This window comes from Rhincodon typus, chromosome 14 (assembly GCF_021869965.1).
Source record: "Rhincodon typus isolate 14 chromosome 14, sRhiTyp1.1, whole genome shotgun sequence".
In the NCBI taxonomy this organism is placed as follows: Eukaryota; Metazoa; Chordata; class Chondrichthyes; order Orectolobiformes; family Rhincodontidae; genus Rhincodon; species Rhincodon typus.
In genome coordinates, this window is record NC_063345.1 from 61,874,142 (window position 1) to 61,946,230 (window position 72,089).

General features: G+C 41.5%; 2 protein-coding genes across 3 annotated transcripts in view; one reads left to right on the plus strand and one right to left on the minus strand.

Annotated features, from left to right (window-relative positions):
* Positions 1-16,547: 16,547 nt before the first annotated feature.
* Positions 16,548-43,924, plus strand: LOC109916232 (sodium- and chloride-dependent neutral and basic amino acid transporter B(0+)-like). The gene is made up of 15 exons (XM_020515947.2): positions 16,548-16,612; positions 16,730-17,059; positions 17,287-17,440; positions 20,767-20,898; positions 24,005-24,172; positions 26,081-26,219; positions 28,561-28,693; positions 29,884-30,024; positions 30,995-31,223; positions 33,399-33,524; positions 36,986-37,104; positions 38,640-38,739; positions 40,700-40,809; positions 40,915-41,085; positions 42,670-43,924. Exons 2-15 carry the CDS (start codon positions 16,988-16,990, stop codon positions 42,793-42,795), a joined length of 1,920 nt encoding a protein of 639 aa, XP_020371536.1. The 5' UTR covers positions 16,548-16,612; positions 16,730-16,987; the 3' UTR covers positions 42,796-43,924.
* A 22,247-nt stretch (positions 43,925-66,171) lies between these two features.
* The window catches only part of LOC109916234, a 52,977-nt gene continuing 47,059 nt past the window's right edge, over positions 66,172-72,089 (minus strand). For both annotated transcript variants that reach the window (XR_007263605.1, XM_048604872.1), the window contains one exon: positions 66,172-66,514. Coding sequence is in view for 1 of the 2 variants with exons in the window: in XM_048604872.1 (XP_048460829.1) it covers positions 66,281-66,514 (234 nt within the window). In the remaining variant the exon portion in view is untranslated. The remainder of the gene's footprint in view (positions 66,515-72,089) is intronic.

Sequence of the window (72,089 nt, forward strand, 5' to 3'; positions counted from 1 at the left end):
TTTCACCATCCTCTCTATTTAATACTTTCACTCTCATCTCCTCCATACCCTTATCTTCAATCTCTCAACACTCTCCTACACTTCTTTTTCCATGTTCTTCCTCTTCCTTCCATGCTTGCCCCTAGTACTCCCCCAGCCTACCAACCCCTGTCACCCTACGTCTCTCCCTCCCCTCTCCTCCTCAAAAGTCTACTGAACTTGATCTTGCCTGAATGTCTGCAAGGCTGCACGAGATCATTATCTCCTGAAAGTCATATGTTGTCTGCAACATTCAATTTCACATTGCACTTCAAATTCCAATATCCGTTTATGTCAACGAGAAAATACCTTATGCGAATTAAAGTGTTCACCTCATGTACCTGAAGAGATTGTCAATTTTTTGTTTAAAAATTGCATAACATGAGCAGTTAATTAGCAGCTAGCAGTTACCAATGAAGAAACTAAAGTATGCAATGAGGCCTGACAATAGGGAAGGTTGACCTCAATTAAAGCCACTCTGCATCTATTAAACAGCAATATAATTCTGGTAGCAGCAACTCATTTAAGAGGCTGGAAAATACATTCGGAGCAGAAAAAAAAGACCTCAGCAATGGTGCTGCAGACCAGAGAGAGGGACTCTGCAATTCTCTTGCAGCGATGGAAGCTTTGGTGTGGGAGGTTGAAGGGAATCGATAAGTGGATGTCCAAGAGTGTGTCCAGGCACATATTGTTGGAGCAAAATCTGTGGGCATCAACACAAATTTACAGCTCCCGGATACAATGCCAGAAAAAGTTCACTGATCTCCAGTGGGTGCTTGGGGCTCTCTGAACGAATCTTCAAGTATATTCCAGTAACTCCACTGCCAACCACCAAACCACCCCCTCAACACACACAGTGCTCACTACGCCAATGTCCCCCCCCTCCGACAATGCTCATATAATCACATGTTCCTGCTTAGCCTCATTCATTAATCACTGCAGTGAACCTCACACCCACCTCTCACAGCCTACACTCTAATTGCTTTTCAACCCCAACTGATGCATCACCCAAACATACTACACCACAACGATTGTCACTCCTCTCTCTCTCTCTCTCTTAGGATAAGTTGACCCATAACACAGTAGCAATGTATCGGCAGGGAACAGGCAAGCTTGAACATCGTTACCCGCTCCAAGGGCACAGGACTCAGGCTTACTGAGTTCTTGGAGGAGCAAATTTTTGGGTGCTGGGATCTGTACTGAGCAAACACTGGCGATCACAGCAGGTCAGACAGCACCCATGGAGAGAGAGCAAGCTAACATTTCAAGTCTAGATAACTTTAGCTTGCTCTCTCTCCATGGACGCTGTCTGACCCACTGTGATCTCCAGCATTTGTTGTTTTCCGTTCTGACTGATTTCCTGAGCGGAGTCCTTCAGGGTGATAGCATCATACACAGAGAATGCTGAAGAAACTCAATAGGTTGGGGCAGCATCTGGGGAGAGAGAAACCGTTAACATTTTTTGAGTCCAGTATGAATCTTCTTCAGAAGTGAAAGGTGTTGAGTACAGTGGGCTTTTTAAAATAATTTTGACAGAGGCAGAGGAGGAGCAAAGGGGAAGATGGTGCTGAGGACCAGTGCAAATGACGAAGGGCTGTAAATGGTGATGCAAGAGAAATAGAGACGTGGAATGGGCACATATGAAGGTGTGAAAGGGAGAGAATGGGGCCTCTCTACTGGGACTAAAGTAAACAAAACAGAAACAAAGACAAGGCTGTTGGAGAAGGCATGGGGAGAGAGAACGGAAGAAAAATGGTGAGCAGACATAATGTGGTCAGTTTCTGAAGATATTGACTTTGATACTGAGATGTCCAGGGTGTAAAGTGCCAAAGAGGAAAATGAGATCTTGTTCCTCAAGCTTGCATTGGGCTTCGTTGGAACATCGTAGAAGGCTCAGGACAGAACATCGGCAAGACTGACTGCAGATTGGGTGACCACATTGCGGTACACCTCCACGCTGTCCATAGGAATGACCCTGACCTCCAAGTTGCTTGCCATTTCAATAAATCACTTTAATCTCATGCCAGCACTTCTGTTTCAGATTTCCAACATCTGCAATATTTTCCCTTAATTCAAGGGTGATAGTATCGCTGTTCCTAACCCGCCTTCATCCTGCATAATATCCCCACAGCCCACAATCTCCATGGGTGAACACGCTGCAGATGGTATAAGTGGACACATCTTATTGCCCCCACGCCCACATTCCGACTCAGTGTGCACACATTCCTACCCTAGTGTTTTCCTTTAGTCACATACACATGAACATCAATTGAAACAGTCAGGGTTGGAAGATCAAGAGCTGGCTGAGGATCAAGACACTGAGGATTGGGTCGCAGTGCCACTTGATCCAACGTCTACTGCTCAGTTGCTGGTACCACGTGTTTTTCCTACGGTAGTATAGCCAGACATTCTACACAACATGGTGAAATTTTAGGCAAGGTCACATTGCAGCTGGCCAGAGGAAAAGGATAAAGTGTGGGGGCCTTGAGCTCTGTTGCAGAGGACTCCAGTGACAATCTTGATGGGGCAGAATTTCGACAAAAGTGGATGGGAACGCGTGTGAGAAATGTATTGGTGGAGGGCCTGCCCTGAACCCGCTGCCATGGCACAGGGTCACAGAAGAATTCAACAGCAACAAGGCAGAAGGTTTCATGTGGAGCTCAGAGTCGATGCTAAGCTCGCGTGGAAATTGCAACAAAATGCTTGCAGTTCTAGAGCACTGGGCAGTCGATATCTCAGCTGCCTCTTGCCTTCCCCATCCACCTTCCACCGACCCTGCCACCTTCTCCTGAGGTGACCATTGAAGCCATGGTGTCAGGGTCTGCATCTAATGCTGAGGATTCCCACGAACCAAGCCCCCTGCTCCCGCTGAATCCTGGAGGGTTCTTCCCAAGTGGTTCACTTCACTTCAGCATTCCCTGTGAGCGTCCGCCACATTAGCGAAGGCCATGCGTGGTGGGTCTGCAGAGCGGAAACTATTTCCCCGGGGAATATTTTGACCTGGGGTCAAAGGGTTTCTTGACCCCTTGCAGACTGAAGCATGATAAAACCTACAGGCCTGCTGCCAGAATAGCAGGCATTCACCAGCGTGCCTTTCCAGGCATGGGTCACCAAACAACCAGAGGTTGCACCCTTCCCTGTTACAGTGCCACTTCCACTGAGAAGCTGTGCCCACCTCCATGTGATTAAGGACTCCCTGTGCCAGGGAAAGCCACCAACCTGGCAAAGCCAAGCACATTTTATCCCTAGGGAAACAAAATGCCATAGATTAGAAACTGCAACTAAAAAGAAACAGAAAAGCCAAGTAGACCCAGAAGATGTGGAGAGAAAAACAGAGTTAATTCCAGATCTGTGACTTCTCATTTGAACATTAAAACTTTTTTTTTCTCTCTCTCTCTGCCTGACCTGTTGGGTCCATCCAGTTTTTTTTTTCTCTCAGTTTAAAAGCACAATATTCCTGTTTTGTATTGTTGACTAAGAGGAAACAATGAAATCCCATCTCCTGAAGTCCCTACAGTGCAGAAAGAGACCACAGAGCCCATCAAGTCCACAGTCACCCTCCAAAGATCATCCCACAGATCACCCCCCATCCCCTAACCCTGCACTTAGCATGGTGTTATAAAGCAGAGGTTGATCACTCCTCCACTCTGAGAACTTAAACCGAGATATCCAAAGAGGTGCACCTTGCCCTATAATCTGTAAAAGAGTGCGCAATGTGGTGTAACCTGCTCTTCAGCAACTTCTAGTCGTTAAATGAAATAAATCCCTGACGCTCATTTTAAAATCAATGAGTAACAATTTATTTATCCAACTCTAATAGTAAACAAATTAACTAAAGTATTAACAAACCGAATAAATCCCTTCTAACTGCAAACTATTCCCAAATAAAACAAGATTCTAATGGTATGCTATTCCAATAAATACAAGTCCCACTTATATAAAAAAATAGAATTTACTCCCTCAAAATTACAACCAGGTTATGTCTTCCAGAATGTTCTATGCCTTCTCCGTCGAATCCTCTGTCAAGAATATTAACTAGTTGTGCCATTGGTATTGTTGATATTTAGATGGTGCTTTCTCAAAGACATAGAGGAGGCTGTGAAAGCCAACTATTCTCTTTGGAGATTTGAGGGCTGTTAGCTCTGGCAGATGACAGTTAGCTCTGTCCCCTTAATTTATACCCTTGATGACATATCAATATATCTTACTATAGGATTGGTCCTATGTTGTCAAAACCATCAGATTTAAATTTAATTGGTTTTTGGTATCTAAGTGTCCGGCTAAATTCAAAAATTTTTGCCTTGGTAAAAACTGTTGCTTGGCCTGCTAACTGTAAGGTCTTTCAATACAAATGTTTCAATTCAGGTGCTTTCTGTGTACTTCCAAACTTTCAAGTTGCTGCTCACAGACATCCATTTTAAATCTCTAAGCACAGAAAAAGCACATCATCTTTTAAAGGGATCACACAATGCTCCCCCTCCTCCAGCATTTTAGAAACACAAAATTCTAATTTCCTGCCTCCCAATCCACAAGTATTCTCCTCAACTTTGCAACAATGGCCAATGCACCTAACCCGTAAATATTTGGACTGTGGGAGGAAACCAGATCAACAAGGAATACCCACACAGACACGGGGAGAATGTGCAAACTCTACGCAGACAGTCGCCCAAGGGTGGAATCTTCATGGACCTAGTTCTGTGAGTCAGCAGTGCTAACCACTGAGCCACCCTGGCTGCCTAATGGCCGTTGCTCGTGGATATAGCAATGAACAGGAGACAGCGATATGTTGGTAACGTTGCTGGCTCATGTCTGGAAGGATGCTCTGATGGAAGGATTGAGGGTCAACATCACCTCGATAGCCGCTAACAGTGCCTTCCGTGCTCACCTTGCTCCATGACTGGCAGGTCTACTTCCATGAGGTGATACAGTTCTGCAACTATGCCCTTGGTGAAATAGAGTTACCAAATACAGAGGAGAGTTCTCCGCATTGCTCTGCCCTACCAAGCAGCCTGACTTCCCTACTCCTTCTGCTCTATCCCCTCCACTTTGTTGCTGCATCGCAAGGGGAACAACTCCCATCATCCCCATGACTGGGGTCAAAGGGTGTATTCCGAGGTACAAAAGGCGTTGCAACTCCTCACTGACCTGCCGAAATTTTCACAACTCCTCCAATCAGGCAGGATGGGCCAGACAGCTTCCTTCACACCGAAATAATTCCGTGATTCTGATTCGCTGCTGCAAAAGCCGCTGATGGAGTGGCTGTGCCTTTAAACAGTATTACCGGGGTAAAGATCTCTCATTCAGTCATGGCAGGGCAGCCCATACGTTGTTGAGGTTCAAAATGGCAGGTCCATGGGTCAGCTCCAAAGTCATCATTCAAGGTCTACATTACTTGCAGCCTGCCCAGAGAATTTCCATGCTACGACCCTCAAAGACATGAAGATCACTGTGGACTGCTTCAGAAAGGGTAGGAACATGGCTTCCAGCAGTTTTCATCTCTTCCAGCTCCCATAGCCCTGAAACCATTGGTGTTACGGAAGCCAAATTTTGAGGTCACATACTGACACTGAGTGATGGAAAAATAAAAGCTAATTAAGACATTTGCAGTTGTGGAATATTATTGTTGGAGGACGGTGGAGCAGTTGGCATTGAAACCCTCATGTGATAATTGGCAGTCATCTTTGGAAGGTGGACATCGCTACCAAGGCTGGCATTTATTGTCCATCCCTACTTGCCCTTGTGCAGATTGGCTCCCTGAGCCACTTCAGAGGACACTAAAAGCTAACGATGTCACTCTGGGTCTGGCATTACATATAGACATGGAATCACAGAATCCCTACAGTGTGGAAGTAGGCCCATTGAGCCTGTACCAACACTCCGAAGAGCATCCTGCCCAGACCCACCCTGCTACCTTATCCCCATAGCCCTGCATTTCCCATGGCTAACCTACCTAGCCTACACATCCGTGGACACCATGGGCAATTTAGCACGGCTAATCCACCTAACCTGCACATATTTGGACTGTGGGAGGAAACCAGAACACCTGAAGCCCACGCAGACACAGGGAGAACGCGCAAACTCCACACAGTGAGTTGCCCGAGGATGGAATCAAACCTGGTTCCCTGGCGCTGTGAGGCAGTAGTGCTAACCACTGAGCCACTATGTCACCCTGAGTAAGGATAATAGATTTCCTTCCCTAAAGGGTATTCGTGAATCAGGTAGTTTCTTTTTAAATGGCTGCTATTTTAATTTTATTGAATTCAAATTTCACCACCCGCCGTGTTCAGATTTGAACCAAGGTTTCCAGAGCATTAGTCCTAAGGGGGCCGAGTAACCCACTGACAATGTCACCATGCCACAGCAGGAAGATAAAGGAGCATACACGCGGATGTTTGGAAGCACATTTTGTCCGGTTGTGAATTATTTCACAACTTGCCATTTTCCCAGGCGTTTTCCTATTCCGTTCTGTGCGCTAATGCCTGCACAGTGATATCAATCTGGCAGAAAAAGACCTCTTCCAAATCCCAATCCCTTTGCTCAACATCCTCCTGATTGTTTATCCCACTGTGGTTTCTCATTGTCCTTTTTTGTCATAGAGATGTACAGCACGGAAACAGACCCTTCAGTCCAACTCATCCATGCTGACCAGATATTCTAAATTAATCTATTCTCATTTGTCAGCATTTGGCCCATATCCCTCTAACCCTTCCTATTCATATACCCATCCAGATGCCTTTTAAATGTTGTAATTATACCAGCTTCCACCACTTCCTGTGGCAGCTCATTCCATACACGCACCACCCTCTGCATGAAAAAGTTGCCCCTTAGGTCCCTTCTAAATCTTTCCCCTCTCACTTTAAACCTATGCCCTCTAGTTTTGGACACCCATACCCTAGAGAAAAATCCTTGACTATACACCCTATCCATGCCCCTCATGATTTTATAAACCTCTATAAGGTCACCCCTCAGCCTCTGACGCTCCAGGGAAATCCGCCCCAGCCTATTCAGCCTCTCCTCATAACTCAAACCCTCCAAGCCCGGAAACAGGCCTGTACATCTTTTCTGAATCCTTTAATTCTTCACAACATCCTTCCTATAGCAGGGAGACCAGAATGTCTCAGGTTCCTAGTCTATCTCAACCACTGAAGCTCTTTCGAAGTGAAGTCACTGTTATAAAACAGAAAGTGTTACAGCCAATGTGTCCACAGCAAATAACAATTCAATAAATAACAGATTATCTGCAGTAGAAGTTGTTTGATAGATTTATGTTGGTCAGGACACTTGACAGGGTTCGCTCCCATATCTTTAAACAATGTCAAGCAATCTTTCCCGTGCACCTGGGAAGGGAGATTTTAACCTTTCATCCAAAAGGCAGCACTTTTAATCACATGTCACTCTCTCAGTAATGGACTGAAGGGCCACCGAAATTATGTGCTTGGGTTTCTGAAGTGGGTCTTAATCACTACCTTCAGGTTAAGGGGAATGTGATCCCATAATAAAAAGACTATATTGTGGATGCTGGAAATCTGAAATAAGAAGAGAAAATGGTAGAGAAACTTGGCAAGCCCGACAGCACTTTTAGAGAGGGGAACAGATTTATTGTGTCAAGTCCGTTGTGACTTCTTAAGAACTGAAAGGAGCTGGAAACTTTTGCTTGTCATGCTGGTGAAAGAGGGGGAGGAGGAGCGAGAGGAACAGATTGTGAGGGTCCCCAGGGCAAAGGACAAAGACAGTGCCAATGTTGGGAAAGGAGAGATAGAGATATAAAGTGAGTGTATATGAAGGTGTGTAAAGGCAGAAATGGGTCCTTTCTGCTGACAAAGCCAACGTCTTGTCAAGGAGAGGAATTGTAAGAAAACTGGAGGATCGAGGTTTTGCTCTGAAATTCTGGAATTCAATCTTGAATCCCAAAGGATGTAAAATACTGAAACAAGAAATAAGAAGCTATTCCTCCAGCTTGCTTTGAGCTTCTTTGGAACGTTGCAATAGACCAAGAATCGAGATGTTAGCAATGGGAGCATGGCAGTTTATTGAAATGGCAAGCAACTGGAAGGTTGAGATCATTACGATAATCAGAACAGTAGCATTCCAGCAGTCACCCAGTCTTGTGTTTGGTCTCGCCAGTGTAACGGAAACCACACTGTGAGCAGCAAATACAGTAGACTAGATTGAAAGAATTACAAATAAAATGTTGCTCCAACTGGGAGATGTACTTGGGGCCTTGGACAGTGCAGAGCAAGGAACTGAATGGGTAAATGTCACACTTCCTGTAAACGCAAGGGACAGTGCCATTGTGGGGGTGGTGAGGAAGTGTTGGAAGTGACAAATGAGTTGACCAGTGTGTTGTAGAGGGAATGGTCCCTGCGGAATGCTGACAGTGGAGGGGAAGGTAGTGGCATCATGCTGGAGGTGGCAGAAATGATAGATGATGATTCTTTAAATATAGATTTAATCCCATGGTGTCCTGATGTACACTCCCAGTAGATGAAGCCCGACTCTGCGACAACCCATTTGTCAAAGGAATCCTCATGATAAATGTTACCAGTACCTCAGTCTCATTCTAGTTCCTAGGTTACAAATACCTGGGAGTGTTAATGATCCTTATACAGTGAGCGGATCAGACAAACACCAAGAAACTTTTACTTTACATGTAGCTACTGACATTTATCCTGTATTAAGTATAGCACTGAATTGAATAAATTGTTTTATGATTCACAAAGAAGACAAATGAAAAAGAAGCCTTTGAGCATGTTGTGAGTGGGAGATATCATTACACAAGTTGTGTATAAGATTATTACATAAATGTATAGTCCCAATAGCAAATTAATGATGAAAATAGACGTTTGGATACTTTGAGATGGAAAGAACTGCCGATGCTGGAGTCAGAGATAACACATCGTGGAGCTGGAGAAACACAGCAGACCAGGCAGGATCAGAGGAGCAGGAAAGCTGATGTTTCGGGTCGGGATCCTTCTTCAGAAAATGGACAATTTGGATGTGTTGTGACCCATAAAATGCTGAAAGGGAATTTTTGTTCTTTACTTCCTATTCTTTGTCTGTTTGCCACACAGAATATCACATGTACAGAGATGTGTCACATAAATGACAGATTGAGAAAATACCAAATCTGATGACAAAATGATGATGTTTTAAAGCCATCCGAACCCTGTGACTGTGCTACCGCCCCATAAATCACTCACAGGCATTTAATGCTTTCTATGGCTGCATTGTAATCTCAGTGGGACATTTTCAAAAGGGTGAACCATTCAGTGTAACTTCATTATTGATCTTTGGAGATAAGCATAAGAAATGTTTTCTCTTTTAGTTGAGTTATGAGCCATCAGGAACAGAAAACATTTGATGACAAACTCCACAAAGATCTGAGGCTAATTCAATGGTTCCTGCAAATAAAGAAAACAATCATCGACAGGATAATTTATGTCAAATTATCAAGTGTAATATATAAAGTTAAATGCAACAGGGTAAGACACTTTGGATGGTTGGAGTTCCAATGCCTTAGAGATGAAGCTTGTACATTGGAAGATTGTTATATTAGGTAATTATTTTTATAAGGTTAATATATGTTAGAAATGTTAGAGAAGGATGGGTTAATTTTTACTTTAGGTACAATTGCAACATGTAGATTATCTATTAAATGTCTCTACTGTATTTTGTTTGCATTAATGTTAATCCAAAACATTGTTTACTGAGCTCCTAAACAAAAGTCAAAATTACCTCCATGTTAGTTGTGTGATTTGGGAAAAACATGGCTTCAAAAAAGACAAAGATATGGTTTTCTCAAATTAAAGAATTAGTATTTAGGTACTTAAAACATGAGGTACTTTTGAACAGTAACCATTCGGCAGGAACTGTGATAGCTAATTTAGTAATCTAATTAGATACAGAATCAGAGAGTCATACAGCATGGAAACAGACCTTTTGGTCCAACCAGTCCATGCTGAATAAAATCTCAAACTAAACTTAGTGTCACCTGCCTGCTCCTGGCCCATATCCCTCCAAACCTTTCCTATTCATGGACTTATTCAAATGTCTTTTAAAAGTTTTAATTGTACCCACATTCACCAATTCCTCAGGAAGTTTATTCCACGTGTGAACCACCTTCTGTGTAAAAAAGTTGCCCCTCATATCTTTTTTAAATCTCTCTCCTCTCACCTTAAAAATGTGCCCCTAAGTCTTGAAATCACCCATCCTAGGGAAAAGACAACTACCATTAACTCTATCTATACTTCATCATTTTTATAAACTTCTATCAGGTCACCTCTTGACCTCCTATGCTCCAGTGAAGAAAGTCCCAGCCTATTCAGCCTTTCCTTATAACTCAAACCTTCTATACCCGGCAACATCCTGGTAAATCTCTTCTGAACCCTCTCAAGCTTGATAGTGTCCTCCCTATAACTGGGTGACTAGAACTGGACACAATCCTCCAGAAGAGGCCTCACCAATGTCCTGTACAACCTCAATGTGACTTCCCAACTCCTATACTCAAAGGACTGAGCAATGAGGGCAAGTGTGCCAAATGCCTTTTTAACCACCCTGTCTACATGTGCTGCAAACTTCAAGGAATTATTTACCAGCACCCCTAGATCCCTTTGTTTTACAAAACTACCCAATGCCCTACCCCTGTTTTGTATCAAAATGCAATACTTTGCATTTATCCAGATTGAACTCCATCTGTCATTTTTCAGCCCATTGACCCATTTGATCAAGAGCCTTTTGTAATCTCAGAAAACCTTCATTATCTACAATGCCACCAATTTTGGTTTTGTCTGCAAACTTAGTAACCATACCTTCCATATTCCCATCCAAGTCATTTATATAAATGACAAACGAAAGAGAACCCAGAACGGAACCCTTTAGAACACTGCTGGTGACAGGTCTCCAGTCCGAAAAGCAACCCTCCACCACCACTCTCTGTCTCCTGCCGTTAAGCAAATGATGTATCTAATTGGCAAGCTCACCCTGAATCCCATGTGACCTAGCTTTACTAATTAGTCTACCATGTGGAACCTTGTCGAAGGCTTTACTAAAATCCAAATAAACAATGTCTACTGCTCTGCCCTCATCAATCTTTTTGGTAACTTCCTCTAAAAACTCAAGCAAGTTTGTTAGACAGTATTTTCCTTGCACAAAACCATGCTAACTATCCCTGATCAATTTTGGCCTCTCTAAATGTCCATAAATCCTCTCCTTTAAAATCACCTCCTACAATTTACCCACAACCAATGTCAAACTCACAGGCCTATAGTTCACTGATTTCTCCTTACAAACTTTCTTAAACAAAGGTATATTATTAGCTACCTCCAGTCATCAGGCACCTCACCTGTAGTTGTAGATGACGCAAATATATCTGCAAGGGGTCTCACAATTTCATCCCTTACTTCCCACAATGTTCTGGGATACATTAGATCAGGTCCCAGAGATTTATCCACCTTCATATTCTCTAAGACCTCCTGATCTTCCTCTTCTGTAATGTGAACTATTTTTAAAACATCAAAGTTTATTTCTCTGTATTCTCTGGTCTCCATTTCTTTCTCACAGTAAAAACAATCATGAAATATTAATTTAGTGTCTCTCTCATCTCCTGGGGTTCAACACAAAGATGACCCCCTCGATCTTTAAGAGGCCCTACCCTCTCTCTAGTTACCTGCTTATTCTTAATGTATTTGTTGTATCTCTTTGGATTATCCTTAACCTTATCTGCCAGTGCTATCTCATATCCCCTCTTTGCCTTCCTGATTCCTTTCTTAAGAATGCCCCTGCACTCTTTATATTGATTAAGAGTTTCAATTGAACCAAGTTGACTATATTTAAAATAAGATTCTTTTTTATTCCTGATCTAGGACCTCTATATCTTTATTCATCCATTCTCCCTTAATCTAACCAACCTTACCCTTCACTTTAATAGGAACATGCTGCCTCTGAACTCTTGTCATCACACCCTTGAAAGTTTCCCACTTGTCCTTTTCCCTGTGAACAGTCTACTCCAATCAACTTTTGAAAGCTCTTGTTTCATGCCATCAAAATTTGCCTTACTCCAATTAAAAACTTTAATTTTTATGGAAGGCTTATCCTTTTCCAAAACCATTTTGAAACTAATAAAATTATGATTGCTAGACCCAAAGTGTTCCCCCGCTTTTACTTCCTGGCCTGCCTTATGTCCCAAATTTGAGGATGCTCCCGTTTTTTCAGAAAATGTCCCCCAGTGTCCTGACAAGGTTCGTGCAATACATCAAAATTTCCTGGTTTTCAGGTTTTTCATTTTTGTTAAATATACATGGATCTGGATGGAGAAAATCTCTATGAGAGTTCACAATAAAAACATCCCATTCCATCACATAACATTGCCTGTAGCAGAAAAGTGTATCACAAAAGTGACAGTCCTTGACATCAAGGCCATGTTTGACTGACTGCAGCGTCAAAGAGCCCTGGTAAAACTAGACTCAGTAGCATTTGGGGGAAAGATGTCTGCTCTTTAATGTCATACTTGGCGCATAGGAAGATGGATATGATTATTGGAAGTCAGTTATCTCTGCTCCAGAATACTTCTGCAGGAGTTTCTCAGAATAGGGGACTAGGCACAACCATTTTCAGCTGCTTCAGCAATGATCTTCCCTCCATCATAAGCTCAAAAGTAGGAATATTTGTCAATGTTTGCACAATGTTCAGCCCCATTCATGACTCTTCAGCTACCAAAGCAGTCCATGTTCAAATGCAGTAAGACCTGAACACCATTCAGGATTGGGTTGGCAAGTAGCAAAGACCATCTCCAACAAAATAAAATCTAACCATTATCGCTTGACATTTAAGGTATTAACATCACTGAATCCCAAACTGTCAACACCCTGGGGTTACCATTGATCACGAACTGAATTTGACTCACCACATAAATACTGTGGCTACAACAGCAGGTCAGCGGCTATGAATCTGGCAGTGAATAACTCACCTCCTGACTGCCCAAAGCATATATATCATCTACAAAGCGCAAGTCAGGAGTGTGATTGAATAATCTTCATTTGCCTGGATGACTGCAGCTCAAACAGCACTCAAGAAGCTTGGCACCATCCATCCTTTCCTTATTCATTTGTGGGAGATGGACATTACTGGCTGGGCCAGCATTTTTATTACCTGTCCCTGGTTGCCCTTGAGAAGGTGATGATGAGTTGCCTTCACGAACTGCGGTAGTTCGCATGCTGTAGGTTGACCCAGAATGCCCTTAGGGAGGGAATTCCAGTGACAGTGAAGGAATGGTGATATATTTCCAAGTCAGGATGGCGAGTGGCTTAGAAGGGAACTTGCAGGTGGTGGTGTTCCCATGTACCTGCTGCCCTTTTCCTTCTAAGTGGAAGTGGTCGTGGGTTTGGATAGTGCTGTGTATGGATCTTTGGTGAATTTCTGCCATGCATCTTGTACATAGTGCACACTGCTGCTACTCAGCTTCTGTGTCTACATCAACCTACTATTTATTAACTATAAATTTACTATAGAAATTCACTAAAGCTCTTCACTCAGCACTTCCAGACACAACCACCACCATCTAGAAGGACAAGGGCAGCAGAGATTACAATGCAAGTGAATTATATAACAATGTTGTTCTGACCTCATTTCTTCCTGTGCCCATCCCAACAGAAAGCCAAATTCCTACACACTTCACTCACCTTCAAGTTTCCAACTGACTAGCTTTCCTCTCTTCATTTGACACAATATTTGTGCAACTGTTTATTTGTTCAATCTTTCCTTTATCTTCAACTTTTGGCAAAATCTTCACCCTTTCCCATTCTGCCCATTCCCCCTCAGAACAGTCCATATCATTACCCTCCCAGCCCACCCTATTGTAGGGCCTATAGACTTACCCAAAACATGCACACAATTGTTTCAGCATTAATCAACAGATTTATATTGATATCACATCAAGCAAAATCAATCGCCATTCCCATTTGACTAAACAGTATTATTTCAGGATTATTTTGGGGATCAAAGAAATCTTTCTTTTGCCTAATACCAGCCTATTTCTCTATCTTTTCTACCCCCATCTTCAAGACGAGCAAAGAGCTGGTGGACATCTTTGCCATTATTGTTGGGACCATCTACTAAGTTGCCTCTATTACATCCTCTGAGCCCCTGAACATAAAACCAAACCTACCCCTAAACCTCCCACTGCCTGAGTCCTAATCTTGTTTCCTCTGTCATCTCTCTCCTTCTTTCCGTCATATCTTTTCCTGGCCCATCAGTTCTGAAGAAGGGAGACTGGACCCGAAACATTAACTCTGCCTTCTCTCCACAAATGCTGCCAGACCTGCTGAGTTTCTCCAGCAACTTCTAATTTTATTATGGATGGGTTTGATGTGCAGTCGCTGGAACATTTTCCAAAATTTCAAGATATATTTAGCTTTGCTGAGATATACGTGTTGTTCATTTGAAATGAAATGTGCAAATGCATTGTTGAGATTTGAAACTGACACTACTTTGAGGACCGAGAGTATTGCTGAGATTTGACATTCACGCAACTAGAGAAGATATAGACATTCAAATATGAGATTTGTTCAGTTCATGAGTTAGAAGCTGCGATCTTCCATCCATCTTCAATAAATGGGATGTGTGGGTGCTGACTTCTGTCCCAAAATGTACACAATTCTCATTAAGTTCTGCCCCATTGTCCTGAGTCATCTAATTTAGCTAGTGGGTGAAACCAGACTGGAATGATCTGTGGCAACTAATGAGCACTGAGTAAACCTGACAAATATTCCAAGAGCATTATTAAATACGCATAGTCTTTGGCAACAGTCTGACATGACACCAGCCTGTTTGCAACCTTGGGAGTCAAAATTTACCACAAGATGATATTTCGAGGCCATAATCATGAAAGCTCCTCCAAGATCGGCTATTTTTGTCTCCACAACATCAACCAACGTCACCTTTGTATCATCTGCTCTTGAAACCATCATTCATTCCTTAATTATCACTCAGCTTAATTATTCCAACACACCTCCAGTTAATTTCACACATCTGACTTCCAACAAACTTCTAGTCACCCCTTTGCTCACAGAAATATTGGCCCACAGCCAAGCAAGGTCTTGATTTTAAAGTTTTCGTCCTTGTTTTCAAATCATTCCCTGGTCTCACTCCTCCCTAATGCTTCTGTATCCCCCGGCCCCTCCAGCTACTGAGATATCTGAGCTTGTCTCATTCTGGCCACTTGAGCAAATGGATTTGAGTGCTGTACCATTGATAATGATGCCTTCAGCTACCTAAGTCCTGGAATACCTTTCCTGAACTTTCCTACCTTGTTTTTTTTCGCTTTAAGACTCTCCTTAAAGCCTATCATTTTCATTGCCTCATCTTTCCTTTCCATTTTTCTCTATAACGCTGTGAAGGGCTTTGAAGTATTTTATTACCTTAAAGGTAAAGTGATTGTTGCTCTCCTGTGAAGGTTAAAGCAAACCGTGAATGTTTCATTCCTCACTTTCAGAATCATTTTTATTATGGTTTTCTCTTATAAGTTATGTATATGAAGGAATGGAGCTTGTGATGTGTTTCATACCAGTCAGAATTACAATGATCTTTTACCATATACTTTACAAGCACGATAATCAATCCCTTTGAAGCAACTTAAATTCCATAGTTAATACATACCTTTTTTTAAAAAATACCATATGATGGGAAAATATATTCTGAAACAGTTTCAGGGAAATTCTTACTTCCCTGAACATACTGTTTTTGCCAGTTTCAGTTAAAACACTAATGTTTCACTGTTACTATACAAGTTACTCAAAACTACAGAATTCTTAATGTGATATGAAAAAGAGGTATGTTTTTAATGAGTAAAATAATGCAATTTGTTTTTAAATCATTTCATTACACTTCAGAGATTGATGTCACTTTGAAAATATTATCATTTGAGCAGTTGAAAACCAGTTCAAAGGCCATTTTCCACAGCTCTGTTAGACACAAACTTTCTTTTATATATATATATGTATATAAAGCACACACACTTTACACAATTGGGTAACAATTACTGCCAATGATTTTAGTAAGAAGATATCTGGAGCTTTCGGATATTGGTCACTGTCCTCTATTGTTGCCTTACCACCAATGGGTTAAAGTGTAATAGCTAAAATAATAACTAAAATATCATCTGCCCACTAATAATTGAATGGCACTGTTTTCGTGGTGAGTTATACACATTTTATTATATTTTCACAACTACAAGTAACAATAAATGTCTATCTATCTAATAGATTAACAATGTCAAGGATAGTTGGCTCCTAGATCCTGTTAGAGTTGATAGTAAAGCTTAACTACAGATACTGCAACACTACATAAACACTAAATGTACAAGATAAACACCACAGGTAGAATATAAACAGCCCAGATACAACTGAACCGATTTCACTTTGCAGTGGACGTGAATTCACTTGTAAGTGAAGCAGATAGATTCAGAATAACTGGAGCATGACCAAAGTCTAAAAGAAACTCAGGCACCAACAGATTTCTGCATTCGAGTTTCCGCGTTCCAAAAGATTCTTCCACTCTTAAACACACAGTTCTGCTTTGCCTGAGCTCCTGAGAGATGCAGGTGCGTTTGATGTTGTTGCCTTAAAAAAATTCAGGTCTACCTAACCTGTAGATAATTGGTGTTAATTGTTGTAACTCTAACACAAATGGGTAGTAATCGATCATTTTGTTTTGGCAGATCGGCATATTAATCGAAGAAATATTCTGGGAACTTGGATGTCATCATGATCTGTATAAACAGAGCAACACCCCTTTTAAATCGCATATAAGGAACTGGGTTCTGACTGTGCAACAGGCATTACCTACTGTGGAGCTGAGTAAACCTTAACAAGTGTACCGGAGCAAGACAAAGTTGGAAGGTCTTTGAACAAAAAATAAGCTCCCGTTTTCCATCCCACCCTCAATAAACTAAACAATCATTAATCACTGTTCAAAAATGGACAAGAAAGAATTGCCTTTACCTGGATTCTTAAAGAATGATCAACAAATACAACTTCCAGAGGACACAGTGAGTATTTACCAATCATGACAATAAACTCATGCAAATCCCTGCAAGGAGGTGGCGAATTTGACTAGTGTCAATTGCGAATGTTTGTTATAGTCTCCAAACTACCAACCGGTTCCTACCAAATGGAAACAGCACAGTGTTTCTGTAAGGGGGGGGTCGGGGAGACGTTATACGTTTTACTGAGCGTGTGTAATTTCTGATTCAGCTATTTCCTCTCTTTCCCCCAGGCTGCAACCAATGACCATGTGGGTGAAGGTGATGAGAATGTGGAACGAGGGAACTGGTCCTCGAAGGCTGACTACTTGCTCTCGATGATCGGTTACGCTGTGGGTCTGGGCAATGTCTGGAGATTTCCATACCTGGCTTACAGGAACGGAGGAGGTACTGTGATGAAATCCAAAACTACAGCAGAGAGAAAGGCAGATAGAAATTAAAGGGGCCATCCATTGAAATAAAAAAATCAATTCAATAAAGCAGTAAATCCTTTAACACCACATAAATAATTTAGGTTTGAGCCAAGTATAAAGAATACTAATTGAACTGCAACTTTAAACTATACGTTGCCTAGAAGTTCTAGTGAGGGTTCCAGATACAACTTCATTAAGGTGGCACAGTGGTTTGTACTCCAGCCTCACAGCACCAGGGACCCAGGTTCAAATTCCAGCTTGAGTGACTGTGTGGAGTTTGCATGTTCTCCCAGTGCCTGCACGGGTTTGCTGTCATTTCCTCCCACAGTCCAAAGAAGTGCAGGTGAATTGGCCATGCTAAATTACCCTGTAGTGACCAAGGCTAGTTGGGTTAGCCATGGCTAATGCAGAGTTATGCGGATGGGTTGGGGTCCTTGGAGGGTCGGTATGGACTGAGTGGCCTCAATCCATTCTGTAGGGATTCTATGACTCCTGCATGCAAACAATGTGATGTTCAAAGGATATGCTGACATTTCCACTCCTCTGGGATCAGCCTTGAAAGTTGAATTAATGCCTGCCCCTTTGCAATTCAACAGAAGTGATCAATAGAAACAAAACTGCAAAAATATCACAACACCGTTATTCAATACACTGAATCAAAGAGACTGAAAGTATTTTAATTCAGTTAGACATGAATTTTACAAGGTAGGTCTTCTCCTGCTTCACTTCATTGATGTACTGAATTTCAGAGCTGGAATTAAGTGTTAAACATCCTCCCTACATTAACGTATATTGACATCATAAGTTCCTACGGGAATTATCATATGGCCAATTAAATAGGTCAGTCTGAAGACTGGTTGATTATGCTGTGCAGTGTCAGAAAGAGGTCTTTCTGGATAGAGCAATGAATGCATACAAAAACATACAAGCAATTAAATATTTTCAAAAAGAACAATACCTTTGCCCTGTTTTTACACAGGTTTAGAGTACCAATTCTTTATGGTAGAATAATAAACTGATCTTCCCTGAAAGTACTACTTCTGCTGAAGACATCTCCAGTATTTGATATCCTTTAGAAATGAGGGGGAAGCATCAAAATATCAAAATCTGAAGGTTTGCCAGGATGGGGGTGAGACAAAGCATTGGCCTTTCACACAGATAGTTTAATACGTCTGGATGTTGCACACAGAATTTCCTGCATTTTTTTGCTCACGTTCAAAAGAAACATTCATATTTCCATATTACGTGTAACAAGAAGCAGTTACAAAGCAACTTCTCCAATTTCTGAATCAAGCCCCACCCTTTGGAATCGGATGTCTTTAGATATAATTGCTAAAGAATTATTCACAAAACAGGTTGGCTTACCTACATACCTTCAGGTCAGGTTTCCATTTACAAATCATTTCTTGCTTTAGTTTTGCTTGAGATGTGCAAGTATTGGGAATGTTCCTTTAAGTTAGTCTGAAAAATATTCCCATCGCTTCCTTTCCCACACCATACATATACTTCAATTTAACAGAAACTTCCCAGCAATATAAATCATTCCAATTAAAGCCTGACTTCACATTGAAATTATGTAGGAGGAAAAAATGTTTCTGATTCCTGATCACTGGGAGAAAACCGATAGTTGTAGAGGGCAGACTATACTGAAATTTACTTTGCCGCTAAATGTAATAAACATAAAAAGTTCTGGATATAATACAATCTGCTCCCTACATCACAGATCTAGCATGGATATGATTTTAGTACTGAAGCAGGGATGTCATGCTGCAATTGTATAGCAGCTTAGTGAGGCAACAGCTGGAATAGCTTGGCTAGTTTCGGTCTTATCTGAGTAAGGATAATTTGGCAGTGGAAGGAGTACAATGAGGGTTTAGCTGACTGATTCCTGTGATGGCAGGATAATCAGTTCAGATTATTTTCCTAAGAGTTTAGAAGAATGAGGGTGGGGAATCTTGTAGAACCCCATAAAATTCTAACAGGACTAGATAAGGTAAATGCGGGAAGGATGTTCCTAATGACTGGGGCGTCCAGAACTAGGGGTCGCTGTCTGTGTAGCCTATGTAAGCCTTTCGGACTGAAATGAAGCGAAATCTCTTCACTCAGAGAGAGAGTTGCGCCAATGGAATTCTCTGCCACAGAATGTGGTTGAGGCCGAAACATTGAATATTTTCAAGAAGGAGTTAGATATAGTCTGAGGGTTAAAGGGATCAAAGGATACGGGGAGAAAGTGGAAACAGGGTACTGTGTTGGATGATCAATCATGGTCATTATTAAGGGCAGACCAGGCTCAAGGGGCCGAATGTCCTACTCCTCATCTTATTTTCTAAGTTTCTAATTTAACGCCCAAAGTTCATGTGGTACTTCTACATTAAAGTTTTAGAGGCACAATACAATTTGATTTCATAAGTGATTTAATGACCTGCTTCACTGCCTCACTTGGAAAGAAGATGAAAGTTGATTTGCTGCAGCCTCAGCTGCACATTCTAACTGAAGTTCATTTGATAATAATGGAGGTCACAATAAGGTATGTACATCTTGAAAAGTCAGTTATAAATTCAGGGAAGTTAATGCCTGTAGTTTTTCAGTCTTTCAGTTATAAAAAAAAACTTAATTTATTGAAGTTTTTTTTTGTTTCCCACATTGTTAGGTTTTCATTCACTGTGCATACTCATATTATCTGGAGGTTTGAACTTGTTTTACCTGAAGTAGAGGTGAACTCTGATGTTGTAATAATCTCTTTAATGAAAGTAGTTGCTTTTATTCATTCATGGGATGTGCGCGTTGTTAGCTGGGCCCAGCATTTATTGCCATCCCTATTTGCCCATGAGAAGGTGGTGGTGAGTTGCCTTCTTGAACTATTGCGGTTTATGTGCTGTAGGTTGACCCACACTTGCTAGGGAGCAAGTTCCATGATTTTGACCCAGTGACACTGATATAACTGCAGACTCCTCATTTCTTAGTGAAAAATTAAGGCAAGAGTTGTTGTATTTCAGCTCCCATAATCGATTTCCTGTAAATCTCTTGACTGTGAAAACAAGCATTTACAGGTGCAATTTGTGACTCTTTAAGTGCAAGGTACTGGGCTGTTGGGAATAATGCAACAGGATGAGAATCTGAATGTTAATTTCTGGTATGTTGTTTTGCATTCAAATACTGAGTACCTTCTGTAATTACTGTGTTCTCTCAATAACTTTAATGAGCTTCTGTGCCAAAATGGTGTGCTTGGTCATTTAATGTTCAGTCTCAAACTACGTGAATTATCCCCGTAACATTTTCCAATATTTCTATCTTTTTCAGGTGCATTTCTCATTCCCTACATAGTCATGCTGACACTTGCTGGGATCCCCTTGTTTTTCTTGGAATGTTCCTTTGGGCAGTTCGCCAGTCTCGGACCTGTTGCAGTTTGGAAAGCCGTGCCCATATTACAAGGTGAATAAAAACCAAAAGAACTGTGGATGCTGCAAATCAGGAACAAAAACAGAAGTTGCTGAAAAAGCTCAGCAGGTCTGGTAGCATCTGTGAAGAGAAATCAGAGTTAACGTTTCGGGTCCAGCAACGCTTCCTCAAAAGTGATCCCATCGTCACAGATGCTTCCAGACCTGCTGAGCTTTTCCAGCCACTTCTGTTTTTATTACAAGGTGAATGTTTATTTAGCAACTGAAGCTTAAATAATGCCATTTATTTCACAGTAATATGTTGGCTACACTTTCTTCATCAAATGAGAAATTAAGCTAGCCTTTACTGAATTACTGTTGAAAATCTGATCTCCTGTACACTTTTAACAAATCAGACACAGACAATGATGTAACATGCACAGCAAGTAAAACATTTGCTTTCCTTTTTTTCGATGTGGCCAGGTATGAGACCCCATACATGGAAAATTCTCTGTCTTTCACCTCGGCTGCAATTTCACACTCATCCGGAGTGTGAATTGACAGTAGTCGAGGTGAGTGCACAGCATGGTCCACTTGTTTCAATTACTGGCTACTTACGGGTCTCCCCCCACTGTTGTTGAGACTTTTCTTTTCCTGAAAGCCAACAGGGGAAGGCTAGTGCCAAGCGTCCAGGTTACCAGGTAGCATGCTGACCAGGTTAGTGGGGGTGGGGGTCCCTCTCATTGGGTACCCTCTACCCATCACAAGCCAATCCCCCAAAAAATTCCTTGACATTACCTTTCGCCTGTGATCCTGGCTGCAGGACCAATGTGAGTAGGGCCCACAGGCTGGGCCTGTTCTGGATGAGACACCAGACCTATCTGTAAAACCAGCCCTTCTGGCTCCCCCTCTTCAGGGAGCTGCCTACAATCCCAGCACTGGCTATCAATCCTGAGAGCTAACTTAGCAGACAATTTGTGAACTGACAGCCGTGAAGTGGCTAGGGGGCTGAGCCACGACTTGTAGGAAACTTCATCCCACACTCCTGCAGACAATGCCACTGGCCCTGCATAATCCCCAGCTTCTAGCTAATGACTTGGCTATAACTCCAAACTCCAGGACACTCAGCAATTAACTCAGAGTAGCATCATTTCGCTTATTTAAACCTTGAGGTTACCGAGGGGAATTTGAAGATCAATATTATCCGTAAAATGTGGAGAAGAGAAACCAGTCCAGGTGCAGTGCTGTGAGAGTGTGAATGGGGATTTCAAGCAAAGTTGGACCTTCAGCTCAGCAGCGTTGCTAGGCTTCCAACTCCACCTGGGTCCTTAGACTGAGGAGGGAAAAAAGAACAGCCACGCACCTTCTGCTTAAAGTGATCCCTGCTATAGGAAAGATGTTGTAAAACTTGAAAGGGTTCAGAAAAGCTTTTAGAAGAATGTTGCCAGGATTGGAGGTTCTGAGTCATAAGGAGAGGCTGAATAGTCTGGGGCTTGTTTTTTTTCCCTGGGGCGTCAGTGGCTGCGAGGTGACTTTAAGGAGGTTTATAAACTCATGAATGGGGTGAATAGCCAAGGTCTTTTTCCCAGATTGGAGGTGTCCAAAATTGGAGGACATAGGTTGAAGGTGAGAGGGGAAATACTTAAAAGGGATCTGATGGGCAACTTTTTCACAGAGGAAGTGGTGGAGGCTGGTACAATTACAACATTTAAAAGGCATCTGGATGGGTATATGAACAGGAAGGGTTTAGAGGGATATGGGCCAAATGCTAGAAAATGGGACGAGATCAGATTGGGATGTCTGGTCAGCATAGATGAGTTGGGCCAGAGGGGCTGTTTCTGTGCTGTATAACTTTCTGTTTCTATAAGTGCAAGTGTGGTTTCTACAAATTAGGTGAGGACAGTTTAGAGCACTGCTGGAGTATCCTTTTTGACTAATAGTTACTAGTGCTCACTGTTTAGGTTTTCAGTTGAAGAATTTCTATCCTGAAGCAGTATTAGGATTGTGATGAAGTTTCTTGGTCATTCCTAACCTCTGAGGCATAGAACCCCATGTGATTTACTGAATCAAATGCTTTGATCACATCAAAGAAGTCGATAAGGAGTTTCTGATGTTGTTCTCCTGAAAATCTAATCCGTGTCTCGGACTGGAATTCCTCAACCATAAGAAGGAGGCAATTCAGGAGAATGAGAGTCAGGATTTTCCCTGCCTCAGACAAGAGGAAAATACCTCAAAATAAACCACAACGTGATTTATTTCCCTACTGGAAGAAAGTTATACTTGCAATATTCCTGAACTCCGGGTGGAGGTGGGGGAGAGAAAATCCTGAAAACCTCTTCTTCTTCCCGAATCCATGGATGAGTGCATGGAAGTTTGAGGTCTGCAAAACCCCAGAAGCTTTGAGGACCTTTCACTTTCCAAGTATTATGTCAGAAACAGGGCAGCTAATTTGCAGACAGCAATCGCTCATAATAGCGATACAATAACTGCATAAGCTTTTACTGATGTTGACTGGGGGATAATTAATTGATAATTGCCAGGACTTCAGGGAGAACTCCACTGTCTTCAAAATGGTGCCATGGGATTTTTTGTTACACTACGTGAGAGCAGATGGAAGTGCAGTTTAAATCCTCATCCAAAAGGCAGCGGCTGTAATATTGCAGCATTCCCTCAGTCCTGCACTGCACTGTCAACTTATATATGTGTACACAAGGGAGCCCACAACCTGTTGATCTAGGTGTGGCCTGCAAACTGAGCCAGTGACAAAAATATAAGCATTTGCATACAGCTGCTTTACAATCAAGTACAACTGTGAGATCTTTGCAGTGAAACATCTAAAAACCAAAAACAGCGCAAGTTCTGTACATCATCCAATCCTTCCCACCAAATCACAATCACTGTATAAACCATCCAACTTTCTACTCTACCAATGATACTCTGTCTTCGAACTCTGTCAGTGTCCTGTTAGTCTTCCTCATTCTCAATTTGTCAGTCTTTTTATCCTCATCCAGTTCTACAGAATATGTGCACACACACAGTATAAGAACCTGTCATGCTTAATATATTGGTTTGTTACTCAGTTTGTTTGACAGCTGAATAAGTGAAAAAAAAATTGACATTAATAGTTTCTAATTAAAATTGTTTTCTCTGTTCATTTAAAGGTGTGGGAATCACCATGGTCCTTGTATCAACATTTGTGACAATTTACTACAACTGTATCATCGGCTACAGTCTGTACTACCTGTTTGCTTCCTTCCAATCAACCCTGCCGTGGGCAGACTGCTTCAGTTGGTGGGGAGCAGATGAAACATGCAGCAGGACTCCTAAAGGTACAGTGCTCACTTCTATTGGGAAAAGTGTCGACACCAACTGTTCATTTTAAATTCTGTACAGGTTGTCAACGTGTGGCAGAATAGCCGTTAATATTGTTAAAGAACCAAGAATTTACCTAAGTGATTCATCCTTGTACCCGACATGAAATTACTCACTCCCCGCTACAATTCCGACCCACTCACTATCCACCAGAACAGTTTGATAAATAACACAAGGACCACTTACCACAGTCCAAAAGCTACTGCAGTGAACTTACAACTTTTTGCTGGTCTATTTCAATAACATCATGTTGTAGTCATATAGCATCTTCACTCTAATAAAATGCCCTGACTCACATATATTTAATGGAATTAGGTTCCCTGTTGAATACTATGCGTCCTTTCCTCTTCAAGTTTACCACAAAGTAGGCTGGAGCCAGTAGTGCAGAGCACTAGCTATGCCATAGGTCCATATTAATGAAAATTCCAAGCCATTATGTCTACTGGATCCTTGTTTAGCATCTTGAAATAAATCAGTGTCTACCGCTGCAATTCCTTCCAGTTTACAAATTCTATGCTGACTCTCTTCATTCCTCCAGCTCTGGTCTTTTGAGTTCCCTTTGCACCACTATGACTGATAGAAACTTACTCAGCTTTCGCAATCGTACACATCTGGTCATGATTAAAATGACCCCTTAGAGGTGGATTCATTGCAACTGAACATTGTTAATTTTATTTTACAAATAGGCTGGTGAGACCAGTCTTCTCCAATGAAAGTATGTTCTTTAATTTGTTTGTGGCCTACATAGTAAACAATTTGTAAGCTCCAGATCTGGCTGTGGGACTCTTCCTTCGAGTGTTTTCTGCAGGAAAGGAAGAATCTCTCTGCCCACAAATCAGGATTTGCAGACCCCTGTTAGGGTACACTATGCTATTTTTTGAAGGAGGATTTGTTTATTCATTCATGGCATGAAGGCATCACTGGCTATGCTGTATTTATTGCCTATCCCTAGTTGCCGTGGAGACACTTAAGAGTCAACCATATTGCTGTGGGTCTGGAGCCTCATGCAGGTCAGACTGAATAAGGATGGCAGTTTGCTTCCCTAAAGGATATTAGTGAGCCAGAGGGGTTTTTCCAACAATTGACAATGGATTCATGGTCATCATTAGACTCTTAATTCCATATTTTCCTTTATTGAATTTAAGTTACACCATCTGCCATGGAGGGATTTGAAACCAGTCCCTGGCACGTTTTCTGCGTCTCTGGATTAACAGCCCAGCAATAATACCATTGGGGCATCGCCTTAGTCAAGTTTATATATACATTATTGCTCTCTTTGTGACACAAAATGGGAGCATTGATATGGTCATAAAGCAGGAGAAATAAGGACCTACATTTCGTTGTATATTGCAATCCTCAAGATTTGGTCTCTACAAGGACTGTGCAATGTCACCCCTAACCATACTGTCATGGAAGAAAACATCTGCAACAAATAGTTGTTTGAGAACAAGATGAAGTAGATTTTTCCCTTTTCTTCTTAGCCTTAGCTCATGTTACCAATCCAGGCTGGTAAATCTGTTAGGACTTGGCCAGCTCTGTCACCATTCTATAGCAGTGCTATCCAGCCACTCTTGGTGATGGAAAATTGGAGTCCTCCACCTAGAATATATTCTTTGTCCACTGCCACTGCCACTGCCACTGCTTCCTCCAAGTATGATTCACCATAGAAGTGTAGTCTTTCATCAGTCATGAAGAGGGGATGGAATCTAGCTGTGCACAAGTTGGCTGTTGTAATTCCTACATTTCAAAAGCAAATACACTTCAAAAGTACTTATTTTACTGTAGAGCTGTTTGGAATTTCAGATATTGTAATTTCCTTAATGAAGATATATGTCTTTCAGTCTTTCAAATTCCATATTTTCCAGATCCACTCTGCAATCTCACACTAGATAATGGATATTTTGAAATCGTTAATACAACATGGCTGCAGACAAACAACGAAACTTGTCCAAATGGATCAGCAATTTCTGTTACTCACCAGGGTCCTAGTGAGCAATACTGGGAGTAAGTACATTGCTGCAGAGAACTGCACCTATAAACTGCACAGCTGGGCCAGTAACCCGTCTTGGGACATTTGGTTGATGAAAACCTTGTGTAATGAATGAGTAGAAATGCAGTTGCCATTGACAATTCAGTAGTTCAGGGCATGAACAAGTATTTCTGTAACTGATTTCCAAATGGCATATTGCGTCCAAAGAGCCAGGTGAAAGAATATCACTGAGTTGGTGCAGGATATTCTGCGCGTAAAACAGAAACAGCCAGAAGTCAACAACCATATTGGAACCAAGGACATGTGTGGTTCTTCCAGCAAAGTCTCAGGATGTGTGCTCGATGGACTAGTCATCAGCTAGGTTGGTGGTAGTTTTCCCTCAGTTAGTCACTAAGTGCCATTCAAAGAGGAAAGCCCCCAAATCTCCGCTCTGATTTACCTGTAGTGTGCGCTATGTGGTGACAGGCCGTCTGCAGCACCATCAGCCCTAGCAACAGCGGGACAAGGCTGTTAGCTGTTATTAATTGTCCCCTTAAGAGTCTTTATTGGTAGCATGATGGTGCTTTAAGGCAAAGGTTGACCCCTTTCTAAGAACTAAAACCAGAACACCTAAAGAGGAGCACTTCACCCTATAATGTGTAAAAGGAGTGTGCAAAGTGGTGTAACCTGCCTTTCAGCAACTTCTAGTGGTTCAATAAAATAAATCCCTGGCAATCACTTTAAAATCAACGAGTAACAATTTATTTATCTAACTCTATTAGTGAACAAATTAACTAAACTGAACCAAATAAATCCCTTCTAACTACTAACTATTCCTCAATAAAGCAGGATTCTAATGGTATGCTGTTCCAATAAATACAAGTCCCACTTATATATAAAAAGTTAAGTCTCTTGAAATTACAGCCAGGTTACATGTCTTCTGGAATGTTCTGTGCCTTCTCCATTGTATCTTCTGTCAGGAATGCCTTCTCCATTAATTCTTCTGTCAAGAATATTAACTAGTTGTGCTGTTGGTACCATTTTTATTTAGATGGTGCTTTCTCTAAGACATAGAGGAGGCTGTGAGAGCCAGCGATTCTCTCTTGACAGCTGAAGGCTGTTAGCTCTGGCAGATGGCAGCTAGCTCTGGGGCTTTGTCCAGCTGCAGCCTTCTTTTTATACCCTTGATGATATATCAGTATTTCCTACAATAGGATTGGTCCAATGTTGTCAAAACCATCAGACTTAAATTTAGCTGGTTCAAATTGATCGGCTAAACTTAAAAGCCTGTTGTCTTGGCAGAAACTGCTGCTTGGCCTGCTAACTGTACGGTCTTGCCTTAAACTCAACTCACAAGATGTTACAATTCAGGTGCTCTCTGTGTACATGCAAACTTTCAAGCTGCTGCTCACAGACATCCATTTTAAATCTCTAAGCACAGAAAAAAAACACATCATCTTTTAAAGGGACCACACAATCCTTTCCCCCCGAGCATTTTACAAACACCAAATCCTAACTTCCTCCCTCCCAGTCCACGAGCACTCTGCCAACTTTTCAATAATGGGAAGCCTTCTTGCCACACACTTAGTCAGAATGGAGGCAGGTCGGCAACTGAATGCGCACTTCCTAACTTCCCTCCCAGTTAAATGCCCATTCCTCCACCTCCAAACATACCACAGGAGAGAGTGGGTAATTCTGCCCAGTAACACTGTTCCTGTCTCCACAATGGTATCTAACATGCTGAGTATTTCCAGCAACTTTTGTTCTTATTTTGTATTTCCAGTATTTTGGTTTCATTGCCCTAAACTCAACTCACAAGTTTTTAATTTCTTTATGCTCCTTTTCTTTGATGCAAACAGAAAATTAAGAGCAGGTAGCATAAATACAATGGAAAAAAATATCAAATTTAATTTCAATCCCTTGCTAATTCACTTCTAAACACAGTATTAATTCTCTTTACATTTCAAATCAAGTGTTATGGGTAGTGCGGTGGCTCAGTAGTCAGCACTGCTGCCTCACAGAGCCAGGGACCTGGGTTTGATTCCAGCCTCACTGTCTGTGTGGAGTTTGCACATTCTCCCTGTGTCTGTGTGGGTTTCCTCCCACAGTCCAAAGATGTGCAGGTTAGGTAAATTGGGCAGGCTAAGTTGCTCACAGTGTCCAGGGATGTGCAGGCTAGGTGGGTTAGCCATGGGAAATGCAGGGTTACGGGGACAGAGTAGGGGAGTGGGATGCCCTTTGGAGAGTTGGTGTGGATTTGATGGGCCTAACGGCCTGCTTCTATGCTGTAGGACTTCTATCATGAAGTGCTATTGTCTAAAAAATCAACTGCAATAAACAATGCCTGACAAGATGTTCTTTTTTCATTTTATTTAGTAGTGTGGCTTTGCGTCGTAGCAGCTCAATAGATGAGACTGGGCCAGTAGTCTGGTATTTAGCCCTCTGTCTGCTGCTAGCCTGGATTATAGTTGGGATAGCACTATCTAAAGGAATCAAATCTTCAGGAAAGGTAAAATGACCAGTTATGAATAGAATTAAAGTTAGTGACAAAGTAAACATTTCTGCAATGGATAAATAAATTTGCACAATGGACGAGGTTTATTTACAATGCTAACAGTCGATGACTCTGCAGAGTGTGTGAGATCTGCACTTCATGTGCACTTTAGGCCTGATAAGGATGTGGGGGATATTCTCATGTGTAACATGATTCTCTGCAATAATATATGATAACAGCTTGGCAAGGGAAATCAGCATCTTAGTTAATCACTAAATTAACAGATGGACAAATGAAATGGAGAGTGAATCAAAAGATACTATAGAGAGGGAGTGAAAGATTGCAGTAAGGGAAGGGGAAAGAAAAGAAAGGTAAGAGAAAACTTGGCAACTTAAAACTACTAAAACCCAACTTCACACCTGAAAGGAATGAGGCTGCACGGTGTAGATTATTCAATTTCAAAGTCAGAAGTCACATGACACCAGGTTATAGTCTAACAGGTTTATTTGAAATCACAAGCTTTCGGAGCGCTGTTCCTTCATCAGGTGAACTTCACCTGTTAAAGGAGCAGTGCTCTGAAAGCCTGTAATTTCAAATAAACCTGTTGGACTATAACCTGGTGTCATGTGCCTTCTGACTTTGTCCGACCATTGCACCCCCCACCCCACCCCACCCCCCCCCTTCCCCCACTCCGTCCAACACCGGCATCTTCACATCATGTTCAATTTCAAGATCAGATCATGATTGACATTAGATTAACAAAGTGTTGCTTTGATAAAAAGGTATTTACAGTTTGTTTCATTGACTACATTTCTGTCATGCCTCAAATGTGTAAATAATGTGTAAATCCACTTAGGTCTTAGAACCAACAGGAGGCTAAGGCCGTTTGTGTAAAACCAACTGCAGAATACGACAGCAAGTTGATCAAGCTGGAGAGATTTCTAACTCACAGCTCATTATCCCAGAACTTGCTGGTTGATTTGCATATAAATAATAGCATGTTATGAGTATATAATTGTTGCAGCATGATCCAGCCAATATCATGCTTCTTAAACTCTGTTAAAAGTACCTTCACAGTAGCCATTACTCCTCCAATTAACTACTGGTTCATTCACTGCTTTATTAGTATGTCATTAAGTTGGATGCACTTGATATCCCATCAGTAGAACAGGAAATTCTAACAACAACTTACTCTCTATGATCAGGTCGTTTATTTCACAGCAACATTCCCTTATCTGGTTCTCATCATACTTCTAGTCCGAGGTGCTACTCTGAAAGGAGCCTATAAAGGAATTGAATACTACATTGGAGCGCAGTCAAACATCTCTAAACTGAGAGATGCTGAGGTAAATACACCAGGATAAACCATAGTACTTCAATTACATTTTTCAGTCAACCTATTGCACTTCTTAAATTTCCTGGTTTGTGACATGTTTGAGGTAAAGGTTGAGCTGCTCTTGGACTCTGGGGAAAGTTGATTTCAGTCAATGTATTTCAGTTGGTGTAGAATGAGAAAGTATTTGCAAGTGAAAGCTAGGAATAAAAGTTGATGGTTTATTGCATGCTATCTAAGATCTAGCAGTCTGCAGGTTGGATGGGATAACAGTAGCAGAAGGGGTTCAGATTAAATGAATCAATGATTGGATGGAATGGCATATCAGAATTGGAATGGCCAGGGCGGATTACAATTACAATGGCTGCCATTTCTCTTAAACTTGTAAACAATTTGCTAATAAAATCAAGTAAATATCTCAATATGTTATCAATCCAGTTGGGAGGTCACCAAGTAACAGTTAAGACAATGTGACATGTTATTAACTGACATTGAGATTTGATTGTTAGTTTTAACGCAATTCTCATGGAGAATTGGTGAATCTTTCATCTGTGCTGCTTTCAACAATGGTGATAGGCGGTTAAATTAAGCTGAAGCTCAAGCTAACTTAAGTACAGTTCCGAAGAAGGGTCACAGCACCCAAAAGGTTAATTCTGATTTCTCTCCACAGGTGCTGCCAGATCTGCTGAGTTTTCCCAGTAATTTCTGCTTTTGTAGTTAAATTAAGCAGTAAGTTTCTTGTAAACGGAGCTGTGCAAAGTCTTTGACCTTGTTTAGGGAATTGTAAAAAGAGAATGAGTGAATGAATGTCCTATTATTTAAGAAAGGCTGTATTGACTGGAGGGATTTTCATTCAGTCAGCTCACCATTGAGCTCTGATACTAATTCCCACAGCATTACTCACAGTTAATACAGTGTTATCTGTTACAGAAAGTCATGTAAGAAGTTCCCACAGCTGATTAATTCTGCTTTCTATTTTCCAGGTCTGGAAAGATGCCGCCACACAGATTTTCTATTCACTGTCAGTTGCTTGGGGAGGTTTAACAGCTCTGTCATCCTACAACAAATTTCACAACAACTGTTATACAGATGCCATCATTGTCTGTGTTATTAATTGTGCTACGAGTGTGTTTGCTGGCTTCGCCATCTTCTCCATCCTTGGACACATGGCTCATATACAAAACAAGCTTGTCTCAGAGGTTGCCCAGTCAGGTACCTGCAGATTCACCTTATCATCTTCTGTTGAAAACAGGGTTAGATAAAATTGTTCCATGGTCTCAGCTATTCCACAGTGTTGGCTCAATCTGCCTCCTAATGTTTTGAATTGGAAATAGTTAAGATGAATGTGCTATAGTTTAAACAAGCAACAGCGACACTAACTGTTAAGTTGCTTGTAACAAGAATAATAAGAACTCGCAAGAATATGGCTTAAACCATCTTGAACAATATTATCATGACTTAAATTGGAAGAGTGTACTGACAATCATGCTTCATATTTCACACTCCATCACAAATGTGTAATCACCCAGTTAAATTGCCAAAGAGATCCATTTGCCAGATGAACCTCTATACATGGTTTTGTTGCTGACGGAAAAATGGTTTTATTTGTCAGAAACAAACTTAAACTTTAACAGTTGGCAAAATAAGATTACTAATTTACTACTATGTGGCTTAAGTTATATCCATTTGAAATTCAAATACACACATGTTCATTCACAAATTGGACAAACCAAAAAAAATGTTTCATCTGACATAAATACTATAGGTGGAAAAATATAGATGGGCAGTATGAATTCTGCTGGTCAAAACCACAAAATTAGAAAGTTCATTCCTCAGTGATTTTGATTTTAACACTGATGACACAATGTTGCCTGCAGAATGATGGTTGCTCTATAATTCAATAGCTGATTGGGTGGACCTAGGTCTTATCTTGTACTGGAATTCTTTCTTCAGAGTCTCAGAAGTCTGAATTCTTCAGAGTCAGGTTTTTGTCTTTCCCCTTAGAGATAGATGTGGCAGAAAATGTTTCTTGTTTACAGACCTCTAATCAACAACAAACTATAGCTTGACAATCTAAAAGCTGTTCTCAGGCAGTGTCTCCTTAGCTCCAAGACTTTTGGCGTCACTCTGTCTCAAAGTACCACCTCACTGCTGTGAAAACTAACACAGAATGTACAGCTAATGTGTACATCACACAATCCCAATTGATCTCCAAGTTACAGGAACAATATAATACTGCTGTACTTTTAGCTACATAGCAATGTCCAACTTCCATTTTCCAGTTTAATGTTAAATGCCATTACAATATCAGATCCTCTTTGCAGTTGGGGAAGATTAATGGGCGAGGTGACATTCTTGCTTCTCATAACTAGTACAATACTAATGGGATTAATGTCTCCTCTGTCTGCTGAGTATGAAGAGTTCCTACATTTTTTTCACAGGATGTAGGCATCGCTGGCTACGCCAGTATTTGTTCCTCATCCCTGATTGCCCTGGAAAAGGTGCTAGTATCTTCTTGAACCTCAGCAGTCCTGGGTTTTTGGTTCATCTACAGTGCTGTTAAGAAGGGAATTCCATGAGAAGAGTTTGGGCAGTCTCCAAGCAAGGAACTAATGGTGGGCAAGGAACTAATTGGTGGGCAAGGAACTAATGCACAAACTAGCATTTACTTGGAAATATCGCTCAGGTAAACTCCAAGATAGCTGCTATGAGCAATGAGAAAAGGTTATACTCTCACAAGAATTGGTGGAGTAGGGTAAAGGGATCTATACTCTGCAGACAATTGTGATGTTAAAAAAAGACTTATGTACACAATACCTCAGGAAGTCCAACTGGAAAGGAACATCCTTTATTACTGAACAGCAAAATAGAGCCACTATAGTACATAGGCTAGTCCCAGTCTAGGCCAGACCAATCTGTGGACCTGCTTTTTATTTTTTTTTAATTTAACCTATTTTTCTAATTAACCTGTTCAAATATGTTATTATATACCTCTGGAGCAGGTGGGACTTGAATCCAAGCCTCCTGGTCCAGGGATATAGACACTACCACTATAAAGGGTTCAGGCGATGAGTTCTCACCCTTGCCTGAGAACTCATACTTAACAAGCTCCACAGGGAGATTAATTAGTGATATGCCATGGGCTTTGTAAGAAGTTATCACAAGGTATCAAATGAAAACTGCTCCACGATGCATTTCTGCCATGACTGGTCCTGATATAGTAAATACAAAATCTCAGACCATAAGACAAATACTGAACAAACTTATATTATTTGGCAATGTGGATTCTAAACTAATTAATAGGTCTTAAATAAATGATGCTAATATACAGTATATTTATCTTATGCACCATTAATTACATAATTTCTCTTTTGATTCACTGTCTAGGCTTTGGTTTGGCCTTCATTGCTTACCCAGAGGCCCTCGCACAGTTGCCAGTGGCACCTTTATGGTCTATTTTATTTTTCTTTATGCTGGTCACTCTGGGACTGGACAGTCAGTTTGCAAGTATAGGTAAGAATAACATTACTTCAAAATATTTCCTTCTGTAACTTTCCTTTACATATCATTGACTTATGTACCCTGGGGTGCTGAATCTTTGTGGAGCTACATTGCTTCGAGCTGTTTATTACTAAAATGAATGACCTTCCACTTGTCTAATTTGGAATCCATTTGCCATATCCTAATGATATGTTTCCACCCATTTCTGTTAAAATATCACCTATCTTTGTGTCATTGGCTAATTTGTATATATGGCTTTCCATGCCAACGCCAATGTTATCTATAGATATGGTGGACAGTTACTACCTCATTACGAATTCAATTAGACACCAAAGATCACATCCCTTCATTTAGAGAATTGACCCATAATACCTACTCTCTCCTTCCTGCCACTCATCTAACTTCCTTAGTAAGGTCAATGATTTGCCTCAAATTCAATGAGTTTCAACTGTAGGTAAACGTCTTTTATAAGGAACTTAATCAAATGCTGAGCAGAAGTCCATATAAATAACAACATCTATTGACATTTTCTTATCCACAACTTTTATTATCCTTTCAAAAAAGTCAATCAAATTCACCAAGCAAAATTGACACTTTACAAAATCCATGCTGATTTTGTTTTTCTGATTGACTGCTTTCTGATTGCTTTTTGTCACTTATATTAATGATTTGGATGTGAATTTCTCTATAACTTGATAGTTATGTCCTTGTGTGATCTCGCGCTACAGGAAATCACCATAGAAAATCACGTTTTAGAGAAATCGCTACAGAAAATTGCTATACCTGTACAGCAGAAAGTTTGTGTTATCCAAACAGTGTCCACTATTCATCAATCACGTTACAGCCAATACACATTAACGAAACATGCGTTATGGCAGAAATACCTGTAGGAGGTATGGTTAGTAGGTTTGCAGGTGACACCAGAATTAAAGGTGTTTCAGAGATAGTAGTAACTGCAGATGCTGGAGAATCTGAGGTAACAAGGTGTTCAGAGAAGGGTCTAGGCCCGAAAAATCAGCTTTCCTGCTCCTCTGATGCTGCTTGGCCTGCTGTGTTCATCCAGCTCTACACCTTGTTATCTCAGAATTAAAGGTGTAGTGGACAGCCAAGAAGGTTGTCTCAGTGTACAACGGGACCTTGATCAGATGGGCCAGTGGGCCGATGTGTTGAGGAGTGGCAGATGAAGCTTAAGTTAGATAAATGTGACGTCCTGCATTTCGGTAAGACAAACCAGGACAGGACTTATACACTTAATTGTAAGGTCCTGGGGAATGTTGCCAAACAAAGAGACCTTGAAGTGCAGGTTCATAATTCATGAAAGTGGAATCGCAGGTAGACAAGATAGTGAAGAAGGTGTTTGGTATGCTTGCCTTTACTGGTCAGTGCATTGAGAATAGGAGTTGGGAGGTCACGTTGTGGCTGTGTAGGACATTGGTGAGGCCACTTTTGGATTACAATGTTCAATTCTGGTTTCCCTGCAATAGGAAGGATGTTGTGAAACTTAAAGGGTTCAGATAAGATTTACAAGGATGTTGCCAGAGTTGGTGGATTTGAGTTATGGGGACAGGCTGAATAGGCTGGGGCTATTTTCCCTGGAGCATCGGAGGCTGAGGGGTGACACAATAGAAGTTTATAAAATCAGGAGGAGCATGGATGGCGTGAACAGCCAAGGTCTTTTCTCAGGGTAGGGGAGTCCAAATCTACAGGTATAAGGTGAGAAGGGAAAGATTTAAAACGGACCTAAGGGGCAACTTTTTCACACAGAGGGTGGTTCATGTATGGAATGAGCTGCCAGACGAAGTGGTGGAGGCTGGTACAATTACAACATTTGAAAGGCATCTGGAATTGGAATAGGAAGGGTTAAGAAGGATATGGGCCAAATGCTGGTAAATGGGTCTAGATAAACTTAGGATGTCTTGTCGGCACAGACGAGCTGGACCGAAGGGTCTGTTTCCATGCTGTACATCTGTATGACTCTATGAATGAAATATTCAACCTGTTCTGTCATCCTATACTTAATGAAAGTAATTTCCCAACGCAGACATTAGGCTATAACTCCCTGGCTTCCCTCACTTACCTCTCTTTATTACTTGAGAGATACATATAAATTTCTAATCAAAAGGTGCTGTTACTGAAATGAGGGGACTTTGAAAATTATGGTTAGGGTATCTACAACATTGTCACTCACTGTGCTTCCTTTTGAAGCCTTAGGACAGCAATCACCTGAGTGCTGAAGAAATGTTAGACTTCAGCACTGTCATTTTCTTCATTATTGGTATTTTGTTTACCTTAATTTTAAAGATCTTCTAAAATTGATTCAGTGCGCGTTTCCTGGGAACATTTGAAATTCTATTGTCTTCATCTATTGCAAATACTGATGCAAAGTGATAGTTGAACACGTCTGTCATGTTCTTATTTTCATTTGCTTTATCCCTGTTATCTGCCTCAAGAGATCCACATTTCTCCTAACAACATGCAATTCCTACATAAACTCATTGGAGAAAACTTGTGACGATTTTGGTATCCCATCAAAACGTTTGTCAAAGACTGTTTTTTGCAGCTTTTCCTGTCTGTTTTGAGCACTAATTGCCCTATGTATGTTTCCCATTCTCTGGGATTGGTGTTATTTTAGATTTTTTTCTATACCCTTTTAGTTTTATGTGCCCCCTTACCTTTTTCATAATCGCTGTCTGTTATTTTTAGGAAGCAATACACTTGACCTTTAAATGAACAAATTGTTTGTTTCTCACTTTAAAGATTTGTTTAAATCTAGGATCATTGAAGCAGTTTTACATTTATCCCTTTTAAACAAAACACTGGGCTCAATCATGTTACGATCACTGTCAAAATAAAGCCATTAAACTGTTAACTAATTCTGGCTCATTAATCAATTCTGACGAATTAATCTAATATGACCCTTATTGGTTTTGGACACATTAAGCTGAATTATGAAGGCTATGCTGCAGTGCCCTGCACTAAAGACATTCATAAAATTTTGGTTTTTTCACCACTATGGCACAGCAGTACAAACCATTCAGGGACAAAAACAAAGTTGCTAGAAAAGCTCAGCAGGTCTAGCAACATCTGTGAAGGAGAAAACAATTAACGTTTCGGGTCCAGTGACCCTTTCTCAGTTCTGAGGAAAAGCTTTGTTTTTGTTCCTAATTTATAGCATCCGCAGTTCTTTCAGTTTCCACTCAGGGAGCTCGCTGTAAGTGGTCTCAGAGTGATAAAGTTATCAACTCGTTCAAAGGATGGATTAAATGATTCCTGTATTCCTGGGCTAAAGACAACTTAAGTACAAGCAAGCCTTTTGGCGATATATAATCTTGTAAAGGCCTGACCCAGACCCTTGAATGCTTCAGAAAGTGGGCTTTTAGTCAGAAGACAACATCTTCACCAACGTTTCTGCTATAGCTTTGGACTGTGTAAATAACTAATCATTGATTACATTTAATATTTTGTTTCATCAGAAACAATTATAACAACATTACTGGACCAGTTCCCTACCTTTCTACGAACAAAACGCGCTTTTGTGACATCCGGTGTTTGCTTGCTATTTTTTTTCTTGGGCCTCGTATGTGTAACACAGGTATGTTGTCTTTTAATAGCGTGCATTGTGCCTATGTTGTGCTGCTGACTACAATTGAAATCTGCATCTCACAGGATTCAGTGATCAGGAAAGATCTTCTATGTTGGTCCTGCCTTTTCTTTCCAGTCATTTAAAATTGTGAAGTAATGGTGTGCGTCTGACTGACCCTTCCCCCATCTGCTTAGCGTTGTTACAGAGCCTGGTTAAAATGCTGAAAGTCACCTTCATTGCTGCTGTATACCAGCCTTACACTGAGTTCATTTTAGATCCACAGGATGTCTTTGGATAAGTATTCTTTCTGTTGAGATTTGTCCACCTTAGTAAATTTCTGTCTTAAATTTTGTTTACTGCCTTTGAAACACACCATGTTGCTAAGTGGGAGATTAAAACTGAAAATGCAAATTGAAGCACATATTCAAGGCTGGTATTCCAAAGTAGTAAGAAAGGGACTGCTCCATTAGTATAGATGTCGTCGTCTGCACGAGTTATGTAAGGCCCTGTCTCTACTTGTTAACGTTTACTCTGATCTTTTCTTCACAAATGCTGCCACACCTGCTGAGCTTTTCCAGCAACTTCTGTTTTTGTTCCTGTTGTTAAAGAATCCAAGGCTCCTTATACAACACTTTCCAAACCTAAATCTTCCACCAGCTAGAAGGTCAAAGCCAACAGATGCACAACAACATTGTCCACCTGCAAATTCCCTCTAGTCGCACACCACCCTGATTTGGCACCATTTCTTCACTGTTGATGGGTCAAAGACCTCCTAACAGCACTGCAGGGATCCTTACGGTCCAAAGAAGGCAGTGTTTCAAGAAGACAGATCACCATAAGCTTCTCTAGGGCAATTAGTGTTGGGCAAAAGATGCCAGCTTAGCTAGCAATGCCCACAGCCCATGAATAAATAAAAAAAAAATCCACTTGTATACTCACCTGAATATCTCCACCTAATTAATGACGCTGGACACGTTTGCAGAGTCAATGAGAGATCCACCAGCATTGAAAGATTGGCAGCCCTGCCATCAGAGGTGAGTGCTCCTAATGTAGATAGGAGAGAGCAGGGACTCTATGATGATGGGAGGTGTGGGAAGGGGCTGTATATAGGATGGAGCTGCTCCGCACCTCAACCCAATCTGCTGCCTCAGAGCTAACCCCCTTTCTTGGCCCTGTTTCAGCCTCAATTCTGCAGAATGATGTTATTAGATGCTTTTGTAGGCATGACAGGCTAGTCTCTGCTTGTGGGCAGTTAACACCGCCTAACAATCCAACCTGAATGAAAATGGCCTGGAGGTGAGACCATTGGCAAAGGACCAACACATCGGCTAGTCATAGGATATTGTAGGTGTGCCCACCCAGCTTCTCCCCCTCATGCAAACAAAAACCTGTCCAACATCTCAGAAACCATTTTTTTTTGCCTGGCTGGTTTATGGCTGAGAAAAATGTAGTTTTGTTACAGCCAAAGAAAGGTCTTCTTTTGAATATCAGAGTATTATAATTTTCTCAGGCAGGCTATTTCCTAATATTTCATTTATTTTCAGGCTGGGATTTACTGGATCAATTTAATTGACCATTTCTGTGCTGGATGGGGAATTCTTGTTGCTGCTATCGCGGAACTTGCCGGAATAAGTTGGATCTATGGTAAGTGGAGCAAGGACATCACTGAAATGAAATGAAATTAAATGGTCATATTTTGATAATAATACTTCTGTGGGCTCTTATCTGTTCAGAAGTAACAAGATGAATCATTTCATGCTGTGGCAGAAATAATCCTTCACAGATGACTAGGCACCCCAGTGTTCCCATTCCCTGTCAATTCTTTCCTCATTTGGGCCATTATGACTTAGACGATATCTCCTGCATCCTTTGCTGAAAAAGCTTCCTTTCTCTTATTGGGTTACGGTTAGTTAGATGTTGGGGTTAATCACAGAGCAATCGTTTTCCTGCCACTTGTTATTTGGAGGTCATTCAAACATCTACATCATGAGTCCTGTGTCTGTTTGCCACTGGACTCGGGCAGTTATCGATTTCTCCCAACTTGTGAGATAAATGGAACCACAGACAGGCTCTGCTGTATTATGTCCATGAGGTGGGTGAAATCCATTTGCTACTCTTCAGTATAAGACACAGGAACCATCTACCTCGCCCCATTCTCAGCACAGGTCTAAAGCGCAAACCTTTCTTTGAGGGAGTTCTTCAGGATTTGGAGGAACATTTTACTTTCATAGGGACAGGGAAAAACTTACTCGTGCTGTCCGAAAACCCTTCTCTGATTTACAAGCGGAATTTTCCAGCCCAGCCAGAGATGCGCAAGGTGAGGCCTCTTAATGAGGTGGCAGGCAAAAAATTTAGTTTCCTGAGGCAAACTGAAGGTTTGCTGGTAAGTTCTCAGAACGTTTCAGGTGGGGCACCTCTTTTGCTCTCATCAACATTCGTCATGAAATTTATTAACATCCCAGCCGCTGGAATTATGTTCACGGGGAACGTTTTGCTCGTCAGAGATATGAACCACGTGTATTTACAAACGCGACTACACATATTGGATGCAGACCTGACAGAGTAGGCAGTTTCTGCTGATTAGCAATTTGACTCCTTTATTTACGAGCTGTTTCTTTGCATAAATGCTTGGTGTAGCGGGTGAAGCCTGTCTATATTGATCAGCTCATGAGAGCTTCAGTAATGTGTGGTCTGGCTTGTTACTGAACACTCTACGGTGTAAGGAGTAGACTTGATCAGCAACACTGCCCAAGCGGGGCAACCATGTTGGCTGTTGCCAACAAACCTGGCTGGGCCAGGCAGCCAGGCCAAAACTCGGAAGTGAGTGGGACGTCAGAAGGCCATCCTTTGAGGGTGTGTAATTTGCCGAGGCAAGAGTTTGGTGAAAAGCTACCGGATGTGTATGTTTTCCTAGTTATGATGAAAGATCAGAGAGCCAGTGGTGTGTGATCTGCTGAATGTTGTAGCTCCTCTTACACTTTAAGCCTAGCAGATATGTGACAGGTGATACCTGTGTGCTACCTGTGGTCCTAACTGGTGAATTCCAATGAAGTGACAGTCAATGATTGCATCCGGACATGCCTGGCGCTAACCTCCTGAGTGACGGTCCTCCGCAATTCCAACCTTACAATGCGAATTCACCCTGATAGGAGCTTGAAGCATTGACTGACACATACCCTGATGGAGCACAGTAGACCATTCATCCTCTTTTGGCACAGGTCCCAGACTCTCACAAACCATCCAAGAGTGCTGATTTCTGCAACCTCCTCTGTCTTCATCAGTCAGAATGGCCTTTTGTTGTCATCCCTAGAGAAAAGCCCTTTCCTTATCTTGGGATAGATTTCAGCAGAACTTCTAGGGGAGGTGTCGTTCATGCATGGCACCATTTCTTGTCTGACCTCTGACATCGACAGGTGTGCGTATGCGTGATGAGTTGAGATTAGATTAACTCCTGGGTGTCTCGGAGTTATGTGCTGCATAATCCTTGTACTAAACCTGTTCATTCGTGCCACCCAGTACAAGATAAGCTTCTACAGTAAACAAGCTGCTCTGAAGACAGGACAGAGCGAGTGATGGTGTCTCTCTACTTCCTTGTTGTTCACAGGGGTAAACAGATTCATCAAGGACATTGAGATGATGATTGGGGAAAAGAATTGGCTCTTCTGGCTGTGGTGGAGAGCCTGTTGGTTTTTTATCACTCCGTGTTTGCTCATGGTAAGTAAATATTACATCTTTTAGTGAACAAAAATGAAAATATCAACCTGCAGATGATCTTTTGTTGCGTTATTGATCTGTGATTTGTAAAATCTTTTAATCCAGGCAATCTTAATCTGGTCCTTAGTAACATTTGTACCACCAACATATGGAAAACTAGAATACCCTGCATGGGCAACAGCACTCGGCTGGTGTATGATCATCTTCATTATTTTGTGGATCCCCGTTGTAGCTATTATGAAAATTGTCCAAAGCAAGGGCTCCAATTTGTGGCAGGTAAGGAAACATGTTGATCAATTCTGTCTGTGTGGTGTAACAGAAAATCAGATCCCTTCACTAGTCTACTCAGCTCCAAAGTTGTGCTCCTGTTAACAATTTCTGCAGAGTATCATCCAATGTGCTCTCACTCACACACACACCATCACCTATTGTTGTGGTTTAGGTTAATAAAATTTAAAATGCATCCCAACTAACAGTGGAAGTATATACTCTACTGAGTTTTGCATCTCACAGTCAGTTTGGATACTAATTGTGACTGCGGAGAGCTGCAGATACAGGGGTCAGTGTTCTGTTGGCTTGATGGGTGATTTGCAATGCCAAGTGATGCTAACAATGATTCAATTCCCACACTGGCTGAGGTCATCATGAAGGTCATATCTTGACCCTTGCCTGAGGTGTTGGTGACCCTCAAGTTAAACTCACCCAACTCTCTCTAATGAGCCTCTGGTGACCTTCAACCTCACAATAATAGATATTGAGCTAAATCAGAATTACATAAAATTAAAGTCAGAGTGTATGATTATAAAATACGGACTTAAGCATTGCTGTGTGCTATGGTCCAGGTATTCCCTGCCCTCTAACCTTTCATCATATCCTCGGGAGGGAAATCGAGTCGTACTTTTGAATAATTTCTGAATTTATAGAATATGAACCATGTTTAATGCTCGGAAATAAACAGTGCCAACATGCTGCATTCATGTAGCCACCATGTTGGAGAAGACAAAAGACTTCGGTTTTGGTTCCTCCATTGTTTACTCCACTCTGTTGAGCATTTCTTTGACTGTTTGCTCCATTATCATTAACAGAATTTGGCCAAGGATGCTGCTCTGTCGCAATCCCTCCATAACCGTCTTTTTTTTAATATAACCTCTTCAGACCAAGCTTCCCATCAATTCCCCAGATCTCCTCCTTCTGACCTAGCACCTATATCCTGTATAGTTACTGCGGAATGCTTTGAAAACAAGGCAGCACAGTGGCTCAGTGGTTAGCACTGCTGCCTGACAGTGCCACGGATCTGAGTTTGATTCCAGCCTCAGCCTTACGTACAGTTTGTACACTGTCCATGTGGGTTTCCTCTAGGTACTCTGGTTTCCTACCACAGTCCAAAGACATAGAGGTTAGATGGATTGGCCATGTTAAATTGCCCCGCGCTGTCCAGGGATGTGTAGGTGGATTTGCCATGGTAAAAAATAATGTGTGAGATTACAAAGAGAGGGAGGAGGGTCTGGGCGAGATGCTCTTCAGAGGGTCAATGTCGACTCAATTAGCCGAATGGCCTGCTTCTGCATTGTAGGGATTCTGTGGTTTTTATCTCGACGTTAAGGGTACAATATACATAGAAGTTGTCGTGACGAATGGGAAAGACAGTTGGAGTTGTATGGAAATAAGTAATAGCGTGTCAACAGGCCTTTTGGTAATGTACTGGAATAAAATTGCAGTTTCATCGAGGAGCACTGTAACATAAGAAACAATGCACAGGCCACTCAGCCCCTCAAGCCTGTTCTGCCATTAGGAATGGCCATTTTCATAATCTCTCTACTTGGTTCCATGTACAATTACTTAAACATTTTCTTTCCACAGAAAATTGTTGCAGCCTCCAAGCCAACTCCAGACTGGGGCCCATACTTGAAAAAACACAGAGGAGAAAGATATGACACTAATCAGGACTCTACACAAACTGGCATTCCTGAGATGTCAAAATTTTAAGGGACATTTTCAGTTCCATTGATACACATCAACCAAATCAAATTATCAAAATGCACAATGCCTCTGGAATTTTGCCAGCATGGATCGCTTATCAGGAATTTGGGCTTGCATTTCATGAGCAAATCATAGGGAGCAGATGGCTGAATTCCCATTGAGGATTTCCAATGAGCTAGGCCCTTGGTTCGAAGTATGCATTCATAAAATTGCCCCCTTTCAGTTTCACTCAGAAAATGTTGGCTCAGATTTTCTGATGGCCAGGCAGTCATTCCTGCAGCACAGAATGGGATTTGCTAATGGGAACGCTGCAGACTCCCTGAGGTAGCAGACTCTGAGGGCATTGCCTGGGCAATTGAAGATTCCAATGGACAATTTCCCTATGTGTGGAATACTCCAAAAAGTATCCATTTAAATCGAAGAATTCAGAGGCTATCAATGCTGTTAAGCAAGTGGCTACCCTGAAAGTGTTACATCATTAAAAGTCCATTCTAACCCCACACACACACACAACTATATCTCCCCTTATACTGGAATGCAACAAACACCAATTTGACTCTGATTGTCACTCCTTGAAAAATCCAACTCTGTCTATAGCAATACGAAGGAGGAATGAGAAAGTTTAAACAAAGACTAAGGCTTTTTTAGGCGTGAATGAAGTAAATTTGATTTTTTTTTCACAAAAGTGCCTCCTCTCCTTCTTCCAAGACTGGCTTCTGGTAGAAAGTATAGCGATTTAGTGATGGGATACTGGACTCTGTTGCGTTAATTCAGAAAGCAGATATTATTATATCCTTCTTGTACTCTAAATGATAAACTGTTAGGTACACAAATAAAAATTGTGTAACTCAGCTCAAATTACAGGACAGAATTATTCATTAGCCTGCACATGCCAAAGGGACTTGATTGGCAATTTCACGTAAAGTTAAATACACACCATAAATACTTTGCTTGCAAATTTTTGGCTTTACTTTCAATGAGGAGGAATTCACCTCCTTATAATCACAGTTAAGGAGTTGTCTAAATGTCAATGGATGGCTTCCAAAAACAAGAAATGTTTGAAATTCCTTGCAGTTGCAGGCTTGGTCAAATACCACCCCAGTGCATTGGGCGAATAAAAACAGTTTGATTTCTCCAGTCACTGTCAAACAATGTTTGCTGTGTTAACATATCTACTCCACAGTTACAACTCAACTGAGTGAAAATACAAATATCAGATGCAGTCGTATACAAATTTTGAATAGGTTTAGGCCATTCGGTCCCTACTGTGCCAATCGATAAGATCACGGCTGATCTAATTGTGGGCCACTTTCCCGCCTACCTCTGAAACCATGTGTCAACCTTGGTACTTGACAATCTGTCTACCTCTGCCTTAACAATATTGAGTGAGCTTCCCTCCACCACTCTCTGGGCAAGAAAATTGCACAGACTCACAACTCTCTCTGAGGGAAATCATTTCTCTCCATCTCTGTCTTAAATAGAAGACTGCTTACTCTTAAACTGTGCCCCCTAATTGTAGTCTCTTTCACAAGGGGGAACATCCTCTCTCAAGGGCAACTGGGGGTGGGCAATAAATGCTGGCCAGACATGCCCACATTCCCACAAGTGATTGAACAAAAAACTCCCTTTCATAGTCCCCTCAGGATCTTATTTTTCAATAAGATCACCTCTTATTCTTCTAAACTTCAATGGATACAGGCCCAAACTATCCAGCCTGTCATCGTAAGATAAATTCTTCATCGCAGGATTTTCAAAATATTCAAAGTCAGAATGTAGAACTGTTCATGGGTATTAATTCAAGATCTATGAATCCCTGCAAAATGATTTAATAACATAGGACAAAATACATTGCACTAGAGTGTGGTGATCAGAGGAGTGAAACTTACGTAACATAGCATTAGGACTGACAACATGGGCTGTATAGCTGTCAATTAAGCTGTATGTTTCCATGGAGATAGCAGCAAATAAGATTATCGTTTATTGAGAATTCTAAGACGTCCTACTAGGGTAAAGCTGAAATAGAACAAAGAATGAAATAGACCTATTTTGAGTTGAAGGCTGTGTTTCTGCATTGGATTATATTATATTTTTAAAATAAAATAATTTCAACTCACTGAAAGGTTTCTATCTCTGTGTTTGTTTCCTATGAATGAATGGGTAGGATTTTCACTCCATTTTGGTCAGTCAGTAGGCTGGCTGATATTTTTTTCCTTTATTCATTCACGGGATGAGGGCGTCACTGGCCAGGCAGCATTCATTACCCATCCCTAATTGCCCAGAGGGCAGTTATGAGTCAACCACATTGTTGTGGGTCTGGAGTCACATGTAGGCCAGACCAGATAAGGATGGCAGTTTCCTTCCCTAAAGGACATTAGTGAACCAGATGGGATTTTTCCCCCAACAATGGACTCATGGTCATCATTAGACTCTGAGTTCCAGATATTTATTGAATTCAAATTCCACCATCTGCCGTGGTGGGATTCAAACCCAGATCCCCAGAACATTATGTGGGTCTCTGGATTAACAGTCCAGCGATAATACCGCTCGGCCATTGCCTCCCTGTCAGCACAATGTAATCGGAGTTTATGAAGGCTTACTGTCAGAGGCCAACTGGTATCCCAGAAGGCATCAGCACTTGGCCCTCAGACTTGATAAGGCCTCCCAGCCCCAGACTGGGAGACAACTCAGCACCCCCCACCCCGGCCAACCTCCATCTACATGGCAACACCTGTTGATGGAGGCTGTCTTGTGGAAGTGGTGCCAATGTGCATGGCGTTCCTCTACCTCCATAGTTTCCTGGCTGCTGAGGACCAATTTCAATCTGAAGGTTTTAAAAAATGCAGAGCAGCCATGACTCAAGATAATGGCTGCCCTCTTCTCTCTCTCTCTCTCTCTCTCTCTCTCTCTCTGGCTGAACTGCTCCTTCCAAACTGAAGACCCTCCTACTGTCCCTCTAGGCCTGAGCCCTGCCTGAGTCCACCCTGTGCTGATTAATAAACTAATTCTGGGAATAACACTGCAGAGGTGACTACTTTCCTTCATAGCGCAGGCTTATGACCCTTAATTGACCCCACAACCGAGCTCCCAATCGATTTGATCAAAAATGTCAGATTCCTCCTTCGTTTTGAAATTTGAAACTAGTTCAATCCCCCCCAGTTACTCCTCCTAAGATCCAATTTCAACCTGCCATCCTGAGCTTTGATCTGCCCGAAAACCAACCTGGAGTTAAAGTGTAGACCACCTCCTTTACACTGTTTGTTTGAACATTACTTCCCAATTAAATGAGCATAACTGAGCTATTCAGCTGTATTGATCAACACAACATCACATCAGCTATCAAGGTTATTTTGACTTTCCTCTGCAAGTGTATTTGCAATTTATGAGTATGAAACTGGGAGTTTGCTAACTGTTAACAACGTTGGATTATGGACAGATATCCAAAACAATCTCAACTACTTCAGTTGAGAAGAAATGCTGAAAATGTAAACAAGGGCTGCTCTAGAGTCATCAGCTGAATGCAACTCTTACTTACCTGCCTTCTAAGGGATGCAAACATATTAAGATCCAGTCTAACAAGCACAAAACTGCTCACTCATCCTTACAAAGCATTTTGAATGATTAAGGACCAGAAATACAAAGAGCAAAACATTTCACTTGTGCAGTCTGAGTGGGGATGGGGTTAGGAAGACACATCAGGCACCTCAGAAATGGCTTTACCTGACCATGACTGCACCGCCACCACTAAATTTGATTACTACAGAGATTTTTTTTTTTCACCTTCACAAGTTTAAGTTTCATTTCAGCTAAAATGATTTCAAAATATTTCTCTTTCACTAAACATTGAAAAGAACCTCAGTCAAATTTGAGAGGTGGTCATGTGGAAAAACAATAATATGGGCAATTTTACCCATTATCTACGTTTGGGAGTGAGTACGTTAAGTGCTAATTCATTCATCGTCTCTGCTAACATGAGCTAGCACTGTTTCACCCACCAAACAGCTCACTAAGAGCCAACACGAGAGTGAGGGTATGTTTCTCCCCTATCAGAGGCCTTGACATAGCAGAAGCTGCTGACCAATCAGAGGCCAACATTCTAAAGATCCCCCAGTTGAAGCCTACTCCTTGGGGTATCCAGCAGCAAGAAGCCAAGTTTTTTTTTCCCTTATTCTTTCAAGGGGAACCAACCGAGTTTTTATATTCATTCACGGGATACAGGTGTCACTGACTGGGCCAGTATTTATTGCCCATCACTAATTGCCCAGAGGGCAGTTAAGAGTCAACCACACCACCATGGGTCTGGAGTCATATGTAGGCCAGACCAAGTAAGGACAGCAACTTTCCTTCCCTAAAAGGACATTAGTGAACCAGATGGGTTTTTCTGACAAATGACAACAGTTTCATGGTCATCATTAGGCTCTCGATGCCGGATTTTTATTGAGTGCAGATTCCACCTTCTGCCGTGTCGGGATTCAAACTTGGATCCCCAGAACATTACCCGAGCCTCATGGTCCAGTGATTATACCACTAGGCCATCTCTTCAGAAATTAATCAGAAAGCCAAACAAAATACTGAGCTCTAAGTTCAATGGATGAGAATATAAGAAGGGAGAAGTTAAGGTACAATTCGACCATACGTGGAGAACTATACTCTCAATTCAGGGCACCACACTTCAAGGCGGTTATAGTGGTATTGATGGAAACTGCAGGTTAAGTGGAGTTGGATCACACTCAACCATGATCTCATTGAATGATGTAACAGGCTCGAGGGCCTAAGTTGCCTATTGGCAGTTCCTATTTGGCTACATTCCCTAAGAAACGCCCAGGTCTATCGAGGACGTGTAAAAAGCTACCTCCACCTACTTGTGCACCACACATGAAAAGTAATGTCAGAGATAAAAGAATTGAATTAGCGCAGGCAAAGTGCGAGTATGGTGCATGTTATATTTATAAAAACGAACATGTTTCATTTACTGAAACAGATCAATGTGACTGAGTGCCGTATAACAGAAATCTTCAATTGTCTCACGAGGTAGCTAGGCAGTCCCAATCTCCCAGGGCTGGTGATGCCAAAACTCTTCTGATTTCTATTCCTTCCTTCTCAGCTCTTCTGTTGCCAGATATTTGGAGGTCCACCTTCTTTACTAGTCTTTTTTCCTCTACTTTGTGCTCTCTTGCTCCTACAGTGAGGGAAAGAACGAGTCTATGAGTTACTGCAAAGGAACTTGTTCACGCAATAGGTGGAGCGCATTGTATTTCATGACAAAGTATCTCAAAGGAAGCAATGAAATAATGTAAGGGTGAGTGCGTGTTGCAGAGGTGTGTGCACTAATGGAAACGTGAGAAAGTGCAGAGAGGCAGCAGGATGTGTGCATCCACAGGGCAGGTATGTGTTAGGACCAATGTGAACTATGCTTGGCAACACAGACTGCGGGGAGTTAGGGGATGCACGCACCAGGATATACGTGAATGTGCAACACTTACCTGTCCTAGGCAGAGTATTAAATACTTCCTGCATTGCCCCCAAAAGAGGGGCACAGCACACTCCTGCTGTTAGCCTACTGGGCAACCTGTAGCCACACATTCTTTGGTTTGGACTCAGATGTTTCACCCTGCAGTTGCCAAGGAGTAATATGTTTGACTAATTCCTCACAGCACACAGCAGTGCATCAACAAAGATATCTGCGAACTGGATCCTCGATGTCTTGAATCCATCGTCGAGGTTGCTCCTCTCTTCATTCCAGTCTCTAAAATTGCATTTTAAATGGGCCCTTTTCAACACTGGAGGTCAGATCTGCAGTGATTATCACGAGGTCAGCTAGGTGGACTTCTTAGAATATGAGTTCCCTGTTTGGGGCTGTTAATCTGGTCCAATCAGGGAGCCCTGGCTGACAAATAAGAACAGGAGTGTCAGAGGTTCTGCTCACTCTGAGAGCTGGCTCTGAGGGAGCTAGAACAATGCCAAGGACTCTCCACATGTAAACAAAGGGGGACTTGGTGACAGGGTACCAGCCTCTGTGGAGTTATTTCAAGATCGTTTCAGGCAAGTTCTTATTATATCCACCACCATGGGCTGGATAGCAGAGCTGGAGGTAAAATTCTAATATGTTCGCCAAGTTAAAAAGTCGCTGATAGCAGGGCTGAACGTAGTTCTTACTTTCCCACATGACATCAGGCTTCCCCAACTCCCTGTACGTCCCTGTGTTAATGTTATGATCGAAGAAACTGGTGCCATTTGAAAAACAAGAAGACTTTAAACTAATGGTTCCCAAATCTCTCTCCCACAGCGATTTTTCATGCCTTATGTCCGGAAGTGTTGTAACTCTATTCAGTAGAAAATTATTAATCAATAATCACATTACCGTATACCTTTGGCCAAATGATCAGTAGAAAGCAAGCTCAACAGACATTGGCATTTTTATTGTCGTCCTATGTTGCTCTGGACTCATGAGTATATAGCATTTTGTTTCCATTGAAATAAAGACAATGATGAAACCACCGGAATGCAGATTTGTTCCCATCTATGACTGGATACTGTCACAACATTGGAATTGATCTAACAAGGTAATGCGAGCACAAGGGCCCCTACTATGTGGTCAGCCTTTTGTATATAAAAGGAGATAACATTACTAGTCTCAGAAATTGGATGTCTGGATTGAAAAGCTCAAAATTAATTAGGTCAGCTATAATATGTATAAGAATACAGGATTGATTGAAGAATTATTTTGTGCCTGCTCCTTGATTTTGATTGATTATTTAATCATTGTTCTGAGAACCAGGAGAATATTGAAAGTTAATGGAAAACAATGAGCTCATTCATTGACTGCCATCGGCCCATTTAATGCTCTTGTCACCGTCTACAATAGTACCATTGTACTAACTAACACGACAGCAATCATTAAATAGACAAGCTGTTCAATTATAATCCGGTCTACTGTTCAAGTAAGTATTCAGCAGACTTTGGATTGACTAAAAGATCCGAACAGATTTTCCCACTATTGCCATTAAAAACTTATTATTGTTTCTTTCTAAACAAAGTTCCATGGCTTCTTCATTAAGCAAGAGCTCACCTATTCAAAATGTTTACTTGGTTAGTTCATTTGTCTATTTAAGTTTGAAATACTTATAAAAACAGAGCAAGCTACTTTCTGAAAAGTTCATTTTCAACATTAGTGTGTTTTGTTCCTTCAAGTATTAAAATTCTGTCAGATAATTCCACCTTGCTGCCTTTCTTTCTATTCATAGAACTTACAGAGAGATTCAAGTAAAATCACCAGGATGTAGCGGCCTGTCCAATAAAGAACAAAACATGGTTTGAATCATTTGATAGCACAGACCTTGAGTAATACAGGGAGTCTCCAATTTACAAATTTCTGACTTATGAACACTCGTACTTACGAACGGTATCCCATTCATGCTTTTACTTTTTAAGGACCGAGATATAAGCATTACCCAGACTATGAATGGTCTCTTTCTATTGTCCTACATTGTGTTCCGCATATATACAAATTGATTTGCGAAAGGACTCCCAAAAGAATCCGTTTGCAACCCAGAGACTGCCTGTACTGAAGAAAGGCACATTTTGTCAATATTTCCATCGTTGACTCTTCAGGACAATTCACAACATTGGTATTTCTTGCAAATTGTCCTAATCGATGCAATTTTTTTTATTCATTTGTGAGATGTGGGTGTTGCTGGCTAGGCCAGCATTTATTGCCCAGCCCGAGTTGTCCTTGAGAAGGTGATGGAGAGCTGCCATCTTGAATTGCTGCAGTCTGTGTGCTGAGGGTTGACCCACAATGCCCTTAGAGAGGGAATTCCAGGATTTTGACCCAGAAAAAGAAGGATTGGCAATATATTTTCAAGTCAGGATGGTGAGTAGCTTGGTGGGGATCTTGCAGGTGGTGGTGTTCCCATATGTCTGCTGCCCTTGTCCTTCTAGATGGAAATGGTTGTGGGTTTGGAAGGTGCTGTCTGAGGACCTTTGATGAATTTCTGCAGTGCATCTTGTACACAGTACACACTGCTGCTGCTCAGCGTCAGTGGTGGAGGGAGTGGACACATATAGATGTAGTACCAATCAAGTGGCTGCTTTGTCCTGGAAGGTGTCAAGCTTCTTGAGTGTTGTTGGGGCAGCACCCATCCAGGCAAGTGGGGAGTATTTAATCACATCCCTGACTTGTGCCTTGTAGATGGTGGACAGGCTTTGAGGAGTCAGGAGCTGAGTTACTCGCAGTAGGATTCCAAGCCTTTGACCTGCTCTTGTAGCCATTGTATTCATATGGTGAGTCCAGCACAGCTTCTGGTCAAAGATAACCCTCAGGATGTTGACAGTGGGGTATTCAATGATGGTAACTCTATTGAATGTCAAGGGGCAGCGGTTAGATTTTCTCTTATTGGAGATGGCCATTGCATGGCGTTTGTGTGATGCAAATGTTACTTGCCATTTCTCAGCCCAAGCCTGGATGTTATCCAGATCTTGTTGCATTTTAACATGGTCTGCTTCAGTATCTGAGATGTGATGGAGGGTGAATGTTGTGCAATCATCGGTGAACATCCCCACTTCTGACCTGATGATGGAAGGAAGGTCACTGATGAAGCAGCTGAAGATGGTTGGGCTGAGAACACCATCCTGAGGAGCCCCTGCAGAAATGTCCTGGAGCTGGGATGACTGATCTGCAACAGCCTCAACCATCTTCCTATGTGCCAGGTATGACTCTAACCACCGGAGCATTTGCCCCCCATACCCATTGATTCCAGCGTTGCTAGGGCTCCTTGATGCCACACTCTGTTCGATGCAGTCTTAAAGTTAAGGGCTGTCACTCTCACCTCACCTCTGGAATTCAGCTGTTTTGTCCATGTTCGAACCAAGGCTGTGGTGAGGTCAGGAGCTGAGTGGACCTGACGGAACCCAAACTGGGCGTCACTGAGCAGCTTATTGCTGAGCAGTTGCTATTTGATAGCACTGTTGATGGCACCTTCCATCACTTTACTGATGATCAAGAGTAGACTGATGCAGTGATAAATGGCCAGGTTGGATTTGTCCTGCTTTTTGTACAGGACATACCTGGGTAATTTTCCACATTATCAGGCAGATGCTTTTGTTTTAGCTTTATTGGAACGGCTTGGCTCGTGAAGGAGCAGTACAAAAACTTTGACAAAAAATGTATCTTTTCTCAGTAAACTGCGAATATCATAATTTCAATGCTAGAGTCAACTTTCTGCTCCTCTGATGCTGCCTGGCCTGCTGTGTTCCTCCAGCTCCATGATGTGTTGTCTCTGAGTCCAGCATCTGCAGTTCTTGCTATCTCTTGTGTGTAAAATGCTTTTATTCCTCACACATTAGTTGAAAACTGTCACCAGATGACGTAGCAAATTAAGCACAGATTTTATTTTGACATTTGCAATATCGTAAAAGGTAATACAGGAACTGATGTCCATTATACATCTCCGTAGATTTTTGTTCTGTATTCAAATAGCTATTTTGACGCTTATTGTCCAAAGTTAAAAGAACTTTCTCAGCTCAGGGAAAACATATGCTTGAATGTCATTTCAAGTGGTGTCATCTGTACTTGATGAGCTGAATTAAGAAACAAAGCACTTCTGTTGCTAATAATTAACCAATGGGCAAACCAAAAAGCAATCACTTTTTCCATCAAATTGATGTAAAGCCTGACAGGTGGTCCTTGAACAATGCTCTGATAGGACTAACATTACATGCAAATATAGGAACATATGAAAAGGGAGCAGGAAGATTAGGCCCCTTAACCCTGCTCTGAAATTTAAGATCATGGTTGACCTGATCATACCTTCATTTTTCCTGTCTACTCTTTGAATCCCTCATTATACAAGGTTCTTTTAAACTGAGCCTTAAAAACACACAGTGAATCCACTGCGCTCCAGGGAACTGAATTTCCCAACTGTATGACCTTCTGAGAGACAAATATTCTGCTTTCCACCATTTTAAATGGGTGGCACATTGTTTTTAAACTGTGTCCACTAATTATACTTTCAATTTTGCTAGCAATTTTGATTATTCACTCTCGAAATGTAAGAGTTGGTGGCAATATGTGAATTAGTTGCCTGTTCCTAACTTAGCATCAGAAGATAGTGCTAGGCTACCATGTATGTCTCTGCATTTATCCAGGTTAAATCCCATCTATCATTGCTCAGACCACTCCTTGAGTGCATCCGATCTTTTTTGTCGAAGACTGCAATTGTGTACTTTTCGACTCTTGCTCAAAATTCAGCATAATCTGCGAATTTACTCCCCATGCTCCCAAAACCAACAACCAGGTCATCAATATAAATGAATGAATCGTAATGGGCTCAACACCTCCTGCCTCCAATGTTCACAGAGTAATTGCAGTGCAGAAGAAGGCCATTAAGCCCATCACTTCCGTGCTGTTCCAAGTTTGCCGACCATTTTGATCCATACTTGACCTCTGATCCTAGCTGTATGGAGGTCCTTGCAAACCCTGAGCAGTGTCTCCCAGCATCTTTTCCTCCAGATTTGATGGAATGTGCTGATCCAGTGCACCTCAGCCACAAGTTGGCATGTGCCTCAATATAGCCTTTATTCCACCTTTGAGATCACAATGATGCCCTTCTGCCATCAATGGGTTGGAAGCAATGGACTGCCTCTATCTGTCCTCAACCTTTCATTTTACACTGTGTGCATGGGAACAAAATGGCAAAATGAAGGAATGACATTAGGACTGGTTACAGGTAAGGCAATGTTTCTGAAAGGAAACAAACGGTTACAGAAAATATGGTATCCTTTCACATATCTCATTTAGGATTGGCTGCAGTCCAAGACTGTCCCACCTCCTCACCATCACTAGAGGCATTCACTTCATTGTTCAATATCTCCAACCCCACTTGACAGCATCAGATTGTACAGCATCCAGCAAACCACCACAATGAAGGAGATCCTCACCTAGACATACTGAAGAGCTCACCAGATTAGACAATGCACCTGAATAGCCAACAGCCTTTTCGGTGTTCTCTCAGTTAACCTATGGTAGTGTTATAGCTTTCCTCTGTTTTTGTCCATGTATTCAAAGGAGCCATATCTTTAGTGGGCACTCCTTATCCCACTGTATCCATCCATGAAGGCATGTGGTGGTGGAATACTGTAGCACTGAGGTCTGTCAAAGTGTGTAGGTAGAGTGCCTATTTATGGGAACCAGGCTCACACACATACCTTAAAGATTCACTTATAATGGTTGCAGACCAGTTGGATATTGATGGAGTAGAAGCTCATCCTATAGATCACCGGATCAACTTTGGAAGCCTTGATGAACACATTGCAGTGGTTGATCTCTTGCGCCTTGGGGAGTCCAGGAATATCTGAAAACCTGACACACACATTGCATCTGATGAGTGTAGAGTGCACATGGTCACTGACCTCAAACATGCCATGCATCAGGCCCTCCTGGTGCACTGCTAGAGACTGGGAGATTCCATGTCTGTCCCCTGTGGGCACCTGAAAAGAGCTTGAGGTACAATCTTTAACAGCTATCAGGGCTACTGCCACTGGGTATTCACCAAAGCGGGGCTGTGAACTGAGCAACTACACCAATGGAGAAACTTTGAATGGTCACATTGGGCGGGAAAGGAGGGAAGCTGTGATTGGAGGATTGTGGTGAAGTGGAAGCTGGGATTTAAGAACTCTAGATATATATTTAGGTAATGGGTAAAGAGCCAGTAAAGCTCTTTAAGGTGAGAGAAGATCTAAAAAAGACAAGAGGGGACTTTTTTTTACACAGAGGGTTGTTCGCGTGTGGAATGAACTTCCTGAGAAAGTGGTGGATATCAACACAGTTACAACTTTTAAAAGACATTTAGATAAGTACATAAATAGGAAAGATTTGGAGGGATATTGGCCAGGAGCAGGCAGGTGGGACTAGTCTAGTTTGAGATTATGGTTGGCATAGACTGGTCGGACTGAAGGGTCTATTTCTGTGCTGTATGACTCTATGACTCAATGAGGGGCAGAGCTGGGGTAAAGGGTAACAGGGATGGGTGATTATGACAAGGGTTTAAACTGGAGCAGGGGAGGGAGGGAAGAAGGGCAGCTCGAAAGTTCCAGATTCTCTATGGCATTTGGGTCAGTGTTTGCTTAATTACAAACCTCAAGAGAAAAATTAAATTTATTTTCATCTTTCTTTACCACATACTGGACACAGACTTCGTGTTGCTAAAATTTTCTTTCACATAACCACTTAAGTACAATACTCTTAGCGAAAAACCTCCTTCCAAATCCTGCATTATATTGCTACCCTCCAGAAACATTCTTCCAATGTTTATTTTATATTATGCCTCGTTAAACAGTACACTTACCCTCGGGTACTCCCAGAGGCAGATAATATGGGAACTATCCTCATCTAGGATAATTTTCATGTGGATTGTAATTTGTATTTTAGCTGAAAGTTGTGTATTTTGAAAGCGCAAGCGTGAAAGAAACATGGATAAAATAGTAAATGAACATATTAATGTTAAAACTGCTTGAGTAGAAAACTTGATTAACATGTAAGTACAGTGTTTTTTTAGTGTCACACACTTTCATTGATTAGTTTCCTAATCTTCAATAAATGTCAGCATGCTCAAAACCCAGTGACCTACATCCCAGCTCTTACTTTTCCTGTTCATGCACTATTCCATCCTCACTGACTCTCCACACACATTCAAAATTGAAATCAGGAAGGAATTTTCACATTAAATAAAAAAATGAAAGAACTGCAGATGCTGTAAATCAGGATACAAAACAAATTGCTGTAAAAACTCAGCCGGTCTGGCAGCATCTGTGAAGGAAAAAACAGAGTTAACGTTTCAGGTCCGGTGATCCTTCCTCAGAACTGATGGTGGCTGGGAAAATGTCAGTTTATATGCAGAAAAAAGGGGAGGGGGATGGGGTAGGAAGTAAATGATAGGACAGAGCCTAAAGAGAGAGAAGAGCAGTTGGACAGACAAAGACTTGATCATGATCAGGCTGGGAGGGTGAATAGATGTTAATGGGGACTATTAGTGACGAATAACAGGTAATGTGTAATGACATGCTATGTTGTAACAAGGCCTGATGTGTGGGGTAGAGGGCTGGGACATGGGAGAGTTTAGGCCCTAAAACTATTGAACTCAATTTTGAGTCTGGAGGGCTGCAGGGTCCCCAAGAGTCCCCAACTCTTCCATGTCCCAGCCCCCTACCCCACACACCAGGCCCTGTTACCACATAGCCTGCATTACATACTACCTGTTATTAGTCACAAATAGTCCCCATTAACAACTATTCACCCTGCCAACCTGATCATTATCAACTCTTTGTCTGTCCAACTGCTCTTCTCTCTCGTTAGGCTCTATCCTATCATTTACTCCCTACCCCATCCCACTCCTCCTTTCTTCTGCATATAAACTGACATTTTCCCAGCCACCATCAGTTCTGAGGATGCGTCACTGGACCTGAAATGTTAACTCTGTTTCTTTCTTCACAGATATTACCAGACCTGCTGAGCTTTTCCAGCAATTTCTGTTTTGTTTCCAGGAATTTTCACACATAGTTTAATGGAACCTGGAAACTTACTCCTCCAAGATCTTCAACCTCCATAAAAGTATTAAAAATAATGAGAGGTTTTGCTGGATTACATAAGGAAAACAATTTCCACTGGCAACTGGATCAGTAAGAAGCAAATGCAGATTTAAGATATTGGGTAAAGAGGCGACAAGAGCAGAGATAGAGATAACAAGGTGTAGAGCTGGATGAACACAGCAGGCCAAGCAGCATCAGAGGAGCAGGAAGGCTGACGTTTCGGGCCTGGACCCTTCTTCAGGGAAAAAAAACCAGAGATAGGAATGAATGTTTAAATATTGAGTTGTTATGGTCTGGAATGCACTGCCTAAAGGAGGAAGTGGGTTTAAATTCAATAATGACTTTCAAATGTGAATTAGACTGATACTTAGTTTAACACATTGAGCAGCAGAGTGAAAATGAGAGGATACGACTATCAGGGAGCTGCTTCATATGAGGGGCTGAAAGGCATCATGTGTTCTCCGATTCTAAGCACTGTTTCTGACAACGCATTCTATGTTCCCAAGGCCCAGTGCAGGACATAATTTCTCTAAATTGTTCTCCAGGCCCACAATTTAATTGTTAATTTGATCATCATTCAGTAGGGGCTCTCTAATTCTGGAAACAGCCTTCCTTATTCATCCAGAGATAGTAGGAACTGCAGATGCTGGAGAATCCGAGACTGCTGCTTGGCCTGCTGTGTTCATCCAGCCCTGCACCTTGTTGTCTTTCCTTATTCATCCCATTTCTGAGTTAATCTTACTCCATCAGTTGAATTTTACCACACTTGCAATTTAATTCTAGTTGACACTATAAGAACCATAAGAAATAGGAAGAGGAATAGGCCATTCAGCCCCTCAAGCCTTCTCTAGTGGATATTCCTTATAACCACTTGCCTACATTTTCCCCATAACCCTCAATTCACCTACTGATCAATTATCTATCTATCTATCCCTAAATTTAATTTATTAAATGTAGACATGGGCTCTGCCCCCACAGCTCTCTTTGGCAAGGAGCTCCAAGGAATCACAGCCTTCTGCGAGAAGAAATTTCTCCTCATCTCGTAAATTGGAGGCCCCTTATTCTAAGACTCTACTCTTTGGTCTTAGTCTTTACCATGAGGGGAAACATCCTCTCAACATTTCCCCTGTCGAATCCCTTAAGAATCCTATGTTTCAATAAGATCACCCCTCAGTCTTCTAAACTCCAGTAAGTAGAGTCCCAAACTGTTTAGTCTTTCCTCATAAGACAATCCTTCCAGTGGGGGATCATCCTAGCGAACCTTATCTGAACTGCCTGAAATGATACATTTTCTTAAATAAGTGGACCAAAACTGCTCACAATACCCCAAATATGGTCTCACCAGCACCTTGTACAGTTGCAGTTAGGCTTCCCTACTCTTATACTCCAACCCCCTTGAAATAAGGGCCAACATTCCATTGGCCTTCCCAATTACCTGCTGCACCTGTGTGCTAGCTTTCTGTGTTTTGTGAACAAATCCCCCAAAGTTCCTTTGTGTTGCAGTTTTCTGCACCTATCTCCATTTAAATAATATTCTGTTCTTTTGTTCTCCCTTCCAAAATGAACAACTTTGAGGTTGTTGACTTGCTCGCTGAGCTGGCTTGTTTTTGTTCAGACGTTTCGTCACCGTGCTAGATGACATCATCAGCGGAGCCTCTGATGAAGTGATGTTATTCTACTCTGCTTGGAATTTATACTGTACGGTCCGTTATGGTGAGTACTGTTTGTATGTGGGTTCCAATTCTATATGTTTGTTTATTGAAGTATGGTGGAGAACCATGCCTCTGGGAATTCCCGTGCGTGTCTGTGTTTGGCTTGGGCTACTATGGTTACTTTGTCGCAGTTAAACTGATGGTCTTCATTGTCTGAATGTACCGACATTAAGGAGGGTTCATCGTGCTGTTTTGTTGCTAGCTGATTTTTCATGTAATCTGATGGCTGGTTTAAATGAACAACTTCACATTTTCCCACATTATACTCCACTTGCCAACATTTTGCCCACTTACTTAACCTATCAATATCTTGCTGCGATCTGTTTGTATCCTCTTCGCAAGTTGCCTTTCCACCTGTTTTTGTGTCATCTGAAAATTTGGCTGCAGTACGTTTGCTATGCTCCTTGAAGTCACTAATATATATTGTAAACAGTTGCAGTCCCAGCACTGATCCTTGTAGAACTTCAATAGTTACAGGTTGCTGACACGAAAAAGAACCCCTTATTCCCACACAGTTGTTGACTGTTGACAAAGCAGGATCAGTTTTCCCCGTCAAAACATTCCACTTTTTTTTTAATCTTTGAAATCTCAAATAAAATCAGAAAATGCTGAAAATATTCAGAAAGTCTGGGAGCACCTTTGGAGAGAGCAACAGGTTACTTTCTTAGGTTTACAACCTCCACTCAAAACCTATTTAGTCCTCTTAAAAATATTATAAATATTCCAAGTCTGCTCACAACTAGTTCCCCAGTACTGACATCATCCTGACCAATCTCTGCTGTATGTTCTCTATGGGTCTAATGTCCTTTATAGTATGTGACACCAAATCTGCTCACAGCATTGTGGCTTAGCTATTGATTTGCTCCATTTATTATTATTTGCTTATTTTTCTGCTATGTGCCCTCACTGAAAACATTCCAAGTACTAAATTTTAATGCCTTTATCTATCTGCATCTGTGCTCTCAACAGATCGATACATTTGAGTGTTTAGGTCTTTATTCATCTTCATTTAGTGTCTTATTTTTCTGTGTTCACTCTCATTTCATATTTAGACCATAAAATACTTTCCCTCCATTCCAACACATTAATTGCTTCTGACATCTGGGTAACTTGAGCTAAAGTCACATAAAAGGACTTTCAAAACTATGCTGAGCCATTTAGCAATGCCCTTGTTGTAGTCATTTTTTATTGTAACTTAAGTACTTACTGGTATGAAGAAAAGACCTGCAAATTATGCCCATGGGTGCACAGTTGCCTAAGAAAAGGCATGCAAGCTGAGCAGCCTTCCCTGAGCAATGCAGTCAGTGGAATCTTATAATTCCACCTGAAGGCTTGGCCAGTTTTGTGGGCAAAGCATGATCCAAGCAAATAAATCTCGAGCCAGATTAAAAGGTTGCAGAAACCTGAGACACAATTGGTTTGAGGACGTAACTCATTATGGTTAAGTTGCCCAATGTTTGCACTAATTTGAACAATTCTGCCCAGGTTGCATGACTGAACAGCGGAAACTGTACCCCCCCGCCTTAACCTGATATTATATCTCATGGAAAAAACAGTTGTGGGAGATTTGTTCCAATTTCAATGCCAGCGGCACTGAAGCAATTTTTGAAATACCCACATTTCGATCCAGAGGAGTGTCTTACTCCCCTCCCTACGGTGTTCTGCACAGTTTCTCCTGTTTTTAACAGCAGCAGTGCCTTTTCTTCTGGGGTTTGCCCAAGTTATGTGGTACTATGTCCAGTCTCCAGCAGATATACCTTCCATCCACGACAAATATCCAACCACACTAGCCCCAAGTAATAATTCCCGGAGGTTCCATCAATTACTCACTGAATCAGATAATTCTCCTCACCAGCTAGATCCAATTCTCCTGGGCCTCCAATCTCAGGCATCTGACATTTAGGAGCGCTGTGGAGATGGGATCAAAAAGCAATATGAGATTATGAGGACAGGTTTGACAAACACGGTTAGTATTCCTTTTAGACTAGCAAAATATTGAGTTTGTTTTGAAGAAATTTGATAGGATGCAGACAAAGGACAGTACTTCCCCAACATCTGAATGATGTGGGCAATGATGAGAAAGTTGGGAGAATGAAGAAATTAGGATCTAGGTGTGAAGTAAAAAATCTAACTTTACTGATGAGGCTCCAATGGCTAGGTCAGAATCTTGCTGGTAAGCTGTGCAGGGCTTATTTGAATGCAGTAACATCTAATCCCACCTCTTGTATATGCAGGTCACCTTTCTCCCAGTCCTAATGAGAAACTAGACGTGAGAGTCAGAGAGGTAACCTGTGAGCCGCCATTCACTGCCATCTTTGCCCATCTTGGCCCAGCATTCCCCAATGTCTCAGCACATACTCCATGGGCAGTGACCACCTGCACCCTCTGACCATTGGCATCGGCAAAGCACCAACCTCACCACATCATCATGGCACAGCTCTGACTCTACTCTTCAGCACTTCAACAGTGCACTTTGGAGGTCCTCAGTGCCTCAATGCTGCTGTGAGGCCACTTTGTACACAGAGGTTAGCCCTCCTGTCATACATTGAAACAAGGGCAACTCGGGGCTTTTAGCCTGCCTTATTGCTTCCTCACTTTGCTCCTGCTTGGATGATCACAGTTGCCTTATTGTGCATTGCCACTGAATTCAGAACTCTCAAGACTCACGGCAGTTCTGTCTTGCCTTGACTTTTTGTGCAGACCGAGAGCCAGGCAGATTGTCAGCAGAAACAGAAGTTGCTGGAAAAGCTCAGCAGATCTGGCAGTATTTGTGAAGAAAAATCAGAGTTAATGTTTCTGGTCCGCTGACCCTTCCTCAGAACGGACTGGACCCGAAATGTTAACTCTGTTTTTTCCTTCAGATGCTGCCAGACCTGCTGAGCTTTTCCAGCAACTTCTGTTTTTTTTCCTGATTTACAGCATCCACGGTTCTTTTGGTTTTTCTTCGAGTATAGGAGTTGGGGCATCATGTTGAGGTTGTACAGGATGTTGCTGAGGCCTCTTCTGGATGCCCTGTTTTAGGAAGGATATAGTTAAGCTGGAGAGGGTTCAGAAAAGATTTACCAGGATGTTGCTGAAAATGGAGGGTTTGAGATATAAAAATAGACTGAAAAGACGGACATTTTGCACTGGAGCATAGAAGTCATGAGGGGCATAGATTATATGAATGACAAATGTCTTTTCCCTAGGATGTGGGAGTTCAAAACTAGTGGACATATTTTTAACGTGAGAGGAGAAAGTTTTGAAAAGGACATGAGAGACAACTTTTTCACACAGAGAGTGGTTCATGTGAGGAAGGAACTTCCTGACGAAGTTGTGGATGAAGGTACAATGTTTACAAAATGTTTGGATAAGTTCACGAATAGGAAAGGTTTGAAGGGATATGGGCCAAGCACAGGCAAATGGTTAGTTCTGAGGAAGGGTTACCGGACCCGAAATGTTAACACTGATTTTTTCTTCACAGATGCTGCCAGACCTGCTGAGCTTTTCCAACAACTTCTGTTTTTGTTCCAGGCAAATGGGACTAGTTTAGTTTGGGAAAGTGGACTGAAGGGTCTACGTCCATGCTGTATGACTCTGTGGCATTGATCAATTATTTCAGGTGGAAATGTCAGTATTTGCAGCAAAAGCAGGTAAATAGAATTGAGATATAAATCAATAAATATCTAACAACTGATGACAGACGGAAATGGCTAAATGTCCCATCTTTCTCAGAGTTTGCTCACCTTGGCAATCCAAGCACTCTAAAACACTGACACAAAATGTGGTGGAAATTAGCAATCTTACAGACAGCAATCTTACTAAACCAAAATTAATCCTGGATCAATTGTCAAATGTAAATTTGTGATAGAGATTGGAGATGCAGTAAAATATTTGTAGCAAAATCTTGGTAAAAATTTTCCATCTTTGCAAATATTAATTGTGATCTCACCAATTTGCATAATATGCACTGAGGGTTATGGTTTATTGCATGTAAAAGTGTGTCATCTTAAAAGGTTTATTGCTAACTTATGCTTGTGGTTTTGTGCCAACTTAAGTCTGATGTTATCTAGGAAATTAATGCTTTTCTTGTGTCTTGTGACTTTAAACTTAATCGCAGGGTGATGATGATTAAGGATATTGGTGAATTTTTATAACTGAGCTTTTGTAAGAGGTCAAATTCCTCATTATGTCAACACAGATACAGACTGTAATGCTAATAGGCGACTACATCACAAAATACAGGAATAAGTGGGACTAGAGAAGGGTTCCTGAAAACCAAAAAGTGAACTGCATGCAGTCTGAAGAAAAGCCCTTGAAAAGCTAAGTTATTTTAATTCCTGCTTCACTCCGTAAACTTGAGGCTCTCTAAAACTCTGCTGACCATACCTTAAATTGCAATAAGTCCCACTCACCCACCCACTTATCCTCACTGACCAACAATGGCTCTGGATCAAACAACATCTTAATTTAAAAATTCTCATCATCATTTTCAAATCCTTCCATGATTTCACCCCTGCCTTGTTGCTGTAAGTTCTTCCAGCCCTTTAACCATTCAAACTATCTGCGTTCCTCTAAATCTGACCTCTTGTGTACCTACAATGACAAACAAGGAGCAGAAGTGTCTATTCAAGTCCCTTGAGTCTGCTCTGCAATTTCATAAAATCACAGCTGATCTGGTTGTAACATCAATTCACATTCCTGTCTCCCCCACCCCCCGCCCTCAGCCCTCAGCCCTCAGCCCTCAGCCCTCAGCAACCAGCAACCATTTTACCTCCTTGCTTACCAATAATTGAACCACATCTGCCTTAAAAATACTCAAGGACTTGACTTCCACAATCTTTTCGTGACACTCAGGGTGACCCCTCTGTTTTAAATAGTGGACCCTAAGTCTTGATTCTTCCATAGACAACCTGACATTTCCAAGGTAATAGTAAACATTCTCTAATTGTTTCTAATACATTTGCAGCCTCTCTTAAATAAGGTGACTAATACTGTACACATTACCCCAGATCTGGTCTCACTAATGAACTGTATAACTTCCTCAATTTTGTTTCCAATTTTCCTTGCAATAAACTATAACAGCCTGTTGTGTTTCCTATTTCCTTAATGCACCTGCATATCAACCTTTTTGTGATTCATGCACTAGGACATCCAGCTTCTCTGCAAATCAGAGACCTGCAATATTTTACTATTAGGTAATATGCTTTTTTTTTATTCTTCCTTCCAAAACAGATAATTGGAAAACAGAACCACATTTTCTCACATCACACTCCAGTTGCTACATCTTTGTCCACTCAACTGAACAGATTTATAAATATTTTTGCAACCTCTTCATATCCTCCTCATAACGTACTTTCCTATCCATCTTTGTGCCAACAGCAAAATTGACAACCATATCTTCAGTCCTTTCCTATGCCATTTGTATAAACTCTAATCCGCTGAGATTCTAGCACTGAGCCCTGAGTCACACCCTTCATTACAGTCTGCAAATGTGAAAAAAAAGTAACTTGAGTGTTTGACATTTGTTAACCCTGCTTTATGATGCCTTGGTCCAAGGCTCTGGAATCATTTCCCTCCATGTGAACAGCTCTGACATAAGATATTCCATAAAATCTATCCCATTTGTCCAAGCTGTTGTTATCTGACCCAATCTCTCTTTATGGCATCATTTTTAATAAAATAATGTTTGTGCAAAGTGCCTTGTGATGTTTTATAACTGTAATTTTTATGAAAGACATGACACACATTGTTGTAATTTGATGTTGTCACTTTCAGCCCCTAAAAGGCCCCATACAATTCAGAATTGAAAGTCCAGGCCAGATTTTTCTGTGAGTGGCAATATCTCAGAGATTCAGAAGAGGGCTCTGCATTTCGGACCAGACATCCTAAATTAATCTAGTCCCATTTGCCAACATTTGGCCCATACCCTCTAAACCTTCCCATTCATGTACCCACCCAGATGCCTTTTAAATGGTGTAATTGTGCCAGCCTCCACCACTTCCTCTGGCAGTTCATTCAGTACACACACCACCTTCTGCATGAAAAAGTTGCCACTTAGGTCCCTTTTAAATCTTTCCCCTCTCATCTTAAACCTATGCCCTCTAGTTTTGGACTCCCTCCCACCCCTGGGAAAAGACCTTGACTATTCATCCTATCCACATCCCCTCATGATTTTTGAAAACTCTAAGGTCACTCCTCAGCCTCCGACCCTCCAGGGAAAATAGCCCTAGCTTATTCAGCCTCTCCTAATAACTCAAACCCTCCAAACTATGGCAACAGCCTCGTAAATCTGTTCTGAACTCTTTCAACAACATCTTTCCTATAGCAGGGAGACCAGACTGAATGCAGTATTCCAAAAGTAGCCTAACCAATGTCCTGCACAGCTGCAATGTAACCTACCAACTCCTATACTCAATGCACTTACCAACAGTACCAAAAACCTTCTTCACTATTCTATTTAACTGCAACACCACTTTCAAGGGGCTATGAACCTGCAGTCCAAGGTCTCTTTGTTCAGCAACAGTCCCCAGGACCTTACCATTAAGTGTACGAGTCCTGCCCTGATTTAATCTACCAGAAGTAACACTAGACCCATCCTAAAATGAAGTGAAAACTTGAAGTTACAAGTCTACTTCGTACCAAACAAGAGATACAGCACGTGTTAGACTGAGCTAAATGATCCCACAACCAACAGATCAGCAGCACTTAACAGTCTCATCAGTCATGAATGGCAGTGGACAATGAAATAAGTAACCAGTGGTGGCATCTCCACATCCTGAACGATGGGGGTCACCAGCACCTCAATGCAAACAATGTCAAATGCTGTAATCTGATGGCTAGTTGTTTGATGTAACTCCGTAAATCCCATGCTGCCTCTATTTCTTACCATGTATGTAATCCCGTACTGTAGCTTCACCAAAATGGCACAGTCTTCACACAAGTTCCTACCATACATCTTATTCTGCTTTCTTCATTGAAGCACGGTTGATCACCTGGCTTGATGGCAGCAATAGAGGATTTGTAGGCCTCGAGGTTATAGACGGTGATTGAACACTTTTCAATCAGTATTGATAGTTTACAATGCTTCAAGAATTCCCGAGTCTCAACTGCCACGTGAGTTCCAAATATATGTCATTTAACATAGAAGTGCTAGACCACACTTCCTATTACTTTGGTTATAGCTTGTCATGTAAGGTGTGTGATTTATATAGATTTTAATAACATTTACTAGTTTTTCAGTAGCTATGGAGATTTAAAGAAAAACATCAGTACAGGACGGTTCCTGAACGTTAATAGGAATGTGCTTAAATTGGGAGAGTGTTACAAGTACTGCTTGTTCTGTGTAGTGCATTAGGTTTCAAGTAGAAGGTGTTGAAAATTATGGGGATGTTTCAAGCTTACAGGAAACACCTATAGCTTGTTTTAAAGTTGTTTTTGCTGAATCTTACTTGAAGCTGGATGCGTGAACGAGTGCTCTAAAAGGCAAGCTGTTCAGAGCAATAACGAAATAGATTACCTCAGCGTAGAGTTCAATTTTAGAAGTTACACAGCTGTAGTGTTTGGTTAAAACCCTGAAGAGGTCATTTAAAGCTGAGAATATCTAAACTAGAAAACTATGAAGGTTACACTCAAGAAAGGTACCATCAGGTTCTCCAAATCAGGAGCTCAAGCTAGAAAGAAGTCAAACACTGTCATACAGGGGAAAAAAAATTCTCTCTGGTATTTGAGTACTCAAAGATTGTTAGGAATGATGCAAATAAATTTTAACTTGTGTTTTGAAATCTTTAAACAGGTGTTAGTTTGGTTTATTTTCTTTTAATCTTCATTTCTTATGTGGTGAACTTTTGTTTTATTGATAAAACCAAGGCTGCAGCAAAACAGGCATGCTTCTGTGAGAGACAACCTGGTTAAAACAAAAGTGTCAAAAAAAATGCAACCGATTAAGCCAGATTTCTGCAAAGGATCTGTCTTGTCCAGCAATAACAGCAGGTGGATTCATAACACGGATTATTTCATTGTTAGTACATTTCTTTATATACAAAAAGTTTCACTAAAATATGAAAAAAAAGTTCAATCACCACGGAATAAGAACTTTGCTGACACCTAATTTTCAGTTCTTGCTTTTGTTGCTACTTTATTCCCCTTCTGTACAGGTTAGCATGACTACAATTATGTGGCATTATGTGGCATTTTGTAGCATCAATTGGATAGAATGTTTAACTTGAAACAGGTGTTTTATTCCCATATTTGGAGATCAAAATCTTCTCTAATTCGGTCAATTTAATCTCCAGAGTGATTAGTTTCTTTAACATTTCATCCTGAATGGCGATCTTCTTTTTCATAGACTCCATGTTATCGGCACTATACGAAGAATGCACAGACACCAGATAGTCACTTTGTGATTCAGACTTCTTGGGAATTGTTCCACTGTCTTCCAGCTGATAGGTTCCCTGTGACAACATACAATTAGAAATTAATGCTTTAATGAAGAGATACTGTTCACAACTGCTCATAACAATCTGCTAACTGCAGAGTGCCAAGTGTTTTGTGTGCCAATTGATCAAGTTCTAGAACAAAGGAATAATTTTTCACACAGAGCGGGTTAGCTGCATTCCACTGTTTCTCAACAATCATCAAAATGTTGCCCTTTTAAAGCAAAACTTTGGCAAAGACTACTCCTCGTTCCTGTTCATGCATAACATTTGGAGGTTGAGACACACAACAGATGTATCGCACAAAAGATAAGGCTGGAAATAAAAAGCCCACTTCATTTCCAAAATAATTACAGCCCCACCTTCAGTGAGGCAGGGTAACCATTACCTTGGTGTACAAACAGTATTTCCTGAAAGGAATCAGTATTAACTGCCAGGAATCTACTTCAGCACAGCCGCTATTGACATCCACCTGGTATAGGCATTGAATCTGCTTGTGGCTGATTCACCACAAATCCTTAATCTCCTTATCCTCACCCATCCCATGGCACACAGATTTAGGCACATCTGCAAGTTGAACAACTAACATTTTGAACAAACTTATCAAAAGGCAAGGTGATGCCTCAAGATTTTAATGGTTAGTGTTACAATAGGGATCAGTGATATGAAGTTGTTTAACAACAATTTTTCCAGTTAGATCATACGTACCAAAAAGAAAGTCTTTAATGAGTCAAGAAAATAAGAGCAGCATTTTTATTGTAGGGGTAAAATACCAATCACTATTTTGCATTTTATGGGTTGAAATGATTTTATTGGAGAACAGAATGCTCCAAATTTATCCGAGTGGTTTAGCTACACCATATTTATAAATAATGCCTTTGGTTCAGGTACTCAATGGGAAGACAACAGCCTAGTGATATTATTGCTAGACTATAGTCCAGGAACTCAGCTAATGTTCTGGGATCGAATCCTTTCATCATGGCAGATAGTTTTATTGAATTGAAATTCCACCATCTGGAATTAAGAATCTATTGATGACTGTGAAAACACTGTCGATTGTCAGAAAAACCCCACCTGGCTCACTAATGTCCTTCCTTCAGAGAAGGAAACCCACCATGCTCAGTTGGTCCGGAATACATGTGACTCCAGACCCACAGCAATGAGGTTGTCCACCACCGAGAGTGGCTCAGCAGCAGCAATACAGAACAAACTGGCCGGGTCCTAAAGGACACAGATGCTAGACTGGGTCAGCAGCAGGTAGAGCGAGGGAACCAAGAGGGTAAAAACATACTTGATCTCATCCCTCGCCAATCTTCCAGCTGCACATGCACTGCCCATGATAGTATCGTTAAGAGTGACCACTGCACAGTCCTTGTGGAGACAATATCCCACTTTTACATTGAAAATACACTCCATCATGTTGTGCAGCACTGCCGCTGTGCTAAATGCAACAGACTTCAAACAGAACTAGCAACTCAAGACCGGGCATCCATGAGGTGCTGTGTGCCATCAAACAGCAGCAGAATTGTACTCCAGCACAATCTGTAACCTCTTGGCCCGGTATATCCCCCACTCAACCATTACCGTCAAGCCAGGGGATCAACCCTGGTTCAATGGCGAATACAGGAGCAGCACCAGGTATACCTAAAAATGAGGTGTCAACCTGGTGAAGCTACCATTCAGGTCTACTTGCATGCCAAACAGCAAGTGATACACAAAGCGAAGCGATCCCAGATCCAACCTCTGAAGTCCTGCCACATCCAGTCATGAATGATGGTTGATAATTCAATATCTCACTGGAGGCAAAGGCTCCACAAATATCCCATCCTCAAGGATGGAAGAGCCCAGCACATCAGTGTAAAATACAAGGCAGAAGCATTCGCAGAAATCTTCAGCTAGAAATACCGAGTGGATGATCCATCTCGGCCTCCTCCAGTGGTCCCAGCAATACAGATACCAGTCTTCAGCCAATTTGATTCATTCCACATGATATCAATAAACGTTAGAGGCACTGGATACTGCAAAGGCTATGGCCCTTTCAACATTTTAGCAATAGTACTGAAGACTTGTGCTCCAGAACTTGTCACTCCCCAGCTAAGTCGTCCAGTACAGTTCCAACACTGGCATCTATCCAACAAGATGGAAAATTGCCTACACTTGTCTTGTACATAAAAAGCAGGACAAATCCAACCCGGCCATTTATCACCCCATCAGTCTACTCTCCAGCAACAGTAAAGTGATGGAAGGTGTCAGTGACAGTGCTATCAAGCAGCATCTGCTCAGTGATGCCCAGTTTGGGTCCCGCAAAGGCCACTCAGCTCCTGACCTCATTACAGCCTTGGTTCAAACATGGACAAAAGAGCTGAATTCCAGAGGTGAGGTGAGAGTGACAGCCCTTGACATTAAGGCTGCATTCAACTGAATACAGCACCAAGGATACCTAGCAACACTGGGATCAATGGGTATTAGGGCAAACTCTTGACTGGCTGGGGTCATATCTGGCACATAGGAAGATGGTCGTGGTTGTTGGAGGTCAGGTCATCTCGGCTGCAGAATTTCTCCGCAGGAGTTCCTCAGAGTAGTGTCTTAGGCCCAACCATCTTCAACTGCTCAGTCACCTTCCCTCCATAAAAGGTCAGAAATGGGGATGTTGGCTGATGATTGCACAATGTTCAGCACCATTTGCCACTCCTCAGATACTGAAGCAGACCATGTTCAAATGCAACAAGATCAGGACAATAGCCAGGCTTGGGCCTAACAAGTGGCAATTAATGTTGTGGTTGGTTGGCTCACCGAGCTGGTTTGTTGTTCCGCAGACGTTTCGTTACCGTGTTTGGTAACATCTCAACATGTGCAGCCTCTGATGAAGCGTCGGTGTGTTTTCCCGCCTGGCTTTTAAACTCTGGGGGTCCGTTGCGATGGATTGCCTCACTTCCGGGTTTCCTCCGTAATGGAGTGTATACGGGGTTGAGTTCAATGTGTTTATTAATAGCCTGCTACGTGGAGTGCCATGCTTCCAGGAATTCTCGTGCTTGTCTCTGCCTAGCCTGTCCCAGGATCTTGGTGTTGTCCCACTCATCTCAATCCACATGGACAAGGAGAACCACGACTTCGACTTGGACAACACCAAGATCCTGGGACAGGCTAGGTAGAGACAAGCACGAGAATTCCTGGAAGCATGGCACTCCACGTAGCAGGCAATTAATAAACACATTGAACTCGACCCCGTGTACATTCCACTACGGAGGAAACCTTTCGCGACGGACCCCAGAGTTTAAAAACCAGGTGGGAAAACACACCGATGCTTCATCAGAGGCTGCACTGAGGATGTTACTCAGCACGGTAACAAAACGTCTGCAGAACAACAAACCAGCTCGGCAAGCCAACCAACCTCAACACCCACAACCCGAGCTACAGATCTACTCCAAAACCTTAGTGGCAAGTAATATTCGCACCACACAAATGTCAAGGCAATGACTATCTCTCATAAAAAGGGACAATCTAAACATTGCCATTTGATATTCTATGGTACTATAAATTACTGAATCCCCACTAACATCATTGTTGCAGTTACTATTGACCAGAAACTCACGTGGACTGCCATGTAAACACAGTGGCTACAACAGCAGGTCAGAGGCTAGGAATACTGTAGCCAGTAACTCACTTCCTGAATCCCCAGAGCCTGCCCATCATATACAAGGCACAAGTCAGGAGTGTGATGGAATACTCTCCACTTGTCTGGATGGGGTCAGCTCCAATAACACTTAAAAAGCTTGATCCAGGACACAGCAGCTACTTAGTTGGCACTATGTCTACATGTATCCCTTCTCACCACCACTGACACTCAATATCAGTAGCGTACACAAGATGCACTGCAGAAATACACCAAAGAAACTCAAACAGCATCTTCCAAACTCATGACTACTTCCATCTAGAAATTTAATAGCAGCAGATACATTGGAACACCACCATCTTCTGCACTAAGCCACTCACCATCCTGACTCAGAAATATATCACTGTTCCGTCACTGTCGCGGGGCCAAGATCCTGGGATTCACTCCCCAAGGGGAGAATTGACCATCGTGGGTCAATCTGCAGCAGTTCAAGAGACAGCTCACCACTACCTTGTCAAGGACAACTACAGACAGGAAACAAATGCTAGCCTCCGAATATGAATGAATTAAAAAAAGTAAATTACCTGCAACTATTAATTCTTATTAAATTCTGAATGAGCTTTAGAAACTCTTAAAACATAAGAACCAATAGCTGAGAAGCTATTCTTAATATTTCACACAATTCGCTCATTTAAAAGATAATTACAGATTTTAAAAAGTCAAAAAAGACACAACAATTCTACTAGTTTTAAATTTTCCTTTCTTTCCATTGATGCAATAAATAATGTTGAATTTATGTATCTGCAATTATGCATTCTGCCAAAGACGTTTCGCAATTTACCAAGTATTCTCTTTAGAATTGCCAAATTTTGCCCCTCCCAAGTGGTTTTTTTTAGGCTTTTTGAGTTTATGAAAACGGCTGCTCTGGCAAAACTTCTGTTGACTTATTAAAAAGGTCAAATTATCATGTCTGGCAACATCGGTGAAGAAAAATCAAAGTTCACGTTTCAGGTCAACAAAACTTCACAGATGCTGCCAGACCTGCTGAGCTTTTCCAGCAACTTTTGTTTTTGTTTCTGATTTACAGCATCCGCGATTCTTTCCGTTAAATTATCATGTGACTGGTAGGCTTACAGTTAAATGCTTGGTCACAGCAGTAAAATCTCATAACTAATGCCTCCTAGTCTCCTCCCAAGGTTTAAGATGGGAATCCTGATCCAACAATAACATGCAGTGTAGTGTTGTGGTGAGACATTTTCTGTACAGCTAATACCCTTAGATATGTCCCCAAGATCTGTGCACATGTTCACCTGCAGAGTTTTACCAGTGAAAATAATTCTTTTGTTCAGTGTTCCTCTTGAGACTTTCTTGGAGGCTACTTTTACATTGTCACTCAAATCATTTAATAGATAATGGAGCCACAATGTAACAACATCTTATGTTTCTGTTTTGACGTGTGGGGTATTTGGACCCCCACAAGCATAATTAGAATAATACATCAAATGCTCAATATTTCTGAATTGGCCATTAAATATAAAGTCACAGTACAAGAAAAGCCATATTTTTCCAGGCACCACAGTATTTAATTTGTCACAAAACTACAGAGAACATCAGCGTAAACATATTCCCCAGATGATGAGGTCACAGCTAATATGCTTCCATTACACATTCACACTCTTTTTACTGCATCTCAGGTCTCAAATCGCAGACTGAAATATAACATTTGATTAAAAAAAAACAAAAAAAAAAGTGTTCATAAAATAGCATCCAACATATTTTCCTGTATTGGACCTCCTGAACATATCATAGAATCCCCACACAGAGTAGAAACAGGCCATTTAGCCCAACTAGTTCACACCAGCCCTCCATAGAGAATCCCATGCATATCGATCCCTGTAACCCTGCATTTCCTGTGGTTAATCCACCTAACCTACAGATCCTTCAACATTACAGGCAATTTAGCATGGCCAATCCACCTAA

Coding starts and splice junctions, on each gene's coding strand:
- LOC109916232 (XM_020515947.2), top strand. CDS start 16,988: ATGGACAAGAAAGAATTGCCTTTACCTGGATTCTTAAAGAATGATCAA. Junction 31,224..33,398: donor CTCAGAGGTTGCCCAGTCAG/GTACCTGCAGAT, acceptor TTCACTGTCTAG/GCTTTGGTTTGGCCTTCATT. Junction 37,105..38,639: donor GCCTCGTATGTGTAACACAG/GTATGTTGTCTT, acceptor ATTTATTTTCAG/GCTGGGATTTACTGGATCAA.